We start from the raw sequence: 71,416 nt of genomic DNA, 5'->3' as shown, positions 1-71,416 counted from the left end.
AGTATGCATCGATTTTGTTCTTCCTCAACCTGATGCATCATTGAGAGAATGACTTTACTAAAGCTTAGATGGAGATGATGTTTATGACACTACTTCTTACACAAAGATCATTTATGTTCATTTCTTTTTCTCCTCAAGATGCTCCAACATCTTGTTCAGTGTTGCTGAGTCCCGCTGGTGAAATCAGGGAGAACAGTGGAGTGACTCTGACCTGTAGCTGTGATGGTCACCCAGCACCAGAGTATACCTGGTATAAGCAGGATGCCAGAGAAGCTCTCAGTAAAACATCAGAGCTCGTCTTCAGGTCCATTCAGTCCTCTGACTCTGGATACTACAGCTGTGGAGCAAAGAATGAGCTGGGGGCGAGGATGTCTCAGTACGCTCAGGTCGATGTGAAATGTGAGTGAGACATTTTATTCTAAAGGCATTACTCAGTTAATTGTCCAGTTTAACATTTGGTTTTCTGTTAATCTCTGATTCCTTCATCTCTCTCTGCTTCATACTCACAATCTACAGCCATAGATCACTGACCATCTACAATTAATGCCAAAAAAACAGTGTGACAGTTGTCTACATGTAAAGCAAGAGAAATCTAAACCAAGAACTTGCAGGAGGAGGAAAGGAAGACAGAAAATCAAACTGTAAAAACCTAGCAACTTTAGAGCCTTAGATAATACTCAGGTCCTTCAGATCCGATCCACCTTATTCCATCCTTATGATCCTTAGCATGAAATCCAGATGTGACTTATATCAGACTGGTGTTTTCCATAGAATCTGAATCTAGTCCTTTTCATTGGAGTAGTTCAGAGATAATAAAGTATAAACATCATCTTTTACAGCTGAAGCAACCCCACAACCGGTAGGGGGTTTGTCTTTGCCACAAGTGAAGGAGTTCAAGTACCTCGGGGTCTTGATCAGGAGTGAGGGTAGAATGGCACATGTGATTGACAGGCAGATTGGTGCAGCATCAACAGTTCTGCAGGCACTGTACCATACTGTTGTTGTGAAGAGGGAGCTGATTTACTGGTCAATCTATGTTCCAACCCTCATGAACTCTGGGTAATGACCGAAAGAATAAGATCACGGGTACAAGCAGTCAAAATGAGATTCCTTAGGAGGGTGTCCTTAGAGATAGGGTGAGGAGCCCAGACTTCTGAAAGGATCTTGAAGTAGAGGCACTGCTTGGGCATCTGATCAGGATGCCTCCTAGTCACCTCCCTGTGGAGGTCTTCTGGGCATGCCAAACTGGGGGGGAGACCCTGAGGTAGACCCAGAACTCACTGGAGGTATTATATATCCCATCTGGCCTGGGAGTGCCTTGGAATCCCTCAGGAGGAACTGGAAAATATTTCTCTGAGAGGGAAGGTAGGGGTTGACTTGCTTCGCCTGCTACCACTGCAATCCAACCCTGGATAAACAGAAGAAGATGGATGGATATATTTATATCCATGATTTATGTGGTCACCTCTTCATGTCTTTAAATCTAAAATTCCTCATTAATTCTCACAACACATCCCTGATGAATTCAGCCATGCAGCAGCATGTTTTAAAGACACAAGTTCAACTTTGTGTTATTATCAGTACAACTATGAAGAGAGCAACAGAGATCAGAGCTTGGTACATTTCAGAAAATATGACACCAGATTGTAACAACATTTAGTTGGATGTTGGACTTTAAAAGTGAAGCGGTATTTGCTAAATTGAGAATTTATCTTAAACACTGGATTAACCATTGGTGGTTAATCACTATTTAACCTCTAGGAGAAATTGTGTTTTATGTCCCTTATATCACCAGAAGGTCAAAGCATTTTTGTATCTACAGCAGAGCCAAGAATAAGGTGGATACTAGAGAGACAAATCTAAAACAACAGCAGAAAGACAGAGAGATAAATATGTCACACATGTGAAACTACAGTTTGGCTGATCCCAAATCTTGTTTATCTGACATATCTAGTTTTCAAATGTTGCTGAATCTTTTTTAGATCATAGAAAAATGTAATTATCTAGAAGATATTAAAACAGATGTTTTCTCCTCCAGATGCTCCAAAGCCTCCCTCTGTGTCGGTGAGTCCTTCTGGTGAGATAGTGGAGGGATCTTCAGTGACTCTGACCTGTAGCAGTGATGCTAACCCAGCAGCCACTTATGCCTGGTACAAAACAACACCAAATTCACGACTGTTAAGCCATAGAAACCAACTTGACTTCAGCTACATCAAGTTCTCTGACTCTGGGCAGTATTACTGTACAGCTAAGAACATCCTGGGGCAGAAATCTGGATCTGTTACTGTTGATGTGAAGTGTAAGTGAAACAGCTCTTTTTTTTTTTTTTTACAGTGAAGTTGTTCTGCATGGTACAGTGTCTTTGAGTTTTTATGAAAGGGCTTTATGAATTAAATGTCTTATGACTATTATAACAGTTTGTCCAGTCAGGCCTCAAATCCACACAAATCTTTCCAAAAAATTATGGTTTATTTTACTTTCATGTTAAATTATTAAAACATCTTTATGAATGCATTGTTTCCCTTTGTGCCTCTGTGTCACACTGGTGGATAGCAAAATAGATAAGAGGGTTTTATACATTGGACTTAGATGCTCTAGCAAGTAAATAAAATTGTTCTTATCTATGTTTTACTACCTGTGAAAAACTCACATTTTACAGCACTTGCTGATATTATGAACAGATATGAATCCTTACAGGACATGAGGACAAGGGCTCTTTTTCACTATGTAACAGCTAAATGAAGGGCATATTTTCAGTATTTTACCGGCTACATAATATTTATTAAGAAAATGTAAAAGCTGTAATCATTTCATTCCTGGTTGTATCTGTTCTTCCCTCTAGATGCTCCAAAATGGACCTCAATATCAGTGAATTCTCCTGGTGAGACAGTGGAGGGCAGCTCAGTGACTCTGACCTGCAGCAGTTCTGCTAAACCAGCAGCTGTTTACACCTGGTACAAGAAGAATAAACATGAAACCCCTCAAATGTCTAATAAAGGACCACGGCTTTCCTTTGACTCCATCCAGTCATCTGACTCTGCAGAGTACAGCTGTGTAGCAGACAACATACTGGGGAAGAAGACCTCTGAATGGATCCTCATTGATGTGAAATGTGAGTGAAAGATTTCTCGTCTTAAATTGTGTTACAATCAAAATCTTTTGTATTTAACTACCTCTCTGTGGACAGTATTACTAGACTAGAGAATACAGCATTGAAAGTAATGGGGCTGAGGGAGCATCCTACCCTCAGCAGCTCTGGCTATGCATTCCCTGCAAAGTCAAAGCATGCTGCATGAGCAGAACCATCTTTAGAGTAGAGCCTTCTCCAAAAGTAAAACTGTAGATCCACTTTGTAAGTAAATGGTAGAATTTATGGCCACAGTGATCCTGGCTGAACTAAAGCTACATTAAGTCAAATATTGATGTTCACTAGAAGAATGGAAGAAGAAAAGGAGATGGAAAGAAGAGAAACATATCCTTTCAGATGTCCTCTCTTATCGGTATCAGTGAGTCCTTCTGGGGAGATTGTGGATATCCAAACTGACTCTGACCTGTTTCAGTAACACTTGGATGCAGTGACAATGTAAATTCTATCATATTCCTTGCTCTCCAGATGGTCCGAGGCTTCCCTCTGTGTCAGCGAGTCCCTCTGCTGAGGTAGAGGAGGGTGGCTCAGTGACTCTGACCTGTAGCAGTGATGCTAACCCACCAGCTAATTACACCTGGTACAAGGAGAACGAAAACTCACCAAAAGCATCAGGGCAGAATTTTACTATCAGCAGCACCAGACCTGGAGACAGTGGGAATTATGTCTGTGTCAGCCAAAACAGAAGAGGGCGCCACAGCTCCACTATACTTCTGACTGTTGAGGGAGCAGGTAAGTTTTCCTCACCGCTCTCTCAGTCATAACTCCTAGACTGAGTCAGATAAAACAGTTCTTAAATGTTGGTAAGTTCATAAATGCTCAATAAGTAAAGGAATGTCCTCTCCTGTTATGTTTATCATCTGCCAGCTCTAGTTTGGGTCTGATGAGTTTGAGAATGAAATAATGCATTAAACATGCTACAGAAACACCTGGTTATGGTAACAACAGAAGGCTTGATCATCACTTTGGCAATCTTTTACTTCTGAATCCCCTCTCTGTCCTCATGCACCAAGCTACGACTGACCAAAAATCTACTATTGTGCACCAAATATTTTGGTGAACTGCAACATGAATCAACATTTGGGATGCACGGTCATGATGCAGAAAAGACAAGTGTAAAGAATATTTTTACAGCTGGAAAAATGGAAGCATACCTCATGTTTTATTAGAAAAGGCCTCATTTGGAATCAAGCTTCATCTGATGGTTCCTCATAGAAGTTTGCCAGTCAATTATCTCAGTATTTCAGGGTGAACCTAATCCAAACCCCAGTCCTTTCCACTTATCAGCCACTGATCCCTACTAGAAGAGTTGTGGGACCTCACAGGCTCTTATTGTATGCTTTAGTTTTGGTAAGGAGTTCCTCAGAGTTCTCAAAGTGCAGGTCAATATGCACTTAGGTGCACCTTACTAGTTCTGGGTTGGACCCCCTTTTGCCTTCAGAACTGCCTCAGTTCTTTGTGGCATAGTTTTAATGAGGTGTTGAAAACATTCCTCAGAGATTTTGGTCCACATTGACATGACAGCATCACACAGTTCCTGCAGATTTGTCAGCTGCACATCCATGATATGAACCTCCCGTTCCACCACATCCCAAAGGTGCTCTACTGCAGTGATTCTTAACCTTTTCAGCCCACGACCCCCGAAATAAAGGTGTCAGAGACTGGGACCCCCACTGTACCTGAAGGTGGTTGAACAGCCATGAACATTCAAGAATAGTCATGTGGAGACAAGGCTGTCCATAAGGGGGGATAAAGGGAGAGGTGTTTGGGACCCAGCCAAACTGGAGGCCCTCAGAGGTCAGCAAAACCATGATCCATTGTGAAGTGAAGCTGTGAAAACCATATTTGATATTTGACCTAAATAATAGCCACTCTTATCAACAAAAATATATCTTTATTTATTCAATTAGCCTTTTTTAAATGAAATAACTTTCTGTTAAAACAGAATTAAAATGGTCTAAAAATTGCTAAAATTGGTTAATAATGGCAAAGAAATGGTGTAAAAGGTGGAGAAATTTGATTTTGAAAGAACGTAAATGGATTAAAGTGGCAAAAAATTACCAAAAATAGGTTAAAGTGGCAAAAACAGGTGCAGAAATTGCTATAAGGGAATTAGAAAAGTGGCTGAAATGCTTTAAAGTACAAAAATAGGTGGAAATTATGTGGAATGGGATAAAAAATTGATATGAACTGGCACACATGGGTTAAATGTGGCAAAAAAGGGATTAAAGGGGTGTAAAAAGTGGTTGATAGAGGCAATAATGGGTCAACAGAAGCAACAATATTCACAAAGTGGCAAGAATTGGTTTAGAAGTTGCAAAAACAAGCAGAAAAAAATGATGGACAGGGTTTAAAATAGACAATAATTGGTTTTAAGTGGCAAAAAAGGGTTAACATTTGGTAAAAATGGTGTCAAGTGGCAATAGTGTGATTTAAAAAATATTCTTAGTTTTTTTAAGGTGACCTTCTCTCAGTGTCTTGCGACCCCCAAGGGGGTCTGACCCCAAGGTTGAGAACCACTGCTCTATTGGATTGAGATCTGTTGACTGTGGAGGCCGTTGGAGTGCAGTGAACTCATCGTCATGTTCAAGAAACCAGTTTGAGATGATCTAAGCTTTGTGACATGGTGCATTATCCTGCTGGAAGTATCCATGAGAAGATGGTAGACTGTGGTCATGAAGGGATAGATGGTCAGCAGTAATACTCAGGTAGGCTGTGGGGTTTAAACGATGCTCAGTTGGTACTACAGGGCCCTAAGTGTGTCAAGAAAATATTTCCCACACCGTTACACCACCACCAGCCTGAACTGATGATACAAGGCAGGATAGATCCATGCTCCTATGTTGTTGGTTGTATGTTGTCTGGTCTGAATGTCACAGCTGAAATCAAGACCCGTCTGCTTCAAGGTTCCATGTGTTGTGTGTTCACAGATGGTTTTCTACCTTGGTTGTAACGAGTGCATATTTGAGTTTCTGTTGTCTTTCTATCATCTGGAACCAGTCTGCCTATTCTCCTCTGACCTCTGACATCAACTAGGCATTTTCGTGCACTGGGTATTTGCCCTTTTTCTGACCATTCTCTGAGCTAGCAGCACTTTATTTCCTTTATTTGAGTTGTGATTTTTCTTTTATTAAAGAAACACGTAGGTTTAGGAATGTTTGGGATGTCTTGTTTTAACGTGTAGTCTGTTAACAGGATCACTGTTTTTTTCCAGGAACAGGAAAACTGATATCTTACGTGACTGTTCCTGCTATTCTCCTCGCTCTCATCCTTATCTTTGTCTTCATTTGGATCAGGTGAGTGCTTCTGTTTCACCAAATTATTGAGGATGTGCTATGGCTTATTCATCTCAGTGAATTCACCTCACTAGGAAGAAGAGGGCCTCCAAGCCACCGTCTGACCCGAGAAAGAGAGCCAACAACCGTGAATGGGTAAGGACGTCTGTAATTTTATAAAGTTAGGGGTAGATGAACACTTGATACTGTGTTTGAGTTTTACCTAGATCTTTATCATGTAGCCTGATTTTAAAACAGTGTCATTTTGTTAATTGTAAGATCTTTTGAAGGTTTATTTTGGGCATTTTTGTGCTTTTATTTTGATAGAGGAGGACAGTGGATAGAGTCGGAAACAGGGACGAGAGCGTGGGAGAGACATGCGGTAAAGGGGCTCAGGCCGGATTCGAACTCGGGCCGTCCGCTTACATGGGCCGCGCCTTAACCACTCGGCCACCTGCGCCCTTTGATGTAAGATCTTTGGCTTTATCCAGAAAAGAAATGATATTTTCCTGTATTTCTCAATATTCAGTTTTGATATTATATCATGAAGAAATTTAAAAAGAGGAGTTCAACAATACTGGAACCACTGGAATCAACCTCCCTCTCATGCAAAGATGCAAAACCACAAGACAGTGGTAACCACTAAGAACGGGAGAGTTTTATTTTGTTGAATCTTTGTGGTCAAGAAAGCTGGCTAAACAAATCTCACTGCAGATCACTAGGAACAGAGCAAAAGTTCAGTGATGCTCTGGGAGTCAGCTCTAAGCAGGTGTAGTCCAAGCAGAGGGTGTGGAGAATCTGAAGGTTTGAACCCAAATGGAGCTGGAGATTTGATTCAGGAAGGAGGGCAAGACTTTGGTTTTATTTCAGGAATACAAACACTGGAAATAATATTAATAGTTTTTTAAAGCACCGATGTCCCAGTTTTGGCTCTTATTCCACAAAGACGTCACTTGTAAAATCATTTGAGGGCTTATAAAATGGATATTCCACTAGTTCTCCTTTGACAATTATCCCCATTAACCCTGCCTGGCACACTGCCCACTCCAGTCAAAGCAGAAATTAAATGGTATCTAGACCTTAATCTAGATATACAGTAATCTGCACTACTTAAAGGCATGTTAGGGCCAAAAACTGAGGATTCATTATTGACACAACCCTGGTTTGGCTCTGGATGTCTGTGCATATTTCCAGGGGCATGGAATACATGGAAATACATGGACCAGACGTAGCCATCGAACAGGCCAGGTGGGTCTGGCACCGTGTACTTCCTAGAGCCAGGGAAATTCTGTTGAAGAGGGTCCCCGTGGATCCTTGAAAAGTCTTAAATTAAACTTCTGAAACTTAAGGACATGAAAATTATTATTTTTACATGAGAGGTCTTAAATTATAGGAAGCACTTTAACTTTATCCAATTTTAATTTTCTGGCTAGATTTATTCTATTTTGATCAATCTTTTTTGCATTTTACAGTTTATCAATCAATATACAATATATTGATTAAATAGAGGCATAGAAAGTGCTAAAAGAATCAAATTTGGGTGATTAAACCTAAAAGACCCATTCTTTCCTAGACTATGTAACATTTCATACAACGTGTATTAAATCAGATAATTCAGCCCTGGCCCGGTGTACCAAAACATCCTGCATGCCTTTCATTGTTGACCTTTTGTTGCAAAAAGTGGTATTGATCTTTATCAATTAAGGTCTTTAAAAGGTCTTTAAAAGTCTTAAATTTGAATTTCTAAAGTGTGTAGGAACCCTGTACGAAAAACTAAAGTCTACAACTTTAGGGTTGTGTACAGGATGGATGTGGCGACTAATCATGGCCTGGGGCCTAGCGTTCTTCATCCATCCCTTTTCTTCCACTTATCTGGGGTCAGGTCAAACTGGCAGCAGGCTAAGCAGGTCAACCCAGACATCTCTCTCCCCAGCAACATTTTCCTGCTCTTCCTGGGGGATTCCGAGGCATTCCCAGGCCAGCGAGTTCTGGGTCTACCCCAGGGTCTCCTTCGAGTTGGATGTGCTCAGAAAACCTCCACAGGGAGGCAACCAGGAGGCTCTCTGATTGGAGACCCGTACCACCTCAACTGGCTCGCTTTGACGTGAAGGAGCAGCAACTATTTCGAGATCCTTCCGTATGTCCAAGCTCTTCCCCCTTTGTCTAAGGAGGAATCTCATTTCGATCGAAGTCATTACCCAGAGTTCATGACCATAGGTGAGGGTCAGGAGGTAGATCGACCAGTAAACTGAGAGTTTTGCCTTCCAGCTCAGCTCACTCTTCACCACAACAGTGCGGTATGTCTGCAATACCACAGATGCTGCACCAATCCACCTGTCGATCTCGCAGTTCCTCCTACCCTCACTCGTGAATGAGACCCCGAGGTACCTGAACGCCTTCACTTGGGGCAAAGACTGTCAGCTTTGAATTAATAAATGAGAGAAACCTAAAATTGAGCCTATGAATTCAGGACTTTATGCTCCGTTTTCACTGATGAACCAAACCTGTACTGAACTGTGACCATAAAAACCGAGGTATGAACCGAACCGTGACCTCTGTGAACCAGTACACCACTAAATACTGTTGAGGTAAACTGAGGAATGAGGTGCTGATAAACACGTGGATGTAGAAATCAACGGTAAGATGGCAAACCCAGTGAGGAACTAATGGAGAAATACCTGAGGGAGAAAAGAAGACAAAGAGCAGACAGAGTCAGTTAAAAACCTCTGAGACAAAGCCCAAGGCTGCACAAAGTCCAGGGAAATTATGCACTTCTTCATTATTTTCTGTCGTGGCCATTATCTCTCAAGCTGTCTCTTTATAATTTGAGTTATTCTAATTTGTCTGATTTCACAGATACAACTACAGGGGCAGCAGGATGAGCTTTATTACGCCACAGTGTGCTTCATCAAAAAACCAGCCAACCCTCTCTACTCCAACTCTCAGATAGCTTCACCCAAAAGTTACACCAGAGAAGAAGAAGAGAAGGTTGTGTACTCTACTGTGAAATGTCCCAGCACCAGTGCAGCCCAGAGGTACAACACTTTGCAGAAGACACTGTCTTTATTTACAAAAAATTACTTTTTAACTTTGTTGTTGTTCATGTTGAGATTCTTCTGTAAAATCTGGATATGTTTCTTTCTCACTGCTGACAGACAACAAGCTGCCGTGGATCCAGGTGAATTGTACAGTGCAGTCAACAAATATGCCAGAAATCACGGACAAAGAGACTTCTAGTGTTCTTTCATTCACAGAAGTCCTCATTGGAAACCATTCTTAAACCAAGTAGGATTCTTCCAATTCCGATACCAGTATTTGAAATACATCTGTTACTGCTCAAAACACAGGTATTGGTATCGGCGAGAACATGAGTTTATACACCGATCCGATACGGTTTGGGTTAGCTTTAAATTTTGCTTTGTTTAGCCAAGCTAAATGTTAGCGCTATAAGCTGGTAATCAATTCTTCTTTGCAGCTGGAAAACCTGCATGCATGAGCTACTGTTTGCAGAGCAGGGAAGAAGAACTAAAAGACACGCTACAGCAGCAAAGAATGGTGTCTGTGTGACAGTTTCTCTCTGAATGTAATCGTTAGAATGCCTTCTAGACCATAAGTGACGCAGTTTATCAAAAGTTAAATAACTGTTGAACCGTAAATCGCTGCCTCTCACTTGTTTTTCCACTTGAAGCTAGCTTTTGTGCCTTCCCATTGACACTATTGATGCCTTTAAATCCCTTGCAGCAGCCTTTTCAGAGAGCCTGGAACTCGAGTGACTTTTGGGGACTTTACTGATTAAATCCATACCAGTCAACCCAATATTGAATGTCTTTTATCCATTTTAACCCAATTACGATCAATTATCACGGCTATCTTGAATGCAAACCGCCATATTGTTAACCCTTAATGAGGGTCTGTCAGCCAATGGCAGGCTGTTCCATAATCATGTGATGCTGCCTGGATAGAGCATGATGGAGAGAGAGGAAGTGCCTGTGATTCAGCGGCCTAACCTTGCAAAGCAGATGGATACGCCAGTTTCCGTGTTTCTCACTAGTGAATCCATCTTGCAAAGCTCCCGCCTGAACTGTTTGGGCCCGGTTAGAAAGCGACAGGACCAATCAGCAACGAGGGGCAGTACTTTCTGGCGAGGCGGAGTTGTGACATAAGCTAACAGCAATAAGGGGCTTATGCAGTTATGGCAGAAGAGATTAGCGTGGACGCTGCTAAAGCGGAAGTTTTATCAGAACTTGACAACATTTCTTTGTTAAAAGAAGAACAAAGAACAGCAGTGAGTTGTTTTCTTTTCAAAAACGACAAAAGTCGTGTACTGACATGTCCACAGTTGCCATGGTTCGCGTTATGCAGTTCTCTATGGAGTTTACTCCTCAGTAACGGCTACGTCTCGTGTTTTGTTGCTCTAATTGGCCCGTAAAGATGTGTGTAAAGATGTCATCCAATCACGCTCCAAATTTTTTTTAAAGGCTCTGCCCTTTCCCAAATGCTGTATATCAAAGGTTTTCCCTGGCATGTCAGGTTAGCAGCCCCCCATACTATTGTTATTTTAATATTTAGCAGTAAAACTCAATAATCAGCAGGAAAACACCTTTAGGCTCATAGAGATGATGTACATTATGATTCTATTTGTTGAGCCCTGTCCTGAGTCAAATATAGGTCTAGAATAGTTATCTAGTCTGCACAGTCCAGAAAGTTCTCACTGGTATCGGATCAGTACTCGGTGTCAGGATCATATCAGGAAGGAAAAAATGGTATCGGAACATCCCTAAAACAAGACCAGAACACACATTTTAGCTCTATTGCACCCTGATCTGACAGCTGTAGGGCGTAGGACCTGTCAGCCTCATCTTCCTGTGATTATTAGCATTATTTAATTAAATATACATACATACAGTATATAGAGACACATGTAAAGTTACCTTAAACATAAACCAGCTTGTTTAACATCCCCCCCCCTTTTTAAAACTGATGTTTCCAAACTCCCCCTTACGTCAGATTCTTAAATCTTCACCGCTCACTTATCTTAGAAACGTCTCCTGTTTTCCCCCAAACCCACCATGGTGCACACACACACACCAAACACACAAAGACATAGTGCTTTAACGCCTTTAAGTTCAAACATTATAATAGGCTGTTAGTCTCTGCTTGTCTTTGTTGTCCTGCTTGTTCCATATACTACTGTTGTTTCCTCACAATGGACTATCTATATTGTTCACCTGTCTAGTTTTGCATCACTTAATTAAAATAACGTTCTCTAGTTGTTTCTCTATTTTTTGCTCTCTTGTCTAGAAATTCTTCCTTAAATCAGTGGCAACTATTCCTTCCAGTAGGCACATACCTAGTATCTCACACAGTAATGGATAAGAGTTCAACAAGTAGCATTTTATTAATGTTTATTCAAAGTGCTTTTCTTGTAGATTATCATTTTAATTCAATAACAAACCAATATGTCTGTGCCATTCTTGTGAAAATGATACGTCAAGAATTAAACTTTGCACTAATACACATTTGGCATACTTAGATGTTAATTCATGCAAAGGTTATTACAGTTAACTAAAACTAACTAAATAACTAAAATTAAAATTCAAAAATCCTTTCAGTTAACTAAAATTAAATAAAAACTAAGCTTTACCAAAACTGAAAACTAAATAAAACTGTATAGTGTGCTTACAAAACAAACCAAAATGAAATAAAAATAGAGACAAAATATTGTTTGTTTTAGTCTTTGACACAACCACACTGACTGGCACCTACATCCAAGTCTGGTGAGTGTAAAATTGCCTGAATTGATTGGTTAAGACTTCACACAATGGTAATTTTATGTCTTGAGTTTTATTTTAACATCATGTTTCAATAAATGAAATAATAAGTGAAGAGTAGCCTGTTTGAATTGGTTTTTACAAATGTATGGTGTTCTCTCAGCCCTGACATCTATCTGAAAAAAACTACCACTAAAACTAATAAAAACTAAACCAAACAAAGCATTTTTGCAAAATAAAAACTAAACTAAACTAACAAACCAGCAGTCAAAACTTAATAAAACTAAACTGATATTGAACACAGGAAGTGAAAATGAAATAAAAATAGAAACTAATGAAAAATCCAAAACTATTATAACCTTAATTCATGCTGACAATCATGTAGCAGCTGAGCCTAAAACATCCTCCTCTATTTGGATGCTGTTTCATCCTCAGTAGGCTCCTTATTCACAGCCAAATACATTACACTTGTGCACAGTGACAGCTACTATCATGACTGATCAGCATTGTAGAAAACATTAAACCCACTTTAATTATTAGGCTTATCGTTTACAAAAGATCATCTTTAACACAAGTTTTCAGATCTTTAACCTGATCATCTACATCTGTAGTGGAGTGTTTGTATAACAGCATGAAAGTTACAATGCACTTATTAAAATAGCACCTATGACTGAAATCATGATGAAAACACTGACACAATGTTTCTGATGAACTCTCACTGCTGTTTTGAACTAATCAGAAGAATCAGGATCTGAGGTTACTGACGCCTGGCTCTGCTCTCACCATTGGGGGATGGTTGTGGAGAGAGAGAGAGAGAGAGAGAAGTGATGTGATGCAGGGCTGAGGGTGCAGAAGTCAGAAAGGTGCAGGAGTTGACAATCTGTAATGCTCTGTGCTCACATCAGTGTGGCGCCTTAATCTGGAGACACAACTTTCACAGACTTTACAGATTTCGGAGTTCCCACTAACAGACTGGTGTCAGACTGGGGATCACACACTTTACAATGGTGCCTGATGAGGGATCACAGACTACAGGATTTGTCAAACCAACTAAAGGCAAGTGAACGCATCAAACTCTCATGAGGGTGACAGTTTACAGGGTAAGCAAACATTCCAGCTAATGGCAGAAATGCATCAATTTAATGTCTGCTAAGCACCACTAAAACTTTAAGAAGGAGAAAAAGAAGTAAACAAACAAACATGGATGTCAGCTGCTGCTGTTGTCTGTGCAGCTGTCTGCAGAAAAAAGAGGTTTGGGTCAAGTCATCTTCTGACGCTATTTCCTCTGTCCCGCCCTCTCTTTTTCATTGGCTGTTGGAAATACGTGTGTAAATTTGGGTTGGTAATCAGTTCACACCACTTCACAAAAAACTCCAACATGTTTGATTGGCTGCGACTGTGGTTGGGTTAGGTCGGATCTGTTTTTAATTCATGTGCAAACTTTGTCATGTCCACTGTTCCCTACTGATGCAGACTGATGCAGGATTTGCCTAACTGGGAATCATGGGTAAAATCTGGAAAAAAAAAATCTCTTTGTGTGTCCTCAGCTTTAGGCGACTGCCTATTTCACTTATGCCCAGAGAAGACTCTGGGCACATGGATCATTTATATTTTATCTAGAGGTTCATGTCCATTAATGGGAATGTTTCCTCACCACGAAACCCTGCTGAGCTAATGATGATTGGATCTTATAATAATATAAGATCCAATCATCATCGTTTAGTGGTGATGATGATGGTGATGATGGGATCTTATGTATCTAAGAGAGTACGATCTAGACCCGCCCCCTTTGTCTCTTTAGATAACTTTAACTTCATTTTTGAATTGGTGTTATTCAAATAAAGGTTGGTTATGTTCTGCCCCAAGACAGGGGGTTATCAACTTGATTCTATCTTAAAGTGTAAGAGTTTCCTCCCCAGCAGAGCCTTCTCTGTGGCTTCTTTAAGGCAGTGGTTCTCAAGTGGTGGGTCAGGACCCAAAAGTGGGTTGCAGAGCTCTTTCCAGGGGGTCGTGAATGTGTGCCTGGAAAAAAAAAATAGTGGCAACAAGTCTGATGTATGGAAGCTGTGAGTGGACACACACCCATACTTCTTTATTAAGTTATCTCACCTGTGATAACGCGTGCATTTCTGTTGTTTTCTCATCCAAAGATAACAAGGTAATTCCTCAAGAAATTACCAACATTTCCATGCTTGCTTTCTCAGGTAAAGGGAAAAGATCAAATGTATGTCCCTCCGTAACTCTGTGCTTTTAAAACATGTCTGTTTTGTCCAAGGTCTAAACTGAAACATTTTCCAGTCAACAAATTTCAGAGGTTGAACATGTGACAAAATTTGGGCCTCGGTTTCTCATAAGGAGGAGGTGTTGGGTCCTGATGCCTGAACAGTTGAGAACCACTGCTTTAAGCAGTTTGACTTGTCAGATATGTTAATGACCTAAAGAGGAAGGACTCTAAACAGCCACCATCAGTCTTCTGAGTGCAGAGGAAAGAGGTAGTTGGAGACGTCCGTCACTGTGAGTAGAACCACTGATCAGTCTCTTTAATAATGATGAACGTATGAGTTATTGCATTTCTGTTTGTTTCTACAGACGCACAGAGAAAAGAGAGGAGAGATCATGAGTTTAACTGCAGCAGTGAGAGGAGTGGTCGTCTTCATTCTTTCAGTCTCAGGTAATTCATTGTGTAATAATTACGATTACAGTTGTGCTTGCAGTAACTGCAAATATTGCTGACTTTATTCCAGTGCATTCTCTGTAATCCTTCAGGAAATTTGGACTTATTGAATCATCAGGTTCAAACAGCAGTGCATTCACTGGAGATGTAATTTTTTATTTCTTTTTGAGGAAACTTGAGTCACAGTGACACATGATAACATTATGTCAGCTTTTTTTTTTTTTTAATCTTAACTTATCTGCACTGAGCCGTGCGGGTTCCTTCCTCTCACTAGTGTGATGTTTCCATGCCGTGTTTGTGGCTTTTTAAAGCCTTATCTGATCTTATGCAGCCTTTCAGTTCACTTTTTTCACACCACTATGCTCTGACTTTATTTTTAGTTCACCACAGCAGCGAGCAGAGTGAACTACCCAGGAAAGTCAACACTGTAATAATCAGTGATTCCCATTATAACCCTGTTGTATTAAAGATAACAGCTCTCATTCACATGAATGTTTCCTCTGCACATTCAGACTGGATCATCTCCTGCCTCTGTGCACCGTTTCACACTGTGGACTTTAGAAAGCCTGTGTCCATCCTCTGCTTTTTATTCATACTGACTCCCAGCAAAGTAGAATATGTGGATTACTTTATGACTTTGAACTTAATTATTAGAGAAAATTGAATTGTTGATTGAAACTGGGGATTTATTACCATACTTGGGTTATTCCTAAGACTGTCAAACCTAAATTTTAATACTTTTCAAATCTTGATTTAATTGTTAATCCTGATTAGTCAGTCTTTCATTGCATTGCATTGCAAACTGAGTGTCTCCCCTTTAAACTAAGAACATAATGCAAATGTTAAACTTTAGGATTGATGTCAAAGGGCAAGTCAAAGGGGTGATCATGAGCGACCATATCCAACCATTGTAAATGGCATCGCCCCTTCATACCTATCAAATTTGGTAAACCCACATGTCTCTGCTCGTGCCTTGCGTTCTCAGGGTACTAGGCTTCTTAGCATTCCAAAGGTCCATAAAAAGACGGTTGGGGAACGGGCTTTTTCTTTCCATGCACCGACATTATGGAACAGTCTACCTGTTGAAATCAGGCAGGCATCTTCCATCGATGTATTTAAAGAAAAGCTGAAGACCCACTTGTTTACTGTTACATATGAGTCTTAAATTGTTTTACTGATGTCCGTTTGTATTGTTTCAGTGTGTTTGTATATGTGGATTCTCTGATGTTTTTATTGTCAAGTTGATTTTATCTCTATGTACAGCACTTTGACTGAAAGCGCTTTATAAATAAATGTATTATTATTATTATTATTAATAACCTTGAGATCCCATTGGCCACCCCAAAAATCTAACTCATGATTGGCTCTGTGCTTTCTCAAAACAAAACATCAATTAATCAATTTTTTGGCTGTTTTGCAGGTTTCTTGCATCTTTTTGCATCACATATTTGATGTCTAAGTTCTGAAAATGTGAATTTTTACACAATCTACTGTGAAAAAAACAAAAACAAAAAAAACGTGCAGTACATGTACATGAGATGTGTAACTTTTAAAAAGGTTTGAAAGAAATCTATGAAATTATTTCAAGTTTAATATTTAATTATAATTATAACCCCAATTCCACAAATGTTGGGGCGCTGTGTTAAATATCATTATAAACAAATGCGTTTTATTGCAAATCTCATAAATATTTGAGTCCAATAGAACATAAAGAACACATCAGATGTTGAAAAGACTTTTTACCATTTTGCCATTTCATGAAAAATATTAGCTCACTTTAAATTTGATGACAGCAACACATTTCACAACAATATTTAAATATAAAAAATATATATATACATAAATAAATATTAAGTTTAGGTTTGTTGTAAGATAGGCCACTGTGTTATGAACAACCAGGCCAAATTTTAGTAATGAAAACTATGTCTAAAGTTTATAAAATTAAACTTCAAACTCATGAAAAAATTTTCGGTAAAATCTACTCCAGGATGGTGTGGGCGTATCGGTTGAAAGAGTTAAAGCCACGCCCACTTAGGAGAAACAAGATCCTTTCCAATTTAAAAAAATGCTTCTGATCAGAGTGCAGCTGCCTTGCAGGGAAGAGGGACAGAGGTTGGAGATTAAATTTACTGTTTTCTGGCACAAATCTCTGTTAATGACCCATAGACCACTGTGGCTGATAGACGTTCTGACATCAGCTAACAACAGACCGCACTGGGCGGGGTTATTCCCTACAGGGGCCGGTGATGTCATGGGCTCCAAATTCACCCAGCTCGAATTTAACCCAGCCAGGAAAGAAGTTGTTTAATTTAAAAATCAGTTACACGTTGATCTCAGAGTTTTCACATGTTTACAGCAACCTTATTCCAAATATCTAGTGTGTTAAAACACAAATTCTGGATTTAACTTTACAGGGACTTTAGGAATGTTCAGGACTGCATGTACACAATAACTCATTGAAGTCCAATGATCCTCAAGGGATTGACTGAATGAGAAATGCCTTCTTATACTGTAATAGTCAGTTGTGAATATGACTTACTGTGCTGAAATTCTGGAAAGTGCATTTAAAAAAAAATCCAATAATTAAACTGCAGAAAAGAGCTGTTAGGATAATAAATAAAGTTGGATACCGTGAATCCACCAAACATTTTTTCATAGGATCATCCACATTAAGATTTCTGGATATTGTATATTTAAAAGCACTAGAAATTATGTTTTTTGAGGTGAATAAGAACATTCCAGTTTGAATTCAAAAATCATTTCAACTAATCGAGGGAGTTTTTAATTTTGGGGGAGTGCTAATGTTTGAAACTGCAAAGTGAGAAATATTAAATCCAGATGTGTGTCAGATTTAGGAGTGCAGGTATGGAAGAGAGTAAGCGATGAACTGAAATTGTATACTTCTCTGTTGGACTAAAATGTAAAATAATCATAGGTTACAATGTAAATTGTAAATACATTCATAAAAAATATTATTAATCTAAACTATCGTGTTTAGATTTCCATTGTATTGCTGGATTTCTGGGTTATTCACTGGATGGTACAGGATTGGCTAAAATAAGTCTGTTCTGATGGACACGTTTTTATGTGAAATGATTTATTTCAATGCATCCAGATAATGTGACAGCACTTACACTTTCAGGAGTTCACATAAACTTGCCAATTTGTCTGCAAAACACCTTTTGATAATTTTACTTTTTAATTTCTAAAAACTGAATTGTAATTTGAGTTGAGAACTTTCTATTTGTTTTGATAAAACCTGCTTTTATTTTGAAATAAATAAAGGAACTTCAGGTCATTTAAGCTTTAACTCAGAATCAAAGATTTAGTGAGTGGAAGAACAGTGAAATGTTGGATATGACAAGGTTCAGGTGACTTTAGACTTGTCCACTGAGCTGTCTGAGTTTTTAAAGTGGAGAAGTGATGGACTTATTTTACATCACTGTGAGAGCAGGGAGATGCTGTGATGAGTAGTGTCCAGCTGCTTCCCTGTAACTCAACTACTGTTGGCTTAAAAGACAAAAATAGGACATTAAAACCATATTGGAGAATTTAATGTAAAAATTTTGGACCCTATATGTCAACACTGACATCCCTAAGTTTAACACTTTCTTCTCTGCAGTTACGATCGTTGATCATTTTCTTGTTTTTTGTTGCAGTGGTGCAGATGGACTATGGCTGGAGCGTGAGATACTCTTTTTTGGAGATCTGTGCCCCAACAGGATCTACTGTGGATATGAGCTGCACCTTCAGCTACCCAGCAAGAATAAAAAATCATGTGAACAGACTTGAGAACACGTTCTGGTTTACTAGTAAAATAGACAATGAATATAGCGATGTTGAAAAGAACTCTAGTTTTTCAGGTCGTGTGAAAAATACCTGTGTGGAGAACGAATGCTTTCTGAAAATCACAAACCTGAGGAAGAACGACACAGATGAGTACAAGTTCAGATTTGTGACAAACAAAGACAGATATTTTGGTCAACCTGGAGTTGCTCTGCATGCCACAGGTAGAGTTATAATGGAACTATTAAGCAGTTTATATTGTATATTTATGTTATGTATGTCTTTAAATTTAAGGTAATAATAATTTCCTCACTTGTTCAGATCTCGAGGTGCAGGTGAGCAGACGAGACAAGGCTTTGCTCTTAGAGTGTCTCAGCAGTTGTCCAGATGACAATTCCTTCATCTGGTTCAAGAATGAACAGATTATTGAATATGAAACATCAAGGTATTATCATCCAGTCCAGGATTTTCTCACTGACAGATATTCCTGTGCTCTCCAAAGATATGAGGAGCTCCCATCTCCTTCAGTGTGTGAGTATATTTGGGCCTGCTGTAGACTGTGTGACTCTGTTGAGCCTGATCAGCTGCTCTCATCTGTGCTTGATATTTATTCATACAAGTGTCTACATTCATATATTGTGAGCTAGAGCTGTAGTCACCGTAGGAAAATTTTAATTGACCGGAAATATTCCTTAATTTGACCAATCAATTGGTTAAAAATGGACAAAACTGATTGTTTCCACTAGATCAACTTAATGAGTGGCATTTCCCTCATTGCCACGTAGGGGTGTGACGAGACACTTATCTCACAAGAGAGACGAGACAAGACGAGATTTTATACTTTTTTTTTTAATTTTGGAAAAAAAATACATGGGTGGATAATATGTCCTTTATACAACTGAAGTCATAATTACAACGCATTCAGGTCTATTCAAAAATGTTTGAACTAAGTAGTGAATAGGCTATCATTGCTTCCAAAGAGTATGTTTTGTCTAACTCTGACTCAAAATGTACATTTTAATGCTCTTCAAATCAAACTTTTAATTTTAACAGTCTACAAAATCTTTAATTTACTACACTATGCACTCATCGCTACAATTACAGTAACTATTTTTAATATTATACTTGATTATATATAATAAAAGCATTTAGATTATTTTAAAAGTACTTTAAGCACTTTTTACAACAGACTGTAGTATAAAGAGCTGCATCAGTAAAATCAAACTATTTTTCATCCTCTTTAAGGACATCCATGTTTAAAACACTCAAAGTAAATCTTTAAATCAATAACATGTTTGCTGTAATTTAAAGAAATAGATTATTTTATCATTTTGTGGTCTTTTTTACTCATATGAGCTCTAACAATGTTGGACACGACGCACAGATGAGCGTGTGTGTTGATGTGTGTGCGTTGGTGAGTGAGCGTGTGTCTCTGTCTGCTGTCAGACAACAAACAGGGCGCGTTTAACTGGAGCTAAAACTTCGCTTTTTGGAGCTAACAGTGGACTCTATGGCGTTTTCCGCTGCAGTATGCAGACCCTATGCGACACATGTTAAGCTTCTGACTGATGATAGCACAGCCAACAGCTGATGGATGTGTGACTGACAGACGGTGAGACGAGAAGGAGACATGACTCAAAGTTACAAGGTGACAAATAGCAGCACTACGAGCGAGTCTGCACGCATAAACGAACTAAGTAAATGCTGTATTCTCCTCATGGAGACTGCACAAGCTTTCACCAGCAGCATTTCATCAGTTTACACCGTTATGATGATGATGCATAGGTGGATCATGTGCGGCCCAAGTAAGGCACACGACGGGGGGGTGGGGGTCGGAGCGGTCACCTTAATGGATACCGGATCAGCTCCGTTTCTTTATTTGCTCTCTCACCAACAGTTTTAAAGTGTCCAGGGCATCTTTGTGGTCGTTTATAACTTCCCGTTTGGTATTGTTTTCTGTAAGGAGAGCTGCTGCTCCAAGTGTCTGTGCAATATTGATCTCACGAGATCGATTTTTCCGCGACAAGAAATCTCGTGGCGTTTCGATCTCGCGCGATCTCATGGCACAAGATCTTGTCACACCCCTACTTAGTAGTATAAATGAACTTGAAAAAGCGAAAAACTGAACTGAACGGTTTCTTCCAAATTTGACCAACATCCATCAATCCATCCATCGTCTTGAAGTCAACCCAGACATCCCTCTTCCCAGCACCAGTCCCTCCTGAGGGATTCTGAGGGATGCTACCAGGCTAGATGGGATATAATATCCCCTGAACTGGGGGTCTCCTACCAGTTGGACAGCCTGGAAGACCTCCACAGGGAGGCCACCAGGAGGCATCCTGATCAGATGCCCTAGCCACCTCAACTGGCTCCGTCTCTGACCGTTTAGGGTCACATCCAAAGGATGGACCAAAAGGACTGTTCTGTAAGCCGGTCATATGAAAGGATGTGACTGGCTTACAAAACAGTTGTTCAAGCCGGTTGCCATTAGCTTGGATGTAGCTGTAAAAAAGCAGCAGTTTAACCAGACTGCAACCACATTTCCTTATTAAAATGAAAGCAACGAGCCACACTGAAAGCTGAGGAGATGTTCCTACATGTCTCCAGATAGGCTGATCAGCTCCACTGTTCCCTATGGCAGTGCTAGCCTGTAGTACTAAGGTTTCACTAGAGCTGTGCATGTCTGCTTCTCATTTTGTCTTGTAGCTCTGATTGGCTGTCATGAATGCAACAGACAGAATCTTCATCCAATGACTGTCATCATCTTTTTTGCCTTTTAATTTGTCCCTTCCCTAACACTTTAGATGGAAGGTTTCCCAAATAAATGGGAAATACATCCTATGCAATCAATCAATGAATTAATCAATCAATTGTGATTTGTACAGCACTTTTCATACAGAACGATGTAGAACAAAGTGCTCTGCACACACACACAAAAAAATAATTAAAAAAACACATGTTCTGACCCACCCCACCCTGTAGTCTATACATAATGTTGGCAAATATGTTATTTATTTTATAAGGAACTGAAACAGTCTATCAGGGTTTTAGTGGAACATACTTGGTTAAACAGAAACATAATATATATAAGAGGGCCTATCTAAATATGTGTTTAATCCACTAAATGTGTAATTTTTTAAAAACCTAGAATGAGCCTTTTGTTCATTCATAAGGACGGTCCCCTCCACAAACTCTGCCATCTTGGGATTTTAGCATCTTGCTTGTTTCTACAGAGGGGACCAAATAAGAGAGCATTTTTTTTTTCATTCCACAAGCTCCCAGAGTTTTCATCAGAAATGAGCACAACAATGTAGAATCTGACCAGAATTTTACCCTTGAATGCACAGTATATAAAGTTTCACCACCAGGGGGCTCTCAATCAGAGCAATTACACGATATGACCAGAGAGAAAGAAAGTTTTTGTTTTTATTCCTGCAGTGAATTCAGAAAGAATTCAGACCCAATCAGATTAGAAATCTTTGCAATTTTTTTTCAAAATAAAAATCTGAAATATCACACTGACAGTATCCAGACCCTTTCCTCAGCGCTTATTTGAAGCACATCTGGCATCAGTTACAGCCTTGAGTCTTTTTGAGAGTGAAGCCTCTCTTACTAAGGCCCTTCTCCACCAATTCCAGTTTGGACAGTCCACCAGCTCTTTCAAAAGTCCTGGTTGTGCCAAATTTCTTCCGTATAAGAATTCTGCAGGACACTGTGCTCTTTGGAGCCTTCAGTGCGGCAGATTTATTTTCCCAGATCTGTGCGTGTCAACAATCCTTTCTCTGAACTCTTCAGGCAGTTCCTCTTAACTCATGGCTGATATGCATTGCCTTTTATAGAGAGGTGTGCGCCTTTCCAAATTAAGTCCAATCAATTTAATTTACCACAGGTGAACTCCAATCAAGGTGTAGAAATATCTCAGCAAAGAACCAGAGAAATAGGAGGAACCTGGGTTAAAGACTTGCTGCAAAGGGTCTGAATACTTATGTCAATGCGATATTTCAAAATATTTTTATTTTAAATAATTTGCAAAAAATTCTAAAGTTCTGTTTTCACATTGTCATTATGGAGTACAGTGTGTAGATTAATGTAAAAAAAAATCACTGTGGCATTGACTGGACTACATTTTCAAATGAATCATAGAAACATGTACAGGCAGGTCTTTGGAACAGACAGTAATAATATTCAATAATTATCTCCTATTCAACCTCTTCTTCACTAATGAGGCTATGAATACAAGCACACTCTTAGATTGTTACTAATGTAATGGAGAACTTGCTTAATAAAACAACCGTGCAGTCTATGAGGGAGGAAAGCTTTAATGGGTAATACTGAAAATTCAAATCTTGCACTGTGAAGACTCAATTTGAAATCGAATGGTGACTGTTTTTCTGTCCTCCAAGATGCTCCAAATCGTCCCTTGGTGTCAGGGATTTCTTCAGCTGAGATAAAGAATGGCAGTTCAGTGACTCTAAGCTGTAGAAGTGATGCTAAGCCAGCAGCTAATTACATCTGGTATAAAATAAACGAACAACTTCAAGTCTACAAGAGAGGACCAAGGCTTTTCTGGGACTCCATCCAGTCCTCTCACTCTGGAAATTATCGCTGTGAAGCTGTCAGTGTGTTAGGGAAGAACATGTCGAAAACAGTCACCATTAATGTGCAATGTAACGTATTCATCAGCCTTTTTAAAGTTCTTTATCTGGTTAAATGTTACTTCCTTTTTTCCTTGTTCACTTCATATTTACAGTCTGCATCTATGATTTTGTCTCCCCAAGATGCTCCAAAGCTTCCCTCTGTATCAGTGAGTCCCTCTGCTGAGATTAAGGAGGGCAGTTCAGTGACTCTGACCTGTAGCAGTGATGCTAACCCAGCAGCTAAGTACACCTGGTACAAGGAGAATGAAGACTCACCAAAAGCTTCAGGACAGATCTTCACCATCACTGATGTCAGAGATGAACACAGTGGGAATTATTACTGTGAGGCCAAGAACAAAATGGGGCGTCGTAAGTCCAGCTTACATCTGATTGTTGTTGTGACAGGTAAGATGTCTACACACACCTGCAGTCACTTAAACCCATACACATCCAGAACACTAAAATAACGATTACTATGCAGAAACATCAGACTTTATCCAAACCAAGAACTGTAGTCAACAATGGATGAGAGAAGAATCAAGGTCCCAAGGCTTGTGTGGTAGATTCACATATAGCTTGACCACAAATAGCTACCTACATGTTACCTCCTCTCTCTGGGCCAGCTCCAGATACACTGTTTTCAGAGTGAACAGTGGACATCATCAGAGATGATGACCAGTCAACCCCTCTAAAATGGAGCCAGAGCAGATGCATGTCAGAAGCTCTAAAGTAGCAACTACACGTATATATCTTTGTGACTAGGAATGGGATATTTTGAGTGATTAATAGGTTTTAAAGTCTGACACATCTTAAGTCACTGTTTCTTTCTGATCATTCATTTTCAGAGGGAGGGAATCTACCGATTGTTGCTGGATTAGTCACTGTTGTCCTCCTGGTTATTGTGGCCCTTTTCATCTTCTTGTGGATCAGGTAAGCAAACTTGTCTTACTTTTTCTTCAGCATTGTTGAGGCTTAAAATGTTTCAAATTTTTTCTTTTAAAAATTCTCCTAACCAGAAAAAAGAGGGCTTCCAAGGAACCTTCTCAGGCTGCAGAGAGACGACACGACAGGCATCAGGTGAGAACGGTGAAGAAAATTATTCATAAACAAAAAACTTCCTCCTTGTCGTTTCAGATAGAATTTGCTTGGTCTGTTTATCCTCTGTGTTTTACTTCATGTTAGAATTTAAAATGTTTAAAAGAATATCAAAAAAGTCTCACTACTTGTACATATATGCAGAACAAAGCTGCATCTTGGATCTTTCCTATAAAGCACAGTCAATTGAATGCTGGGCCTCACACAGGGTACCAGTATATGCAAGAGGAACATGTTTAATGTTAAATTGGCTCATATAAACTAAACAGTATCCCTCTATACTGTTTCTTTCAGCTTTCCTTTATTTATTGTTGTCTTGATGACACTGTTTTCTTATCAGATTGTTGCTCTAATTGCCGTTACTGTTTTGTTCTATCCTGGTTGCAGTCCTTTGCACAGAGGCCTCATTCAGAAAGAGAACCTGCTCATGAAAAACAAAGGTCAAAGGTCATTCATCTCCCTGATCAGGGAGAGCCAGAGGAGCAGGATGAGCTTCAGTATGCCAGTGTACAGTTCTCTCAAAACCAGGCAGATCTATACTCCAACATCAGACCAGCTCGGCCAATCAGACACACGGAAAGACAGGACGTCTCTGAATATGCTGCTGTCAGGTTTACTGGGAATGCCACAAGGTGAGCAGCTCAGAAAACAAGAATGTTCTTCTCACTTTTTAGAATTATCAACTGCTCGACCAATATCAAATTGTTGTTTTAATATTATTAAATATGTAGCATCTTTAGTATTCATTAATTTAACCTTAAAATACTTTTTTTCTCCTCAGAACCAGGAGACAAGACGAGGCTACTGAACTGTATAGCACAGTCAACAAACACTGATAACAGCAGGCTCTTTATCCACTTTCTAAATAGTTAAAAAAATAGTTAAAATAGTAAAATAGTTAAAAAATAGTATTCATTGTTGTTTTTTTCAAGAATACACCACTCTGACAATTAACATTATTGGTACAAGACAACCATCTTTATTTTACCAACAGTATATTTTTTTAAATCTCAGAATTTGCCCTTTTTGTATAACCTGTGCTGGATTTGTACAAAAGGTTCATTTTTATCCAGGATTACCTTGAGTTAGTCTTTACTGTAATTTATGTGTCACTCCAACTTGAGAATAACTGGGATTGGGAAAAAAAACACATTATTCAAGTATTCCCGAAGTCAGTACACTGGGTAATCTTTGTATCTGCACTTAAAAACGGGTCAAATTATTTAATGAAGACAGTAAACAAAGACAGGTAAGATAGTCAGCACCACTTAATGGTTTGGAAATGTTTTTTTTCTAGCTTTTTAATTATTTAGTGGCTAAACTTTAGTTGACTGTATTTAACATTTATTTGATAAAGTTTTAAATGTTCCTCTCTTCTCTCTGGTCAGTCCTAAAGTTTTCTGCTGCACTGTTAGGAGTTAATCCAAATCTGTTTTAAAGTTGGTCTCCTGAGAGAAACCTGACCTTGATGTAAAAACTTGTAAATATAATTTTTATAAAATGCTTTTTTTTTACTATCTTATGAATGCATTTTTCATTTCTTTGAATATTCTTAGTCTGAGTTTATCTTTTATCAACTCTTCTTCCTGCTGTTAACCTTTGAGTGCATGAGTGCTTTTGATGAAAAAGACATTTTTCTTCATATGGGTGCTGTTTGTGGTCACAAGTACAGAATACATCCTAGACCAAATCTAATTCAAGGTACATGATAAGTTTGATGAGTTTTTCTACATTTTGTCAGTTTGAACCCTGAAGAAAGTATATTGATGTGACCCCTCTTTAATTTAATGATGAAGAAATTATGTTTAAAAGCCAGAAAGCTAGAAAGAACAGATAGAAATATAGAAAATGCATTTCTTAGTTGAGATTCCTCTCTTATTTGGGCAAAACCACTGAACCTCAGAGCTTGTGTCTACTGTGGCTGCATGGATTTTAGTTGCTTAATTTGATCAGGGTTTTCATAGATCTTGTTTTCTGTTTTAAAAGAACATCATATCCTTATTTTAGAATCCAGGATCAGCCTTTGCCCCAGTCTTAAGACAGACAGTTTGGCTCCCTGGAGGACACTGTGGCTACTCCTCACCTCGTTTTCTGACAGCTGTCAACTACCTGTGCAGGTGCAGGCTCTGCCAAAACAAACATGGAGGTGGCAATGACAGGGTCTGACTCAAAGCAACTAAGAAACTGAGTTTTCTCTTTTTGGTCATGAATGATTGGAAGTTTATATGAGAGGAAGCATTAAAATGCTGATGCCTGCATTGACTCTGCACGTTCATTAGCCTGTCTTTTACAGTTCTCATATATGTAAATATTTCTCATAGTATCAAATAAATGCTGCCTCACATTCACTGTTTTCATTCACTGTTTCTGTTAAAGACTTTAGCTTTGATTCTAAAAGGTTAGAACTGCAAAGGATTGTGCAGTTCATTATTTTACAGTCAGTTTTCACACCTCTGGTTATAAGTTGTTAGTTTAATCTGACTCATGTATGCTGATAAATGTAAAGAGGAAGGAAGTCTGGTCTGTTCTGATGAACTTATCTTCAGTCTGCTACCTTCACACTAAAATGACAAAGACCACTTCCTTTAATTTTCCACTGATTCACTTCTTTTTTTTTTTTTTTAGAATATTTTATTTTCATTTTTCCAACTTAACAAGACATACGTGAAAATACTAACTAAACTAAAAAGATAACACAAAAAGAAAAAAACAAGGGGGAAGACAGACAATACTTAGTACTGATGACCAAAGGCTTGTTGATTCTAATTAGCTTTCTCCATGCTGTCCACTATAGAGGTTGGCAGGGACTCTATATAGGCCAAATAAGGCTGCCACAGCTCTATAAAAATATTGTAGTCATTTCTGAGTGTATATGTGATCTTTTCAAGTGGAATACAACTATTCATTTCTGAAATCCATCTTTCTATAGGGAGTTGGGAGTCAGACTTCCATGTAATGGCTATGCACTTCCTGGCAATGCACAAGACCAATGCAAGAAATTTCTTTTGGGTCACATTGATTCACTTCTTGTGTTTGTAACTGAACTTCTGATAACCAGGAGGAGAGATTAGTAACCCTGACTTTAACTTCAGCTAGAGGATTTTTTTGCATCACTATCTTTGAGTTTTCATGTTTAATCTTTGTCAGAGGAAACTGAACTGAGCTAAAAATCCTTCATTCTCTCACCTCTGTGTACCCATTAGAACTGTGAAGTCATGCAGTGATGCATTGTTGGAGTGGGCCTGACTAGGGATTAATGTAGTCAGATCAAACTGCTCAGATTTGCCTCATCATCAAACACGCATGTGCAAAGTCTCCAATACCAGGAAGTGAAAGAAGGGCAGAGAGTGTCCGACCACCACTGTCGTCCTGCTTGTGTTGTGGAAAATATTATCACCTTAGCTTTTATTGTCTGAGTCAAAAAACCAAGCTTTTAATAAGTCTTTGTCTCACAATGTTGAAAAATATCACCAAGAATAGAAAATAAAAAAATAAATTTTTCTGCAGACATTATTAATGTAATATTTCACACTTCATCATGTCAGTAATGAATTAAAAACATCTTTATAGTGTTGTTGAAATGTTCTGATGTGGATTTTAAGGGTTTGGTTGCATCAGACAAACACAAGTCTTGGTTGTAACCACACTGAGGCGTAGATTAAAACTGAAGAGGAAGGAAGTGAGGTCGATTTTAACAGCCTGTTTCTGACTTCTGCTACTGACCACAGAGGACCATGACACTGACGACAACATGTAGATTGACTAAAAGTATTCAATGTGACGGAGCTATATCTTGTGGTTTTAACTATTTTTCAACATTTTATGTTACTGCTACCACATGAAGATGAAAACAGCAGTGAAGAGTTCAACAACTACAAAGAGAGGATTTGTCTCCTTCCTTCTCTCTTTAACAGGTAATTTACTTTGATTTCTGCAAACCAGAACCCAAGAGGAAACTTGTTGTGAGTCATTTTCGTCAGTTGTGCCTCTGTGGTCTTTTGTCATAACAACACATTTTAGTTGCTTTATTGCTGTCAGAGCAAAGACAGAGAGGGTTAAAATATAATTAGTCCTTTTTGAGATCAAGTTTTGATTCTCTAAATGCAGGAGAGGTGGCAGATGATGTTAAGAGATGTTAAGAACAGGAATTATTCATCAGCTTCTCCTGAGGGTGCCCAAGACCAAGCGGAAGCTCAGAGGGGACCGTGCATTTGCTGTTGCGGCTGTTACGTAAAACAGGCCTCTTCTTTACCCATTTTTAAATCTCTTCTCAAGACCCATCTCTTCTCTCTGACCTTTAACACACAGTATTGTTGACTTTATTTATTTATTTGATATCTTATATGCATGCCTTTCCATTTTAATCATGTTTTATGTCTTTTAAATTGATTCTGTATTTTATATGTGCTGTTCTTTTATCTCATGTGAGCTGCTATGTATTTTTATGTATTTTTTTATTTATTCTCTGTACAGCACTTTGGTCAACTGTGGTTGTTTTAAAGAGCTTAACAAATAAAGTTGGATTGGATCTAAAAGTCTCATGCTTTGGGGGAAAACCTTTTTTTTTGTTTTGTCAAGAAAAGACAGAGGGTTATAAAAGAACTATTAAAGGGGAAGAGACAGTTAAGTTTTGTTATTACATTTTCATATCCTGTTCATGTAGAGAAGTAATAGAGGAAGAGAAAAACAAATACACTAGTTTCTATATTTCTATCAATTTTTAGAGCTGGCTGACATCACCTGGAAAATGACACATCAAACCTAATTTGTGTTTTTAATCCATTTTGAGGGCGATGTTATGCAGAAGAGGAAAATACTCAGATTTTGTACAGTTACAGTGCTGTGAAGGAAACACTAGCTTGGTTTCCATTACAGTTTTTCACAAAATAGAAGCAATATTTCTTGAATTTCGATTAAATACAATTGCGCTTTGAATACGTTTCTGTTAAAGGGAGTTTTGGGAATGAGTCTTGCAAAGTCTCGTAAAATCTCATCTCGTGTGAATCAGGGAAGCTTGACGCCCAAAACCTGTTGCATGTTGGTACGGTTTTGGTTACATCTACGGCGGCTGCCTTGATAATTTTGAACAAAAGACGAAGGCAAAGGATGATATTTCAGAGGTAAGGTCTGTTTGGATGGCAAAAGCCATGTTTAAGGGTGTAAGCATGATGTTAAGAAAAGTCCCTTCTCCTCTTCTGTCCACATGTACCGCGCCGTGATGTCTCAGAGTGACTGGTCATGTGACACCGTACGTCACGTCCCATGACTTGTAAATGTGGAAAAATTTCCATTAGACTTTTGCGACATATTTTTATATCGAAACGTCTGAAAAACCTCCTCATGAAAGCGTAAAAACTTTTTAGCGATATTTTAGAGGTTTTTCAAAATTCAGGTGTTTCCATTACAGTTTTTTATTGCACTATTTAGATTTTGCGCATTTCCAAGTGAAATGGAAACCCAGCTTCTGTGTAGTTAGAGAACCACCTCTGCTCTTTACTGCACACCAACTTACATGCATGTGTGAGGAGAGTAAGAGCTGGTGCATGGATGTCTCTCCTTCTAACATGGTGTTTCCTACCACAGTTTGCCTGTGCTCAACCTGTCAGAGGCCTCGGGGAGCAGTGGAGGGAGTTCAAGAGAAAATGCTGATTTTTCTTTTTCTCTAATCTCTTTTCACAAGATGATCAGTTGATAAACCCAGATATTGCATAGGCCTATGTATTAGAAAATACCCCCCCCCCCCCCCCCCCCAGTTTAAAGAAACGTGTGAGGACACATCATTACTTCACTCTCAGCCCTGCATCCATAGGCTATCCATGTTTTATGCATCCTGTGGCTGTTAGACAGCGTGGGCATTCCTGAGTTCTTTTCTCCCTGAGCTTTACATTTGCCTCTGCAAGTAAAATTGTAGTTCTGATTAAAAAAGTCTACTTTTCTCTGTGTTGCAGTGGTACAGGCTCAGAGTGACTGGAGAGTGACTTACTCTTCCTCTCAGATCTGTGCTGTGGAAGGATCAACAGTGGACATACCATGTTCTTACACATATCCATCCAGAAGGAATGAGCATGACACCGTAGTTTGGAGATCTTTCTGGTTTGTGAAAATGTATGGAAACGACCCTTTGGATCTGAGAAACCACCCAGATTACAGAGGTCGTGTAGAGTATCACTTTCATGATAACAGCTGCACCCTGAGGATCACCAACGTCAGACAGAGCGACTCAGCTGAATACAGATTCATGTTCATGACAAACCAACCAGAGGGAGGAGCTACTGGTTCACCTGGAGTCACTCTGTCAGTCACAGGTAACAATTTTCATCAAGTTTTTATTTTTTTCCACTAAATGTCTGCTCTTTGGAATGCTTCTGTTTTTTTGTTTTTTTTTGTTAATGAGACTATCAAAAAGTAAAATGTCTGAGTGTTACCCTAAATTTCCATATACAGCGTGCATGCCGCTCACCGAAGCGCCGCTCGTTTGCTACAACCGAAAGGCGAGCGACCTCGCCCACTGGAAGTGAGTCTAGAGCGCTGTGCCACGGCGCGCAAGCCCTGATCAGCAGGAAGAGATCAGAGAGAACTGTGAGTTCACGCAGGATTAGTATGTCAACAAAGGACTATTTTACCTTTTGGGGTTAATTTATCATCCTTTCTGGTCTAAGACCATGATATTATTGCTTCCGCCATTGGGTGAGTACATTAGGAAGTCAAAAGGTTAATGTTTGCTTAAAGGATCTGTGGTTTTATATGAAATTCTTTGGCTAAATATCCCCAAAAGTGAACTTTTCCTCATCAATGGCGCCATTGTAGCTCTGTGACCCACTGACCTCTCGGTGACACTTTGCTATCACAGCAGGATGAGACGTAATGTTGATAAAGTGATGACTTATGATCGGAAAGCGGTGCATTGTGTTTTATTTTGAAAGAACCGGGTGTTCTACACTTGTGACTTCCATGGTTGGTGCTTTCTGAACGACAGTGAATTTTCTGAGGTTTGGCCGTGGCAGGTGCTGAAATAGACCTGCAGCATATCTGAAACGAAGCGGGGCGAGGTGCCGCTCCAGGCACACGCCGCTGCCGGTCCAGAGCGCCGGCTATGGAAATGCTCTGATAGACTAGAGAGGGCGCGAAGTGCTCCGCAGTACGATTTGTTGGCGTTAGGTGGCGCGCATGCTGTATATGGAAATTCTGGGTTAGGATGCAGCAGTGCAAAAAGTAATAAAGGTTAAATGGGAAAAGGTCACTGGATACTGATTTATAAGGAATCCTCCAGGAGGAGCTGGAAAATGTCGCTGGGTTGAGGAATGTCTGAGTTGACCTGCTGACTCCACAACCGAGCCCCAGATAAACTAAAGATGTTTGAAATTAAAAATGGAAGGTAAAACTCATTTACTAGATTCTAATTTTCATTTGAAATAACAATATCCAATGACCAAAAGATATGCTGACAGGGTAAATATTTAAATATAGCAAAGGTGCAAAAACTTTAATACACTAAATTGCCAAAAGTATTCGCTCACCTGCCTTGACTCACATATGAACTTAAGTGACATCCCATCTTTAATCCATAGCGTTAATATGACGTCGGTCCACCCTTTACAGCTTCAACTCTTCTGGGAAGGCTTTCCACAAGGGTTAGGAGAGTATTTATGGGAATTTTTGACCATTCTTCTAGAAATGCATTTGTCAGGTCACACACTGATGTTGGACGAGAAGGCCTGGCTCTCAGTCTCCACTCTAATTCATCCCAAAGGTGTTCTAGTGGGTTTAGGTCAGGACTCTGTGCAGGCCAGTCAAGTTCATCTACACCAAACTCTCTCATCCATGTCTTTATGGACCTTACTTTGTGCACTGGTGCACAGTCATGTTGGAACAGGAAGGGGCCATCCCCAAACTGTTCCCACAAAGTTGGGAGCATGGAATTGTCCAAAATCTCTTGGTATGCCGAAGCATTCAGAGTTCCTTTCACTGGAACTAAGGGGCCAAACCCAGCTCCTGAAAAACAAGTCCACACCATAATCCCCCCTCCACCAAACTTTACATTTGACACAATGCAGTCAGACAAGTACCGTTCTCCTGGCAACCACCAAACCCAGACTCGTCCATCAGATTGCCAGATGGAGAAGTGCCATTCATCACTCCAGAGGACGCATCTCCACTGCTCTAGAGTCCAGTGGCGGCGTGCTTTACACCACTGCATCTGGCGCTTTGCATTGCACTTGGTGATGTATGGCTTGGATGCAGCTGCTCGGCCATGGAAACCCATTCCATTAAGCTCTCTACCGCTGTTCTCGAGCTAATCTGAAGGCCACATGAAGTTTGGAGGTCTGTAGTGATTGACTCTGCAGAAAGTTGGCCACCTCTGCGCACTATGCACCTCAGCATCCGCTGACCCCCGCTCCATCATTTTACATGGCCTACCACTTGGTGGCTGAGTTGCTGTCGTTCCCATTGGCTTCCACTTTGTTATAATACCACTGACAGTTGACTGTGGAATATTTAGGAGTTAGGAAATTTCCCCACTGGACTTGTTGCACAGGTGGCATCCTATCACAGTACCACGCTGGAATTCACTGAGCTCCTGAGAGCGAGCCATTCTTTCACAAATGTTTGTAGAAACAGTCTGCATACCTAGGTGCTTGATTTTATACACCTGTGGCCATGGAAGTGATTGGAACACCTGATTTTAATTATTTGGATGGGTGAGTGAATACTTTTGGCAACATTGTGCGTGTAAATTCTGTGATTTTTTTTTTTTCTAATTTTGGCCTTCACTTTGTCTCTTTTTCTTTACAGATCCAGATTTACATGTGAGGGTGATTAATACAACAATCTTCCATGGTCTTACCTGGAGAGAGCTGAACTGTCACAGCAGATGTCTTCTTCCTGATCGTCCTTCCTACGTTTGGTACATAAATGGACGCAGGATTATCACAGAAACATCTTTCAGACTTTCAGGCTACTTGTTTCCTGCTGACAGTTACACCTGTGCCCTGAAAGGTTACGAGAGTTCTCCTTCTCCTTCAGTGTGTGAGTTTCACCACAAATTTTCTTTAACAGAGTGCCATCTAGTGGCAAATTAAGTTTATTACAACACCAAAGGACTGTTGGAAATCTTGCTTGAACTGCCCAGCATCACTTAATCTTACATCTATCACTTTAACACCATCTTATTTTTTTGGCATTTAACTCCACATGATCAATATAATCTGCTCTGAAACTTCTAGTTAATAAAGTTCTGTTTAAAAAACTTTTATCTTCCAGGTGTTGAAGGGGAAAACTGCAGCAGAGTGACATACACCAACAGAAGCATCTGCGCCTTTGAAGGCTCAACAGTGGATATTTCTTGTACTTACAAAAATAACGGAGCAGTGATTTCAAAATTCTGGTTCACCCCTCATCGTAGTCAGTCCTGGAGGTTCCCCTCAACTCCTGAGGACCTAAGAGAAGACCCCCAGTATGCAGGTCGAGCTCAGGTCTTGGAGAAAGAGGGAGGGCACTCCACTCTGAGGATCTCTGACCTGAAACAAAGCGATTCAGCCCAGTATCACTTCAAGTTCAAGACACAAAAACTTCAATGGCACAACGATTTACCTGCTACGTCTCTGACTGTCACAGGTACTCCTCACCACGACGTGGTACGACACAGATTTGAGCCAGTAATGGACTGGATTACAAGAGTCTGAAACAAATGCAGTGGTAGATGCAGGCAGCAAATGAAAAACAATGTAGGAAAAAGAGTAAGCAATCAAGCAGCTCATGTTAGCTGCAGCATCTGGGGTCCTGCTGCCAGCGCTGTCAGGTTATTTAAAGTCCTTAGCTGCTGGACAGTACCCTCAGCAATGGTATGTTTAGTTTGCTTACTCTGCTGGGTGTAGGTTTTCTGAGAACAATGAGCATGTCAGAAACAGAGCTCAGTTTGCTGCACAGTGAAGGTGGAGGTGGTACTAGCTGCATTACTGGCCAAACTTTATTGTTAACACAAACTCTGTGCTCAGAGCCTGCAGGTGGGTATCAGCAATCTTCACATTGTGTTGTCTTCTTTAGCAGAGCTCTCCATCAGATTTGTCACAATGAGCCAGTTCAAAGAGACAGATCTTTTATCTGTTGAAGAATCAGTCAATAATACTTTAGTTATTGTTGACTGGTTATCAATTAATCCTTGTTTTCTGACTAAATAAAAGTTTCTGTAAAGTGATAAAAAATCTGCGTTAGGTTTGTTGTATGAACCACCAGGCCAAATTTTAGACAAATACAACATCTCTAAGTTTGTAAAATTAATCTTCAAAATCATGTAAAATGAGGCAGTTAAATCTGCTTGAGGATGGTGTGGGTTGGAATAGTAACTCCATGTCATCTATTTTCTTCTGACTTCTGTATTGCTTTCTGCTAATTCCTCAGTATGTTTACATGCACTTAGAATTACGAATTATTGTGTTGTTCCAAATAAACCAGGGCTTTGCATGTAAACGTACTAACACACATTTTTGTTTCTTCCACACACCTAGCTCTACAGGTGCAGGTGACCAGAATAAACTGGACTTATTACACTGTAGTGTTGAAGTGTCACAGCAGCTGCAGTCCAGCTCCTCATCTCTACATCTGGTACAAAAATGGAGGGAAAATTCAGGAGGGAACATCCTCTTTTTCTGGATACTTTCAGCATTTAGACAGCTTTGCCTGTGCTTTAAAAGGATATGAAGATTTCCCCTCACCTTCAGTCTGTGAGTTTCATATCACCCTGTCATGTTGTCTGTTTCCCACTTTGACTGCTTACATATCAGAATCAGCCACAAAAATACAACATACTGCTGCCGTCCCATGAAAATGTAAAAACTGCATGTTAAAATTCTGTAATTTGTTAAACTCAGAGAATCATCAAAGGCTGGATTACTCTTCTGAAAAGGAAATTAGACTTTTGCTTGCTTAGTCTGTGAATCATCCTCATGTGTTTTGTATTAATTTTTTTATATATATTTTATTTTTAATTTTTTAACTTTTACAAGAAACAACAACAAAAGTAAGAAAATAGACAGGGTACGGGCTCAGACAAGTCAGTGACCAAAAAGGAAAACAACGTGCAAAGCTACAGATCATACAATGTGACTCTGAATGCTGTGCATCAAATTTTGAGGCAGAGAGTAATAGGTACATGTACAAATGAAAATATAAATGTAAAGATAAAATATGTTTGCATGCAGACAATATTCATCCCACACTGGATTTGTCCAAGTGGCCAAGAAATGGATCCCAGATAGCAGAGAAGGTTTTTATCAAGTCAGACCTTAAAAATCAGAGTCTTTCTGTCTGTATGACTGACAACATACTAGAAACCCATTTATGAAAAGAAGGTGGAGAGGGGGCTTTCCAGTCACCAAGAATGAGTATCTTGGCCACAATTATTCCTAAAATTAGTGCCTGTTTGTTTGGGTGTTGGAGTAGAGGTTGCGCTGGACTTTTTTGTTGTCCGTCATTTTGATGGAAAGGGTCGTAAAAATTCCGTCATGCCATTTTACAATCCGTCATTATAATTTCCTCTTTAATATGATATAATTCAATATGACTTTATTAGTAGTGTTAATTAATGAAGCACCATTTCTAAACTTATATTAAAAAAAAACAATCTTAGAGGTTCTGCATTTTAATGGCATTGAGAGAAAGATGAACACAGCAGCACAGCGTTTCCTCCTCATCATTTTTACGCAGTGACATGGAGCAACAATCCCTGTCTTTAAGCAAGCAACTATGAACTGCGCCATTTAAGATATCACACACAGTTTTAAGGATATTTTTAATATCAAGATGTTGTAGTTTGACGATCATAGCTGATAACAAGTTGTTAAAGTGCTGCACTGTGGAGCTGTGCGCATTTGTCTGCTCCACAGGAGTCGTAATCTGAAAAAAGTCATGCACTCAGACCTAGCACACTGAGTCAGGTGTGTTTGTATTTTCCTTGACTGCGAAAATTTGTAGAATGTGACAAATAGTTTTATACTGCGAGCCTGTGGCTCTGTCACTCCTTTAAAATCCAGCTGGATCCATCCTGACAGAGAGCTTCATACAGCACATGCTCATGCGCATTTCCATGACTGATATCATGGGAACTACGGTGTTAAAGTGAGGTTTCAGAGAGAGAGAGGGTGGTGGTGAGTGAGCAAGAGACCATAAAGCAACAGGTGCTGATCTGAATCATTCACCCATCTCTCTGTTATATTTCCATGGTTGATATCCACATGATAAAAGAGAAAACTTTAGTGTTTAAAGTGAGGTTTCGGTGGTGAGCAAGCGAGGTGGAAGCAGTGGGAACTGTTTGGAGTCATCAGTCATCTTGGACACGTACGAAATTTGGCATAAAAACGAACATGTTACAAAAAAAAAGGGAAATAATCGAAAATTTCAGCATCAGTGTGCGGACATGTTTAGACAACATGAAACAGGCTCATTGCGCAAAGGCCTCTGCATGCCGACCCGTGTACTGAAACACCTGCAGGCTGCAGTAACCTCTCGGTGCTGTCAGCACGGAGACCGACGTGCTTTCATTAATCTACGATGTTTAGGTCAGTGAGAGAACCCACTGGCTACAAGATTTTAAACAGATTAAATAACCTCCTTGACAGTCCATGTGTGCAAAATGGTAAAGGTCTATGCATCTGTCTGTGTGTGTGCGCTGAAATGCAGGCTCATTCTCACCATTCCAGTCCATCAAAATGACGGACAGCCTCCAAAATTCTCCGTCATCCTTCAAAAAAACCCGTCGATGACGAAGAATAACGTGACCTCTGTGTTAGAAGTCGAAACTTTTGAAAACCAGTCAAATATTTTAAACCAGACAGCTGTTAATGATGGGCAAAACCAAAATGTATAAGACAGCATATCCTCAGACACTTTACACCTGTCAGTGCTGAAATTGAGAGATAAAATTTATGCATTCTGAATTTGGAATAATGCAGACGAAAAACCTTAAACTGGATCAGCTGATGCCTACTGTTTACAGAGCATTAATGTATCATAGACGCACTTCCCTCCCATATATCATCAGGTCATTCAGTGCCTAGTTCATCTTTCCATGCATTCCTAACTCTATCAGTGTCAGGGTTTTTTTTTTTTAGAATGTCAAAAAATGCATGTTCTGATGGAAAGGTTTCAAAATTATGATTTAAGATTGGACATAATGTCTTACTTGCAGGTAGTGGAAAAAATGTAATTGAAAATTTTAATTTGTCTTGCAGTTGACTGAAGGATGCAAACTGATGCAAACGTGTTTTGTATTTAACACAAGGCTTAAAGTCTATATATTCTTTACACAATTGTTTTCCCTTTAAAGCAACACAAGAAGGATAAATGGAAGGATGAAAAATAATCATGAAATCTCAAATTCATCAGTGATTACCAAATATGCTGTCGATTCTCCTAATTAAGTGGGAATATCTAATCAGTTTTAACACTTCAAATTTCCCTCTGAGCTTCAAAAACACAAGAAAAAGCTGTTTTTCTGTCATCTTTAGTTTGTGCCTTTACTGGTTCGGTGTTTTAACTCAAACTCACTACCATGTTACTTTTATTCTAGGTGTCCATGGTCAAGACTGCTACAGAGTGACATACAATGTCAGGAACATCTGTGCCCTTAAAGGCTCATCAGTGGATATTTCATGCACCTACTACAGCTATGAGAGTCTTCAATCAGTGTTTTGGTTCAGTCCTGATCGTAGTCATCAGTGGAAGAGAGGCACAGAGCCTGAAGACCTCAGTAAAGACCCCCAGTATGCAGGTCGTGTCCAAAGCTGGAGAGGAGGATGGATTATCACGTTGAGAATCTCTGAGCTGAGAGAGAGAGACTCTGCTCAGTATCACTTCAAATTTAAAACAGCAGACTTTGAATGGGGGAACAGCTTCGCTGGTACAACTCTGACTGTCACAGGTAAACACAGATCAGACTCACAGCAGCACAGTTAAGAAAAAGTCAATCTTCTATGTTCATAACTTCAGGAAAAAACATAACTGATGATAAATTCTTTAGTTATATTGATTTGTTTTTGTTGTTGATGTCTTGATTTATGATCCTGTTAACTGTAAGGTTAAAATAACAGCATTCTATTGTTGTTACTTTCTGACGTTTCTGGGTTTTTCTCACATGTCCAGCTCTCCAGGTGAAGGTGATCAGTGTAACAGTCCACCAGGATTATACTGAGGCAGAGCTGAGGTGTCACAGCAGCTGTAGTCCTGCTGGTGGTATTTCTTATACCTGGTTGAAGAACGGACAGAAAATCCCGAGTGCTGAAAACTCTTCTCATAGAGATCGGCTTTATCCAGGAGACTTTATGTCTTGTGCTTCAAAAGGACTTGAAAATTACGCCTCACCCTCTGTGTGTGAGTAGACATCACTCCTGTGGCTCATCAAGATCTCAAACACAATGTTCTCTGATATTTTCTACTCAGCATATTTAACAGATGTTTATTCTCCTCCAGATGCTCTGAAGACTCCCTCTGTGTGGGTGAGTCCTCTGGATGAAATAACAGAGGGCAGTTCAGTGACTCTGACCTGTAGCAGTGATGCTAACCCAGCAGCTAATTACACCTGGTACAGGAAGAACCAAACCCTGTCCAGTGAGGGAGCACAGCTTGTCTTCAGCTCCATCCAGTCCTCTGACTCTGCAGAATATCAGTGTGCAGCTGAGAACCAGCTGGGGAGGAGAGAATCTAAACCCGTCTTTATCCATGTCCAATGTGAGTGGAATGAGAACAACGTACAACAAAATAGAAATGTAATGTTTCAACACAAGAGTGAGCATCCATGTTACATGAATATATAAAAACATTTCAATCATTGTAGAAAGCATTTCATAGTTAAAATCCTCTCTTATCTCTGCTTTTAGGAGAAATTAAAAGTTGTAAAGGGGTTTTAAAAGAGTTTAATGACATTGAGGCCACAAAGATCATGTATTGAGTGCTTTAGCTCAAACTGCACATAGACAGAGGGCAGAGGCGCCTGCTGACGACTTCTTTTAAGAACATTTTTGGGTCTCAGCTTTGGGTATGGTCCAGACCGTGCATCTACTGCTGATGTGCTTCAGTCCATTTAAAGTATCATAGAAATACTAGTGTCACTCCTCTGCAAACTCTGGTGGGTTATTGATGCTGTTGTAGTTCTTTTTATTATACATTTTTTGTATTCTAATTTGTGAACATTATAAGGGCATATTTGAAATAAAACGTGAATTGTGTTGTGCTCGATTCTCCTCCAGATGCTCCAAGGCTTCCCTCTGTATCAGTGAGTCCCTCTGCTGAGATAGTGGAGGGCAGTTCAGTGAATCTGACCTGTAGCAGTGATGCTAACCCAGCAGCTAATTACACCTGGTACAAGGAGAATGAAGACTCACCTCTAGCTTCAGGACAGATCTTCACCATCACTGATGTCAGAGCTGAACACAGTGGGAATTATTACTGTGAGGCCAAGAACACAAGAGGGCGCCATAACTCCACCTTCACTCTGACTGTTGTTGTGACAGGTAAGATGTCTGCATACACCTGCAAAGACTAAAAGTCATACACATCCACAATACTAAAATCACTATGTACTGTGGAAATGTGAGCCTTTATTCAAACAAAGGAGTAGAGTTGACAATGACTGTGCCAAGACTGATTCTAACTGCAGAGGGGTTCATTGTAGAATTGAGACAGACAGACAGACAGACATACTGCTAATTACAGTAGTAAGATTCATCTCTTTGGCCCCCCCCTAAAATGGCTCTTGTGTAGGGTCGTGTCAAAAGCTCAAAAGTTGCTATAAATGTATGTATGTCGCGACTAAGTGTATGTTTTTGAATATGAATGGTTTACTTTGAGTGATTAATGGATTTTAAAGTCTGTCACTGTGTCTTTCTGATCATTCATTTTCAGCTGGAGTGAAATTACCCATTGTTGCTGGATTAGTCGCTGTTGTCCTCCTGGTTATTGTGGCCGTTTCTGTCTTGTTCTTGATCAGGTAAGAAAACTTGTGTCACTGTTTCATCAACATTTTTGAGGCCTAAAGTATTTCTAATTTTGTCTTTTAAAAAATCTCCTTACCAGAAAAAAGAAGGCTTCCAAAGAACCTCCTCAGGCTGCAGAGAGACAAAATGACAGGCAACAGGTGAGAATAGTGAATTCAATTACTCACTTTTAAAAAAGTCCTCCTTGATTTAGATTCAGATCAAATTTACCTGGGCTGTTTTTCAGCGGTGTTTGACTTTTAATGTGTTCCAAACTGGATGCTTCTCTAAGTTATAGTATACCTTATTTTATTAAAACACATTTAACCGAAACAGGCTAATATTGTCCCATATTGTTCTTACAGGAAGTGAGTTTTACTAACCTAGTTCTCTTTCCCTATTTCTTTGTATCAGCAAATCACAAATAGAGTTTTGGCGATTATCATTAAAATTCAACAGCTATTTTACCCACTATTCAGTTTATTTAACTTATATTTGTTTTTTCCCTCATAGAAAATTAACTCAATTTGCCCAAGCAAATTCCCGTACATTTGTACTTTCATTTGAAAGCGATTTATTAACGTGTCATTAGGTATGAACAGTTCACTGAGTGAAGAAGGATCTGATGGTGAAGAAGTTTCAGGACTGAGCAGTCAGTTCTGGATTTGGATCCAACAGATCATCACTCACCAGTGATCTAGTCCTTTTTCTGTGGGTCACTGGCTATTCGTTTTCTGTAAATAAATACATATAAATTTTTTTATCCATAATACAGGCTTTGCTTCTTAAATAAGAACATGACTAAGAATTTAAGAAGCGATTTGTAAATAAACTGAATTAAAAAACAAAACAAAACTGAAAATAGAACAAAACTTCCTTCCTGGATTTTTCAAGATCAATTGGATCAACTGAAGGCCTTACACAGGGCACCAATTTATGCAACATCACAACCAGTATCACTGCATGCTGTTTTCATTCATCTTTTCTCTATATGATCTTATCTTGATGACACTGGTTACTTATCACATTATTGCTCTAATTGCTGTCACTGTTTTTCTACCCTGGTTGCAGTCCCTTGTACCTCTGCCTTATTCAGAAAGAGAACTTGACAGTGAAATACATAATTCAGAATTAACTTGTCATCCTGATCAGGGAGAACCAGAGGAGCAGGATGAGCTTCAGTATGCCAGTGTACAGTTCTCTCCAAACCAGGCAGATCTATACTCCAACATCAGACCAGCTCGGCCAATCAGACACACGGAAAGACAGGACGTCTCTGAATATGCTGCTGTCAGGTTTACTGGGAATGCCACAAGGTGAGCAGCTCAGAAAACAAGAATGTTCTTCTCACAGAATTAACAATTGATCTTCCCATGTCAAGTTGTTGTTTTACTTAAATTCAAAAAATAGCATCTCTTGTATTAATTAACTAAACACTAGAAATACTTGTTTTTTTCTCCTCAGAACCAGGAGACCAGAAGAGGATACTGCTGCACTGTATAGCACAGTCAACAAACACCGATAACAGCAGGCACTTTTTTATTTTTCTAAATATCTCATGTTGATTTGTGTTTACACATACATTAGATTTTATCATTTTAGTTGTTGGTTATTCCAATAATATACCACTGTGACAATGAAAATCATAGTTACAAGACAACATCTTTATTTTACACACAGAATTTTCCTTTTTAAATCTCAGCATTTGTCCTCTCTGCATAACCTGTGCTGTATTTATCCAAATGTTCATGTTTATCCAGGATTAGCTAGAGTTAGTATTTACTGTATTTTATGTGTCACTGTAACTTTAGAAGAAGTGGGACTAAAGAAATCTGTATTATTCAAGTTTTTCAGTAAATCAATACATTAGTTAGTATTTGTTTCTTAACTTCAAAAGGGCGAAATTATCTGATTTAGACATAAAACAAAGACAGGTAATACAGTCAGCACCAGTGAATGGTTTGGAAATGTTTTTTCTAGCTTTAGAATTATTTAGTGGCTAAAATCGACTTGATTTAACATTTGTTTGATGAAGCTTTAAAAGTCTCTCCTTGTTTTGGGTTGGTTTTAAAAAGTCTGTCTTAAAGTTGTTCTCCTTGGTGAAACCTCTTGATGTAATATCTTGTAGTTATAACTTTTGTAAAATGCTTTTTTCAACTATTTATAAATGCATTTTTCATTTCTTTAAATATGCTTATCTATAGATTGAGTTAATGAATTCTTCTTCCTGCTGTCAAACTTCCTCTGCAGGTAAAAAAAAAAATCAAAGAGGTTTTGGAAAAAAGACATTGTTCTTCATATGGGTGCTGCTTGTGGTTCCTAAGTAGAAAGTACACATGAGTCACTGCTAGAGCAAAAAGAATATGTCATTGAGATATTTTATGCATTTGCCCCCTTTTTCGTTTTACAAGAAAATGACGTCTACAAACCCTGTGTCAGGTGTCAGACAAGCTTTAGTTCTCAAAAATCATTGATTATTGAACTGGAAGCAACTGAATTAAAATAAAATCAGAGATGACAATAAAAGCTGCATGGAAGTTGAGAACAGTAGAAAAATGCTTTAGGTAACACTCCTCTCTTATCACTGCGAAACCACTGAACTTTTCATACTGTGTGTCTACTGTAATGGACATCAAATGTAAGTCACATTGAGCATGTTTGCATGGAGTTAAGTACGTCTGTTTTGATCAGGATTTTCAAGGATCCTGTTTAATGTTTTAAAGGAACATCATCAACCAATTTCAGAAAGCACAATCAGCCCTTGCCCCAGTCTTGGACAGCCAGTTTTGCTCCCTGGAGAACTCTGTGGCTACTTGTTAGTTCGTTTTCTGACAGCTGTCAACTACCTGTGCAGGTGCAGGCTCAGCCAAAACAAACATGGAGGTGGAAATGAAAGCAACTAAGAAACTGGGTATTCTCTTTTGGTCATGAATGCCTTTTTAATTATTGCAAGTTTATCTGAGAGGAAACATTAAAATGCTGATGTCTCCACTGCTTCTTTGTTGTATTAGCCTGTTTTTTGCATTTCTCAAATATGTAAATACTTCTCATAGGATCATATAAATACTGAAATGCCTCACTGGTTTAATTCACTGTTTCTGTCAAAGACTTTAGCTTTGATTCTAGTTCTATAGTAAAAAATATTAGAAGTAGGTGCTAGATATGAAGCTTAATGAACTTTATCTTTGAACTTTGACCTCTAAAATTGAATCAGGTCATCCCTGAGTGAAGGTGAACATATGTGCAGAGTCCGAAGAAAATATTTTAAAGCATTCTAGAGATATGTTCACATGCAAGCAAAAGATTTGAGTTTTTCAGTGTAGTACAGTAGACATTTCTGATTTAACTGCGATGCTTTCCTGCTGCCACCAGGTGGTAGTAAAGAGTCATATTTTGATATTTAAAGAAAGAGCTGTTGTGTGCATTTGTATTTTTACTGCATTCTTTTTTGGTCCCTGTTTGTTAAATTTCATATCATTTTATGAGTCAGGCTACTATTGTGTCCCATTCATTCCAAATATCTCTTTATTTTATAGGATTTATTTACAGTTTCCCCTTTAAGAATTTTTTGGTTCTTAAATTTAAATTAAAATGTTCAAAGGATATGTTATTATAATGTAGGACAGCTTGGGTGTTGAAAGTTTAATCTCTGTGACTGAGGATAGCAGGGTAAAGACAGTGAAGCAGACAGATTTCAGCTGCATTCATACTGAGTAGGGGACAGGAAGTGGGCGACCACAACTGTTGTCCTGCTTGTGTTGTGGAAAATTTTATCACCTTAGCGTTTGTTGTCTAAGTAGAAAAGACATGTTTTTAAATAGTCTTTGTCACAATGTTGAAAAATATCACAGAGAATAAAAAATAGAAAAAATAAATGCATTTTCTGCAGACATTAATAATGTAATATTTCATTCTTCATCATGTCAGTTATGAATTAAAACATCTTTATAGTGCTGAAGTGGATTTTAAGGGTCTGGTAGCATCAGACTAACACAAGTCATGGTTGTAACCACACTGATGTAGATTAAAACTGTGAAGAGGACGCAAGTGAGGTTTTTTAACAGCCTGTTTCTGACTCCTGCTCTTGACCACAGAGGACCATGACACTGAAGACAACATGTAGATTTTTTTTAACATTTCATTGTTACTGCTACCACACGAAGATGAAAACAGCAGTGAGGAATTTAACTACAACAAAGAGAGGATTTGTCTCCTTCCTTCTCTCTTTAACAGGTAATTTACTTTAATTTTTACAAACCAGAACCCAAGAGGAGCCACTTTTGTCAGTTGTGCCTCTGTTGTTTGTCAGATTAAAGACAGAGGGGGTTAATATTTTGAAGTTCAAGTTTTGATTCTCTAAGTGTAGGAGAGGTGGCCGATGACAACCTTTGTGTAAAAAGTTTTACAATCTTATATCCATACACAGTTAAGCACAGATATTATTCATCTAAAAGGCTCATACTCAGGGGAAACCAACTTTTGTTTTTTGTTTTGTAAAAAAAGGCAGAGGGTTATAAAAAGGACTAGTAAAGGGGAAGAGACAGTTAAGTTTGGTTATTACATTATGTGACATCACCTGGAAAATGTCACATTTAGAGGGCGATGTTATGTGGAAGAGGAAAATACTCAGATGTTGTACAGGTACAGTGCTGTGAGGGAAACACTGTAGTTAGAGAACCACCTCTGCTATTTACTGCACATCAACTTAAATGCACGTGTGAGGAGAGTGAGAGCTGGTGCATGGATTGAATGATTAAAAAAGTCTACTTTTCTCTGTGTTGCAGTGGTACAGGCTCAGAGTGACTGGAGAGTGACTTACTCTTCCTCTCAGATCTGTGCTGTGGAAGGATCAACAGTGGACATACCATGTTCTTACACATATCCATCCAGAGGGAATGAGCATGACACCGTAGTTTGGAGATCTTTCTGGTTTGTGAAAATGAGTGGAAACGACCCTTTGGATCTGAGAAACCACCCAGATTACAGAGGTCGTGTGGAGTATCACTGTTATGATAACAGCTGCACCCTGAGGATCACCAACGTCAGACAGAGCGACTCAGCTGAGTACAGATTCATGTTCATGACAAACCAACCAGAGGGAGGAGTTACTGGTTCACCTGGAGTCACTCTGTCAGTCACAGGTAACAATTTTCATAAGGTTCTAGCTACAGGCATGGTTGAATGGAGACAAGTGAGGACATTTTCATGGATGCGTGATACAGGGCTCCAACAGCTTTACCAATTTTAAGACCTTTTACAGATCTGAGCTGAGCAAAATAAATACCAGTTTTTGTGTGGAAAATGGTAAAAAAAAAAAAAAAAAAATTAAAGGCATGTGGGATTCTCTGCTAAACCAGACAGTAAATTGACTATTGTTAATTGAAAAGATTTTTTGGTTATAACCACCCAAATCTGATGATTTTTGGCACATTTAATGCCTATTTTCTACCAATATATTGATACTTATACAACAAACATGTACTCAAAAAAAGTGATTAAAATGGAATAAATTCAGTTAGAAAACAAAGATTGATAAAGATGTGTCTAAGTAATTCTGCCTCCTAAAGCTTTAGACTTCTCATGATAAAGATAAGACTTTCTATGGCCTTCAATTCAGAAAGTCCAATTTAAGACTTTTTAAGGGTCTGCAGGAGCCCTGATGGTCAGACCTGAGGGATGCATTTGTAGTGTTTTGCTATTGAAGCCATTTATGAATAGGGAACTGTGTCTTCCAGTGTTGCATTGTCTACTTTTATGTACTTGCATGATGTTTGATGTTAAAGCAATAATATCTAACTTTTCCACCTTAACAAATTAGTTTAAAAGTCTCTCCATCAGTGGAGTGGGTCTTAGCAAGGAGCATGGAGTCTATACCGTTCTCACACCGGTCGCCTGTATATTTCGCACTATGCAACTTTGGCAGCGAGCCGCCGTCATCTCGCGAGATTACAGGCTGCTTTACGTTGAGAGTTCACGTTCACTTACTGGGATGGAGACACGCCAGCTTGTCGGCTTCACTCAGAGTGATACGATTGCTGAGGTAAAGAGAAGGAGGAAGATATCGTCTGACAAACTAAAGAAGAGAAAAGGAGAAAGTGACCGAGCAAGAAGCCGGACCAGACTACATACTGGACATGTATTTTAGAGTGGTGAGAGATGGAAGGCTGCAGTCCGATGCTGAGCTGGCTGAGTTGCTGTTGGACAGGTGAGCTATTCAAACCATTTGTTTGATTTGTTGCATCGGTTGCCATAGCTGTCGATTCGTCATGACATTTTATATCATAAACTTCACAGCATATCTCACCAGAAGTTAGCTAATAATGTTATCGTGTTGCGTTAGCTTTGCATGCTAACGTTTATGTCGGAGGTCCCTGCAGCGGCTGCAGACGGATTTTAGGATCCGCGAAAGTTGACAGCTGTTAAACAGTTGGTTAGGAGTCAGGCCAGTCAGTGTTGACAAAAAAAAAAACCGGTAGCGTGAGCAAAAAGCCCATAGCTTTAGCAAACATGCTAGTCCCGGTAAAACTTTTGTCAAAATTGCCTACGCTCCTTACATTACATGATGTACTATGTTAGCTGTGACAGTTAGCATGCTAACTACGGGCTTTCCTTTCCCCCCAGTTTTCTCAAATTAATCGGCATCAACTCTTTTCAAATGGCTAGTTCAACCCCCTACCCTGCCAGTGTTTGTTTTACAGAGTCCGACCACGAGAGCTATGTTTTCCTGCAGATATGTCATCATCTATAAGCGCTTTTGTGGAGTTGTAAACTGTGTTTTTTTGTCTTGTGATACAGGAGTGCTGATTTTGGTGTTCAGCCCCTGATTGAAGAGGCTGAGGAGGTTGATGGTGTAGAGTCCAGGCGAGTTTGAGTTGCAAGTTTAGTGTGCAAAGTACATTGTTTATACTTCGCTCACATCGTTTTTAGCATAAGTTATCCCATTATCGGTGTCTTTATTTGCACACTGTTTGCAGCATGCGCTCCCTGAATATTTCCAGTGGCAAGCCGCATGAGTCTCTGGATGAAGATGAGGTCGATGACACGAGGAGTAGCATGTTAGTGGCTGTAGTTGATCACTGGTGTCTTTTTGTAGTTATTCACTGACAGGTATTTTCAGACTACAGTGTTTGTGTATGTGCAATATTGAAATACTGCTCAAAAGGGTGTTTGAGAAGATGAGGACACCTCTGATGATCAATTTGATCCTTTTCTTCATTTGTGGTGTGTGATTTTTTTTCATCTTTTAGAAAAAGTTGATATTTGTAAAGTAAAAATATGAGACATAACCATTCTGTTTCAGTTGTTAAAGTAAAATTTCAAAAATGACTGATAAATGCTGTTATTTATCAGTTTGTGTATTATAATCCAACATATTTACTCATGTGCTGTCTTACACAGTGCCGGTAGGAGATGGCAGAATGGACTCTTCAGGTCAACAGTAGGTTTATTATGTGGGCACATATTTCACACATTATGGCCAGCTGATTTCAGTTATAACCACACCACTCTCACAGCCAATCACAGCCCTTTATCCCAACACAGCGCACTTTTTACATACCATGTTCTTCTCACTAATCCTTGCTTCATCAATGCTTTTCATACCATTCTGCTGCTGGTAAAGCTTCAGCTCCACCACCCCTGTATCCACATTACTAGTCAAAAATTTGTTGCACTCTCAAATTCAGTTGCTACTACAGAGTAGATTGCTGCTAAACAGACTTTATTTGTGAAGCATGCATTGTCATAAATGTAGCCGTCCATATGGGGGTTTCTATATGTGGTATAATTTCTTTTTAATATTTTTCAGATGACGTGGAGTGCTGTGCTACATCATGTTTGAAACCAACACGTGTGGGCTAATAGTAGCTGTGCGCATGAACCCATGGATGATGGCAGTCAGGAAAGTCTTGGATACAACAAGGTAACTCATCTGTTGATGCAAGTAAACGCAGGCGTTTACTCAAATACATATGATGCTGTCACAGGTTCTGCACCACATCAGGCACTCACGGCCATCAACCTTGACGAGCGCTTACGATGGATGTAAAGAAGTTCATCAGCTTCAGGTATGCCTCTAACCACCATTTTTTTGATAATATTAACTTTGTGCTTTTCATATCTTGCAGAGATCTACTTTTGTTATTTAGGGTTGCTAAAAAGTATTTCTAACAAGTAACTTTTATACATGATGGCTTGCTGTATTGTTCAAGCAGATTTTCAGGCTTAGGACTCAAATTTCCTTGCATCAACTTTTAGTGCAATATGAAGTGGACATAAGTAGTGTTCCTGACAGTTTTCTTTTTACTTTTTTAATCCATCCATTAGGACACCATCTGATTTAGAGTTTCCAAAACCACAACCTGATGTATGCAGTCCACCGGTTAGGTTACAGCTCAGGGTAGCCCAGGACTCAGACCTTGCTTGCAACAACTGACTATAACCTCTACAATCAAAGGCTTCCAGCTCGAAACCGTAGTGGACACAAAATGCACTCAAATACACTGATATAGCTGTTAATCAGTAAAATCGTGCAACAACTCTGATACAAAATGCTTTTCTCACCTTAGGTAGAGCCGATACTACAACAAGAGCTGGAGTGTCTATGCCTTAAAGGGGTCCAGGTAGTACAGCTAAATCCCAAACCAGCAAAGAGCCATTGTCACAAGAAGGATTCAGAGTGGAACAGGCCTTCCCAGGCAACGAAGTCTGAGGCCAGATGATCCAAGGCACCTCGGCTTGCAATACGACCAACACTCACACAGCTGAACTTGTCCAAACACAGATTTCACAGGGAGATACTGGTGAAAGTTTAACTCCCTGCGTGACCCGCAAACGAAAACTGCTCTGGGATCAAATTTTCTGTAATTATAGATTTTTCATCATATTTCACTTTCGGGTGAACATTATCCAATATACCTGGCAAAGTAATGATTGTATAAAGTGTAAATAATGTTTATTACTAACTTTTATTTGTATAGAATAATTTTTTATCTTATCACCTATTTTGTATTTATTTATTCCTGTTGTATTTTCTTTATCATATTTTCCCATCACTTTTTTATTCTGGGTACTTCAAACCTCAGTGAGATTAAGGTGTTTGCTTTTCACAATGACAAAGGCTTGAATTTTTAAACATGTACAACTATTTTTTAATTCTGTAAATAAAATAAGACAGTACAACTGTCAGTGGGAATTGCACCTAATTACTAAATATATTAGTAGATAAAACTGAAAAACGTGGTTTAAGAAATATTAATTTGTGTCAGTTAGGAACAACTTCAACAAAACTCAACATCAGTCAAAACTAGAAAAAAACAACAACCACACAAAAATGTAATGCCAGAAATGTATTTACAAGTCAAAAATGAAGGAAGATAAACAAATAAGAGTCACACAGGGCAGCACACTGTGAAGCCTTTATAATGCACCCTTAAGTCGGAAAGACATCACAGATTCTCCTGATTCTGTCTGTTCGGTCGCTGCTTCATTCCTGGCTCTTGGTCATCATCAACTGCAAAAATGTCATCTGAGGCAGCCCAAGCCAGCTGAAAAACCCCAGGATCTAATATGTAACACTGCTGGTATGCCATAGTACTAATACAGTTTTCAGGGGTCTGGTGGCAGCAGAGCCACTGGATGTCAGTCAGCATTTCTCTGCAGTTATTGCAGGTGTACCAGTGTAGCTGTTCTCCACCTGCAGCTGCAGGGCTTGCTTCTAGAAGATCCAACATATCGGCCATCAGGCCTGGCAGTCTTGCTGTGACTCTCTCCAGCAGTATGTCCCTGTCCCATGTTGTCAAGGACTGAAGTCTTGCCTACAACATAAATCATTTGGTTATAATATAGTAGGGTATAAAACTAACTGCAGTTTGCATATTCCTGTACACGTGTCAAAAGTAACAAACCTGCGTTTCAGCAGTCCTCTCCTGCAGCCCTGCAGCTCTTGTCGTCTACTCGGGTCAATAGGGTCAGTGTCTCTGACACTGACAGTGCTTCTTCTCCCTCTCCCCCGACACGGGAGCTCACACCTCCCCTCCCCCTCCTCTTCCTCTCCTCTGACCAGTCGTCCCCGACACACGCGTTCCTCCAACTTCAAAAGAAGCTGAAGTGGACGCTGAAGTCTAAGTTGACTCCTAAATAAAGTAAAAGCACAGCTGATGTTGTAAAAAGGTGAACCTCACACCCTGTTAGAAATGCACAAAAATCACTACAACGTCACATAAACTAATTGGGTTGCTAAACGTTGACACTGATGCCCAGCAAATAAGTTATTCTTTGTTTCATGGCTCATGAGAAAGCAGAAATCAGACAACAAAGTTTAGGCCACATCTCCGCAAACATAACACACTGCGACGTTTTCCGATTTCTGTTGACCACGGAAATCAGAGGAGTGGCTGGCTTGACTGCAGTTAATAAACGACCCTCTCCAATGTAGTCATTTAGCCACAGCTAAAAATACTGTAGACTGAATGCTAACACATAGCAAACACTAGACACTGTAACTACCTTACAAAGATATAATTAACAATCGGAAATATATATGTGCGTGTGTATATATAACATTGTTGCGTTACCTTATCTGACGACATGGTTCCTCGTTTTGCCTTCTTGCCTCTTTCCAGTTTTCAGACCTCCTCTCGTCAACTAATGCACGTTGTGTGAGAAAGGAGGAGGGGCAGCAACGAGTGTTTTACAACAGGGCAGTTGTACGCGGAGGCCTTCAGTGGCCGTTATAGAGCAAAAAATCTGAAATCTTGCATATTGGGCTTTTTAATGCATCATGTTGAACTTTTGCCTTTTGGGATATTCTTTGATTGAGAAGTTCATAAATTTGGAAGTGTTGATGTTGAGGAGATACCAGAACTTCTGTGTTCTATAAGTTGGTCAGGTTTGTGATAGAGGGGATTAACATAATGACACTTATGTTAATGAGTAATTTATTTCTTAATCAATGACATTATTGGCTCTTCTCTACATACCCAGCTCTACAGGTGCAGGTGAGCAGTGGAAATTGGGACAGGTATCATCGCTCTGCAGTGCTGACGTGCCATGGCAGCTGCAGACCCACTGCTCCTCTTTCTTACATCTGGTACAAAAGCGGAGAGAAAATGAAGGAGGAAGCATCTTCTTTCTCAGGAAGGTTTTACCCCACACACAGCTTTGCCTGTGCTTTAAAAGGATATGAGGATTTCCCCTCACCTTCAGTGTGTAAGTTTGATATCTCCATTCTATGGTACCTGTTCTACACTATACTTTACACTCTGACTCCTTACAGATCAGAAACAGCCTGGGCTGTTCTGGAATGAGGAGCTTTAAATGTTTGCTTTCCTACAGGTTAAAGCCTTAAGCCCAGTTATTATATGATATATAAAAAAGTATCTTAAACACAAAATTTCACCAAAGAAAACAAATATTTAATATATTTAGCTGTCAAGTGATGACCATTTTTGTCTGGGCTTTTTGGTGGGAAAGACAAAATAAAAATGTTTCTGAGGATGAAAAATAAAGATGCAATTTTAAATTCACCACTGTTTCTCATATATGCTGTAGATGCTGTTATGTGGGAATAGCTGAGAAGTTTTGCACTTAAAATCTTCCATTGTTCTTCAAAATCACAAGAAACAAGCATTTTTTCAATTTTTACTTAAACTTGTTTAATTGTTTTTCTTTAACTCTAGGTTTCTATTATCAAACCTGCTACAGAGTGACATATGATGTCAGAAACATCTGTGCCCTTAAAGGCTCATCAGTGGACATTTCATGCACCTACTACAACTATTGGAGTCTTCAATCAATGTTTTGGTTCAGTCCTGATCGTAGTCATCAGTGGAAGAGAGACACAGAGCCTGAAGACCTCAGTAAAGATCCCCAGTATGCAGGTCGTGTCCAGATCTCTGACAGCCGGAGTGGACAGTCCTCTCTGAGAATCTCTGAGCTGAGAGAGAGCAACTCTGCTCAGTATCACTTCAAATTTAAAACAGCAGACTTCGAATGGAGGAGCAGCTTCGCTGGTACAACTCTGACTGTCACAGGTTAACACGGATCAGACTCACAGCAGCACAGTTAAGAAAAATTCAATCTTCTGTGTTCATAACTTCAAGACAAAACATAACTCTGATGATAAATTCTTTAATTATATTGTTTCATTTTTGTTGTTGATGTCTTGATTTATGATCCTGTTAACTGTAAGGTTAAAATAACAGCATTCTATTGCTGTTACTTTCTGACATTTCTGGGTTTTTCTCACATGTCCAGCTCTCCAGGTGAAGGTGATCAGTGTAACAGTCCACCAGGATTATACTGAGGCAGAGCTGAGGTGTCACAGCAGCTGTAGTCCTGCTGGTGGTATTTCTTATACCTGGTTGAAGAACGGACTGAAAATCCAGAGTGCTGAAAACTCTTCTCATAGAGATCGGCTTTATCCAGGAGACTTTATGTCTTGTGCTTCAAAAGGACTTGAAAATTATGCCTCACCTTCTGTGTGTGCGTAGACATCACTCCTGTAGCTCATCAAGATCTCAAACACAATGTTCTCTGATATTTTCTACTCAGCATATTTAACAGATGTTTATTCTCCTCCAGATGCTCTGAAGACTCCCTCTGTGTGGGTGAGTCCTGTGGATGAAATAACAGAGGGCAGTTCAGTCACTCTGACCTGTAGCAGTGATGCTAACAGAGTAGCTAAATACACCTGGTACAGGAAGAACCAAACCCTGTCCAGTGAGGGAGCACAGCTTGTCTTCAGCTCCATCCAGTCCTCTGACTCTGCAGAGTATCAGTGTGCAGCTGAGAACCAGCTGGGGAGGAGAGAATCTAAACCCGTCTTTATCCATGTCCAATGTGAGTGGAATAACAAACTATGCACAATATCTAACATTTTGGACATTTTGTTGCACAGAAAGTTTAACATGCATTAAAAACACATAGTGTGAATAATTAAATGACTGCAATATGATAGAGTATATAAATACATGATTGAAAACTTATTTGGAAGTGTTTCACAGAGTAAAAATGCCCTCTCATCTCTGCATTTCTGTGCAATTTTAAAGTTGGAGAAAGGTTTTGAATGAATTCAATAATATTGAGGCCACAAAGATTTCAATTGTATGCTATAGCTCAAACTGCACATAGATGGCATGCAGAGGTGCTGGCTGACACTTTCTCTTTGGCACATTTTGGGTAGTCATTGGTTAAGACCTTGTGTCTCATGCTAGAATGCTTAGGAGACCAGGGATTAGGGACGGGAAAGGTTAGTGGCTAGATACAGGAACAGCAGCTTTGCTTTTGGGCACCTGATGTGCTTTCATGGATCCAGCTTACCATGTATTGGGTATCTGGGACCCCATGGGTTAGACCAGACCTCAAGGGTGACCATGTGACCTGGGAGTCTGGATGATGGCCATCAGATGATCAGAGCAGTACATGACCAAGGTTGACGCAGCAAAGTGTTGAGCTGGTATATGCTCCCGTGCCTGACCTGCAGCTTGTGGAGAGGAGTCTTTATCACGCTGAAGTTGTTGTGTAAAAATGATTCTGACAGATGGAACAATTTTTAAAAATCACAGTGTGACTTTATCTAAAGAAATATTCTGAACGAGTTCAACTCTGACAACAGCACAGGAAAGTTTGAATGGCTGCAGTGGCTCAGTTCAGACAGCTGTGGCGGTCACCAGCGACACTACAAAATGGTCCTGTCACGTTGCCATATTTGGTCTGAACTGGGATTTAGTTGAATGCGTGGGTTCCAACTTTCTGAATTTTTGTTTAGGACCAATTTTCCATGCCAGAAACTAATTTTCTGAGCATTCAGATACCTTTGGTATTCTTTTTTGTAAGCTCTGTTTTATTGTCAGAATGCTAGGACTTTTATCTTAGAGAGATAAGTGCTTTTCACTTGCAGCAGATTTTAGATAAAGTACAGTACAGCACAAGATGAGATAACAAATAGAGGATTCCCAGAACAGCTCAAATTTGATAGAGAGTGTTACAAAGAATTCCAGATTTGGTCATAGAAAGTCTGAACGTTGACATGGGAATCTAAATAAGTTCTTAAAGAGGTTCATTTTAAAGTGTTATGTAAATACCAGTGTCACTCCTCAGTAAACTATGGGTTTCCAAGAAAACTTTAGCGGATTATTGATGCTCCTACAGTTAAAAAAATGGTTTCATTTTAATTTGTGAAATGTTATGAATGTACAGTGGCACTGAAACATGTGAATTGTGTTCACTGTATTCTCCTCCAGATGCTCCAAGGCTTCCCTCTGTATCAGTGAGTCCCTCTGCTGAGATAGTGGAGGGCAGTTCAGTGAATCTGACCTGTAGCAGTGATGCTAACCCAGCAGCTAATTACACCTGGTACAAGGAGAATGAAGACTCACCTGTGGCTTCAGGAGAGATCTTCACCATCACTGATGTCAGAGCTGAACACAGTGGGAATTATTACTGCGAAGCCCAGAACACAAGAGGATGCCATAACTCCACCTTCACTCTGACTTTTGTGTCAGGTAAGCTCTCTATTACAGGTACATCTCAAAAAATGAGAATATCATGAAAAAGTGAAATATTTTTTGTCACTCTTTTCAGAAAGTGAAACCCATACAGTATGTTATATAGACTCATTACACATAGAGTGAAATATTTCAAGCCATTATTTCTTGAAATGTTAATGATTATGGCTTACAGATAATGAAAACCCAAATTCAGTGTCTCAGAAAATTAGAATATTTCATAAGATCAATAAAAAAGGGATATTTTAAACAGAAATGTCAGGCTTCTGAAAGTATGTTCATTTCTATGCACTCAATACTTGGTTTGGCCTCCTTTTGCATGAATTACTGCAACAATGCGGCGTGGCATGGAGGCGATCAGCCTGTGGCACTGCTCAGGTGTAATGGAAGCCCTGGTTGCTTTGATAGCTGCCTTCAGGTCATCTGGATTGTTGGGTCTGGTCTCTCTCAGGTCAGAATCAAGCACAGTAACACCATGGTCACTGAAGCAGCTTTTGGTACCTTTGGCAGTGTGGGCAGGTGCCAAGTCCTGCTGGAAAATGAAATCAGCATCTCCATAAAGCTTGTCAGCAGAAGGAAGCAAGAAGGTCTCTAAAATGTCCTGGTAGATAGCTGTGTGGACTGTGGACTTCAGAAAACACAGTGGACCAACACCAGCAGATGCCATGGCAGCCCAAATCATCACTGACTGTGGAAACTTCACACTGGACTTCAAGCAACCTGGATTCTGTGCCTCTCCACTCTTCCTCTAGACTCTGGGACCTGGATTTCCAAATGACACACAAAATGTACTTTCATCTGAAAAGAGGACTTTGGACCACTGAGCAACAGTCCAGTACTTTTTCTCCACAGCCCAGGTAAGACGCTTCTGACGTTGTTTCTGGTTCAGGAGTGGCTTGACACCAGGAATGCCACATTTGTAGTCCATGTCTAGGATTGGTCTGTGTGATACGCTGACTCCAGCCTCAGTCCACTCCTTCTGAAGCTCCCCCAAATTCTTGAATGGATTTTGATTGACAATACTCTCAAGGCTGCGGTTATCCCTTATGCTGGTGCACCTTTTCCTACCACACTTTTTCCTTCCACTCAACTTTCTATGAATATGCTTGGATACAGCACTATGTGAACAAGCAGCTTCTTTAGCAATGACCTTTTGTGGCTTACCCTCCTTGTGGGGGGTGTCAATGACTGTCTTCTGGACATCTGTCAAGTCTGCAGTCTTCCCCATGATTGTGTAGCCTTCTGACCCAGACTGAGAGACCATTTAAAGGCTCAGGAAACCTTTGTAGGTGATTTGAGTAGATTAACTGATTAGGGTGTGACACCATGACCTTCCAATGTTGACCTTTTTAACAATATTCTAATTTTCTGAGACACTGAATTTTGGGTTTTCATTATCTGTAAGCCATAATCATCAACATTTCAAGAAATAAAGGCTTGAAATATTTCACTCTATGTGTAATGAGTCTATATAATATATGAGTTTCACTTTCTGAAATGAGTCACAAAAAAAATTTTACTTTTTCATGACACTCTCATTTTTTGAGATGTATTCATTTTCAGTTACACAGGAGAGACTCTGTCTCAACTGAACTACTAACTAAAGGTTATCACAGAATAAAAAAGCATTTCCCAGGTATTAACATGACTTACATTTTGCCCCTACATTGTAATCACTAACTGAGGAACATTACTTTTATTAACAGTGCCTCATTTATCTGATTTTAATCAGGTAGCTCAGCATTCATAGCAAACATCTCCAGGATAACTCTGGGATTCTTGATGATGATTCTTCTTCTCCCCTTGACTCTGTGGAGGAGGTAAAACCAGAAGTGTTCACTCTCATCTTTACTTTTCCTCCTCAGACTTGCTCTATTCTTTGTTGATTATATCAAAGTTTTGATTCCCCCTCTCCTCTTTTTAAAAACTTACTTCAGGAAGAAGGACACTATGGAGGCTGAACCTGCAGAAGCAATGGAGGTGAGAGAGAGAGGTCTTACTGATGGAACTTTCCATAAATCACTGTACTGGTGCTTTGGCATCTAAATACTCTGGAAAAAGATGTGACGTGAATTTACAACTAAAAACAACTATCTGAGTAGAAATGAGCGATTCTTTATATCAGTGGTTGCTTTGAGCCTCCAAGAATAAACACCAAATAACAGGATACATCGTAGTAAAAAATAAAAACATCAATTTTGATGATTTTATTTCTTAAACCAAACAAAACAGCCCTAAACACAATGTTCTTACCCACAGACCTTAGTATGAACTATTCATTAGTGTTTTATTATGAGTTTAGTTATTATGTGTAAATCTTATTTTAACAGCCTTAGAGCAGACAGAGCCTGGAAATCTCTGGAGCCCCCGTAAGTGGGTCCTGGACCACAGGTCCAAGGCTTTAAATCAATCCACAGATGAGGCAGACTACTGAATCTAAAACGTTATTGGGCTCTTTTCAGAGCACTCGTCATACAAACGCCAAACCAAAAAGTTGGGATGCTGTGTGACATGGAAAAAAATTAAGTGACAAGGAAATTAACTGGTAACAGGTGGTAGTATCATGATTGGGTATAAAAGGAGAACTCCTGAAAGGTTCAATCATTTACAATCAGTGGTGTGAGGTTCCCCTCTTTGCCATTTGTCCACTGCATGGCTAAATAGTCCCTCCATCCATCCGTCTGTCCGTCCATATATTCCTCTCCTTCCCCTTATCCAGGGCTGGGTCGTGGTGGTAGCAGGTTGAGCATGTCAACCCAGACATCTCTCTCCCAGCCACACTTTCCAACTCCTTCTGGAGGAATCCTGAGGTGTTCCCGGACCAGATAGCATATATAATCCCTGCAGAGCATTCTGGGTCTTCCCCAAGGTCTCCTCAGCTGGATGTGCCCAAAAAGCCTCCACAGGGAGGCATCCAGGAGACATCCTGATCAGATGCCTGAACCACCTCAACTGGCTCCTCTGGATTGGAAGGATTTGAAGGCTCAACTTCTAGTTCCCTCTGCATGTCTGAACTGCTCACCCTATCTCTGAGGCTGAGCCCAGACACCCTCTAGAGGAAACACATTTTGGCTGCTTGTATCCATGAGCTCATTCTTTTGGTCCTTACCCAGAGTTCATGACCATAGTAGGTGTGGGTTGGGAGGAAGATTGACCGGTAAATTGAAAGCTCTGCCTTCCAACTCAGCTCCTTTCTCACCACAACAGTCTGGTACATTACCTGCAGCACTGCCAACACTACACCAATCTGCCCTTCAATCTCACACTCCCTTTTACCTTCACTCATGAACAAGACCCCAAGTTACTTGAACCAGAGACTCACTCCCATCCCGGAGGGAGCCATCCACCATTTTCTGGCAGGAAACTAGGCGGTACTGACTCTCATCCAGACCACTTCACACTCAGCTGCAAACTGGCCCAATGCCTGCTGGAGGTCCCCAGCTGAAGGAGCCAGCAGAACCACATCATCTGCAAAAAGCAGAGACTAACAGTTTAAAAACAACATTGCTCAACGTGTAACTACAGGGTAGTTATAGATCTCACTATTACAGTCCATGATATCATTCTGTGATGATATTACAACATGGGCTCAGGAGCACCTCAGAAAACATCGGCAATTAACATAGTTCCTCACTGTGTCTGCAAATGTAAGTTAAGACTCTACCATAGAAAGACAAAGACACATATCAACAACATCCAGAAGCCCCGCCCACTTCTCTGGGCCTGAGCTCATCTGAGATGGACTGACCTAAAGTGTAAAAGTTCTGTCCATCTCTGTCAGCACAGCCATAGCCATAGATTATTTTTGGTTTGTGATCAATTATTTCTTAACTAGACTCTATCTTTTTAGATTTTGTCTGTTTTAATATATGCTCAGTTTAATTTACATATTTATTCTTGAATATTTATATTTCTGATCAAACCTTTTCGTCTGCTCTCAGTTAAACTCTGATCCTGCGTACGAGAACATCTCAGCCGTCACTGCAGCACAGAGAGAAGACAGAGAGGAGCAGGAAGATGCTGTATGAAGTCCTCAGGTTAGAGCCTCCTGCACTGAATAAACAGAGCCACTGTAGATTAACAGTCATCTATGTCACATGTTACAACCATACTATACCAGTATTCCATTCACTTTTCTGTCATGTTCTTTAAATGCTGTTGAATCAGGAGAAGACTTCCTGTGGAGAAGTGGGGACATTTGCCTTCAGCTGCTGTAGGCTGATATGAATTCATGTTAAATTGTTACTGAGAGACAAAAATCAGGCTGAAAACAGATATAAAAGAATGTTATGGTTACCAACAGTAAAAGAGAAATGCAGACGAAACCATCAGCAGTAAACTGGATTACATTTCCTTGGACAAAAAGGGGACAAAGTTAAAATCTATAATTAACTCTGCATCTCTGTCTCTGTTTATAAATGTTTATTCATGTTTTATGTGATTCTCAACCTTTTTTGATATCGACTGTCACACCAACAGATTTATTGTCATGTACGTCATCAACATTAATGCTAATCAATCTGCATCTGTACTTGTTTGTTCATTCTGTTGTTTACAAAATGTTTGTTATTTGAGTTTAATTTTTTTTTTCCTAATAAAAACATATTTTTAACTTTGTCATATCTTAAGTTATCTCTTACAGCAGCGGTTCTCAACCTTTTCAGCCTTTGACCCCAAAATAAGAGTGCCGATGAGAACGACGGCAAAACATAGCAATCAAAATTTAAAAGTCCCCGCTCTCAGCTTTACTGCTTGGAATAAATGAATAACAAAAAAATCAAAAACTTCAACATCTAGTAATTCAAACTTAGTCTGAAGAATTTAAATGAAATGATTAAAGTGAGTGACAGTAGATAGCTTTTAATTTTACTGAATTAGCTTCTCTGTTTTAGAGTATAATAAAAACCATCTAAAACATACCTTCAGTTCACCGTGCTCTGAGGAGTCTCAGACACTGGAGAGGAGTGATGATGGCAGGGAGATCCTCCTCTCTGATCAACTGCAGATTTAGTTTCCACCCTGGTTCTTGCTGGATGGTTTAGGTGGGACTGTTTAATCTCTGGTAGGATAGGCAAGTCTGCTAGCACAGCTCGTCCTCTCCATGATAACATGTACCTGAGGGAGTGATAAAATATTGTTGTAAAGTTGTACAGATTTGACTCCATCTATCAGCAATAATCCTTCTGTGGCTGAACTATCAAGAGTTACAACAACAGAGTTAAATATATATTATTTTACAATCCAGCTCATTCAGCAGGGTGTAGCAGGGCAAACAAACTGAGTTTAATTTCATATATAAACAGTTAAACAATCGAGTTCATGGTAAATCACAAATGTGATCCTACAGGAAAATTAAAACAGATAAATACAAACACTAAACATTAAATGACTGTTGAATGTTTGACCTTAACCCCTTAAAACCTGTTGTAGCATATTTGATACATACTTCTATCATACCTCTCTCTAATCAATATGATTATAAATTACCAAAAAAACCTTCTGGATACAATCTGATAAATAATAAAAATGCCCTCAGGTGGATTATCAGTTACCAAAAACACTGAATGCATCAAATGAGATGCAAAAAATGTATATGTTAAATTTTATGGAAAATTTGATTCTTTTTTTTATTTCAGTAGAAAGTTAAATAAATATTTTAGTTCCAAAAAAATAGCATTTTCTGGCTATAATTTTTGTTTTTAGGCTAACCTAAATGCTTTATGACAACCAAACACATAAATGTAGTTCAAAGGGAACAAGTGAAAAACTTACATTGACTTTGATAACAATAAAATAATATTTAAACCAAACAAAAGGATGTGTTTTAAGTTACCTAAAAATAAAAAATATTATGAAGGTGAACAATTCCTGTTGTTCATTTTCTGAGTGATACACGTCGTCCAACCAAACTGGACAGATCTGCCTCATCATTAAACACGCATGTGCAAAGTTTCCAATACCAGGAAGTGTTTTCACTGTCTGGTCAAGAAAACAGGCTAGGGGATTTTCTGTAGTACAAATATTAGAAGTAAGGGCTAGATATGAAGCTGAATGAACTTTATCTTTGACCTTTGACCTCTAGAATTGAATCAGATCATCCCTGAGTGAAGGTGAACATATGTGCAGAGAATGAAGATAATCTTTTAAAGCATTCTTGAGATATGTTCACATGCAAGCAAAAGTCAGACAAGTACTTGGTCAGATTTGAGTTTTTCAGTGTAGTACAGTAGACATTTCTGATTTAATTGCAATGCTTTCCTGCTGCCACCAGGTGGTAGTAAAGAGTCATATTTTGATATTTAAAGGCAGAACTGTTGTGTGCATTTGTATTTTGACTGCATTCTTTTTTGGTCCCTGTTTGTTAAATTTCATATTATTTTATGAGTCAGGCTACTATTGTGTCCCATTCATTCCAAATATCTCTTTATTTTATAGGATTTATTTACAGTTTCCCCTTTTAGAGTTTTTGGGTCTTAAATTTCCAGAAAGTGTCCGACCACCACTGTTGTCCGGCTTGTGTTGTGGAAAATATTATCACCACTATAGCTTTGTTTGTCTGAGTAAAAAAAAACAAACAAACAAGCATTTAAAAAGTCTTTGTCTCACAATGTTGAAAAATATCACCAAGAATTAAAAAACCCGACAACAATAAAACAGACATGAATAATGTAATATTTGATGCTTCATTATGTCACAGTAATAAATTAAAAACATCTTTATAGTGTTGTTGAAATGTTCTGATGTGGACTTTAAAGGTTTGGTGGCATCAGACTAACACAAGTCATGTTCGTTCCCACGTTCAGGCGTCAACACTTATTAAAACTGTGAAGAGGAAGGAAGTGAGGTCGATTTTAACAGCCTGTTTCTGACTCCTGCTCCTGACCACAGAGGACCATGACACTGAAGACAACATGTAGATTGACTGGAAGTATTTGATGAGACTGAGCTATATCTTGTGGTTTTAACTATCTTTTTAAACATTTTATGTTACTGATGGAACACGAAGATGAAAACAGCAGCGAGGAATTTAACTACAACAAAGAGAGGATTTGTCTCCTTCCTTCTCTCTTTAACAGGTAATTTACTTGGATATCTAGAAATATGAACCAAGAGGAAACTTGTTGTGAGCCATTTTTGTCAGTTGTGCCTCTGTTGTCTTTTGCCATTATATATTAACGACATATTTTAGTTGCTTTATTGCTGTCAGAGCAAAGACAGAGGAGGTTAATGTATAATTATTCATTTTTGAAGTTCAAGTTTTGGTTCTTGAAGTGCAGGAGAGGTGGCCGATGACAGCTTTTGTGTAAAAAGTTTGCCAGTCTTACATCCATACACAGTTAAGCACAGAAATTATTCATTTTTAAGTTTCATGCTCAGGGAAAACCAACTTCTATTTTTTTTTTATATTTTATTTTTTTATAACAACAGAGGGTTATAAATAGGAATAGTAAAGGAGAAGAGACTGTTAAGTTTGGTTATCACATTTTCACATTTTGCTAATATAGAGGAGAAATAGAGGGAGAGAAAAAAAGAAATACACTCGTCTCTATATTTACATCATTTTTTAGGGCTGGCTGACATCACCTGGAAAATGTCCCATCTAACCTAATTTGTGTTTTTAATCCATTTTGAGGGTGATGTTATGTAGAAGAGGAAAATACTCAGATGTTGTACAGTTATAGAGCTTTGAGGGAAACACTGTGTAGTTAGAGAACCACCTCTGCTCCAGCTCTAATGCATGTGCTGTCCATGTGTGAGGAGAGGGAGAAAAGCGAGCTGGTGCACGGATGTTTCTCCTTCTAACACGGTGTTTCCTACCACAGTTTGCCTGTGCTCAACCTGTCAGAGGCCTTGGGGAGCAGTGGAGGAAGTTCAAGAGAAAATGTAGATTTTTTTCACTAAATGATCAATTGTTAAACTGAGTTATTGCACAGGTCCACATACTGAGTTTCCAAAGTTTTTTCCCGTTATTTCTCATTTGAACTTTAGAAAATTTTCCCGTTTTAGGAAATAATTCTTTGAGGGGCTTTTACTTTAACCTAAATTTATTTGGAGCCTCTTTTTGTTGTTGTCTTTTGCTCTTTTTTAAATTGAGTGATGCTATGAAGTACTGACACTAGTTTCCCTACCAGGCTAGATCCTGGCATGCTGAATATGTGTACCAAACACATCGGAATTTTTGTGCTTGGTGTTTATCATGCTGGTGTTAGAATTTACCCTCCAATGTTAGCATGTTATAATGGGGTCACAATAGAGAACATCCATCACATGTCCTGATAGCTGATTAATGACTTGGATGCTGAACACTGATGAAAGACTCTGGACAAGATGAGAAGTGTTTTAGCAGTTTGTGCCACACACTGATGTGTCTGAGCTCGATTCTGCAGCGAGTTCTAAAAGAAGCTACAGTTTGTCACCAGTGGTGAGAAGGTGTTGTTTCACAAGTTGAAAAGCTGCTGTCCATGCCCTCCAACATGTTAGTGCAATGTTGAGGGTGACACTTGCAGCTTCATCAGAATCAAAGAGTAGTTGTGACATGATGCCAATGTAGGGGCGATGCTGTGTTATAACCAACAGTTTTCCATGGAGAGCAGAGAAGCCAGGCTTTACAGGCCGTGGCATTTTTAAGGCAAAAACAGGCCAAGAAAACAATGTTGGCTCAATGGTACGTTACATCAAAAAACCCAAAAGCCTCTGTGTTTTCAGTATTTATAATGCAAACTTCATGTACCAGCCGAGACAACAACAACAAACTAAAAAAGAAACTACAATGAAAGATTTCAACTCCAGTGTTGAACATGTGTCTTTTGCTGTGGACACGAGGGACACCAGCAGATCTACTGCTGTCATGAGTGGACTTTAGGTCCAACAATTCTATCCAGATATTCTGATGTGAAAGAGCACGTAGCTATAGGTGAAGTTTACATGGCAAAGTCGTGCCAAACACAGAGGCTTTCCAGGGGAAAAACAAAAAAATCAATTGAGCCAATATGTGTGCAATAAAATATTTAGTGCCCACATTTTTTACTGGAGGAGGATGTTCTTCTGTCAAACAGATTATTCTCCAGTGCTTATGGACTTTGAAAAAACTCAAAAGTGTTTATGGTTGTCTTTACATCACATAGTTTTCCATATTATCACTGCACTCTCAGCCCTGCATCCATAGGCTATCCATGTTTTATACATACAGTGTGGGCATTCCTGAGTTCTTTCTCCCTGAGCTTTACATTCACCTCTGCAAGTAAAATTGTAGTTCTGATTAAAAAGTCTACTTTTCTCTGTGTTGCAGTGGTACAGGCTCAGAGTGACTGGAGAGTGACTTACTCTTCCTCTCAGATCTGTGCTGTGGAAGGATCAACAGTGGACATACCATGTTCTTACACATATCCATCTAGAGGGAATGAGCATGACACCGTAGTTTGGAGATCTTTCTGGTTTGTGAAAATGAATGGAAACAACCCTTTGGATCTGAGAAATGACCCAGATTACAGAGGTCGTGTGGAGTATCACTTTTATAATAACAGCTGCACCCTGAGGATCACCAACGTCAGACAGAGCGACTCAGCTGAGTACAGATTCATGTTGATGACAAACCAACCAGAGGGAGGAGTTACTGGTTCACCTGGAGTCACTCTGTCAGTCACAGGTAACAATTTTCATCAAGTTTTTTTTTTGTTTGTTTTTTTTTGATCCACTAAATGTCTGCTCTTTGGATGTTTTTTCTTTGTCAATAAAACTGCAATGATGGAATAAGCCTATCTAATGTCATGCTGTAGCAACGTAAAAATAAAATGGTTAAACAGGGGTAAGTCCATGTATCTTTTGGTCATTGGATATTTGTTTCTGTAAAAGGAGAGTGAGGGTAAATGGGAGCATGAGACTGACAGGAGGATTGATGCAGCATCAGCAGTATTGGAGGTATTATGTCAGAGCGTTGCGGTGAAGCATGAGCTGAGACAGAAAGGAAATCTTTAGATTTACCAGTCGATCTACATCCCGAGCCACACCTATGGTCATGACCAAAAGAACAACGCTGTGGATAAAAGCAGCCTCAATGAGAGTTAGATAGAGATGGATGGGGAGTTCAGACATCTGAAGGGAACAGGAAGTACAGCTACTGCTCTTGGTCACCTCACTTTGGAGGTCCTCCGGGCACATCAAACTATGGGAAGACCTGGAGGCAGATCCAAAACACACTGGATGAACTATATAGAAGAAAATGGATGGATGGATGATTGGACACTGGCATTAACATGGAAATACACTGCAGTGTGTCAGTGGCCCTCATAGTCATGCAGAACCGATGGCTTGACCAGATTCCATGTCTGTCATCAGGTGGATCATCCTTGCAAAGCATCAAGCTTATTCACTTGTTCCAAGTCAGAGAAAGACTGGCTAATCAGCACTGTTGAAGAAAAATAAGGTTCTAGCTACAGGCATGGTTGAATGGAGACAAGTGAGGACATTTTCATGGATGCATGATACAGGGCTCCTACGGACATTTCAAATTTTAAGACCTTTTACAGACCTGAGCTGAGCAAAATTAATACCAGGTTTTATGTGGAAAAGGGATAAAAATTAAAGGCACGTGGGATTCCCTGCTAAACCAGACAGTTAATTAAACTGTTGTTGATTGAAGAGATTTTTTGGTCATAACCACCCAAATCTGATGATTTTTGGCACATTTAATGCCTATTTTCTACCAATATAACAAATACAACAAACATGTACTCAAAAAAGAGTGATTAAAATTGAATAAATGTAGGTAGAAAACAAAGACTGACAAAGATGTGTCTAAGTCAATATGCCTCCTAAAGTTTTAGACCTCTCATGAGTAAAAATAAGACTTTTTATGGCCTTAAATTCAGAAAGTCCAATTTAAGGCACGTGGGATTAATATAGCTGATAGCTGACTAATGATGTTCTCAATAGAGAACATCCATGACATGTCCTGATAGCTGATTAATGACTTAGATGCTGAACACTGAGGAAAGACACCGGACAAGATGAGAAGTGTTTTAGCAGTTTGTGCCACACACTGATGTGTCTGAGCTCGATTCTGCAGCGAGTTCTAAAAGGGTCTGCAGGAACCCTGATGGTCAGACCTGAGGGATGCATTTGTAGTGTTTTGTTATTGCAGCCATTTTATGAATAGGGAACTGTGTCTTCCAGTGTTGCATTGTCTGCTTTTATGTACTTGCAGGATGTTTGATGTTAATGAAGCTGCTTCATCTTTCACATTTAACTTGTTTTCTCTACATTTCAGTTGTTTTTTTTTTCTTTTTTTCCATGTTAAATATCGTTTGTAAAATACCAATGTTTTGTTTCTCTAATGGTTGAAGATATTTCATGAGGGTGGCTCTTGTCAGTCATTGTTTAGTTTGTATTCTGCAGTTTAATGCATCATGTTGAACTTTTGCCTTTTGGGATATTCTTTGATTGAGAAGTTCATAAATTTGGAAGTGTTGATGTTGAGGAGATACCAGAACTTCTGTGTTCTGTTGGTCAGATTTTTGATAGAGGGGATTAACATAATGACACTTATGTTGATGAGTACTTTATTTCTTAATCATTATTGGCTCTTCTTTACATACCCAGCTCTACAGGTGCAGGTGAGCGGTGTAAAATGGGTCGGGTCTGATTACTCTGCAGTACTGACGTGCCATGGCAGCTGCAGACCCACTGCTCCTCTTTCTTACATCTGGTACGAAAACGGACAGAAAATGAAGGAGGAAGAATCTTCTTTCTCAGGAAGATTTCACCCCTTACACAGCGTTGCCTGTGCTTTAAAAGGATATGAGGATTTCCCCTCACCTTCAGTGTGTAAGTTTGATATCTCCATTCTATGGTACCTGTTCTACACTATACTTTACACTCTGACTCCTTACAGATCAGAAACAGCCACAAAAATATCTCTGGTGTCCTATGATAGTTGAGACATGTGTCTTTATGTAAAAATTAAATGCTTGCATTTAAAAATCAAAACAAACTCTCATTAAACTCTTGTTTGTTAAAACTCCCAAAATCACATAATCCCGGGCTGTTCTGCAATAAGGAGCTTTAAATGTTTGCTTTCCTAGAGGTTAAAGCCTTATACCCAGTTATTATTTATAAAAGGCCTCTTAAACACAAAATTTCATCAAAGAAGGCAAATGTTTCATATATTTAACTGTCAAATGATGACCACTTTTGTCTGGGCTTTTTTGGTGGGAAAGACAAAATAAAAATGTTCCTGTGGATGAAAACTAAAGATGCAATTTTAAATTCAACACTGTTTCTCATATATGCTGTAGATGCTCTTATGTGGGAATAGTTGAGGAGATTTACTCTTAAAATCTTCCTCTGTTCTTCAAACTCACAAGAAATGAGCATTTTTTTATTTGTACCTTAACTTGTTCAACTGTTTTTCTTCAACTCGAACTAGAGTGACTTTTTCTTTAACTCTAGGTGTCCGTGGTCGTTCCTGCTACAGAGTGACGTACAATGTCAGAACCATCTGTGCCCTTAAAGGCTCATCAGTGAACATTTCATGCACCTACTACAGCTATAAGTGGCTCCAATCAATGTTTTGGTTCAGTCCTGATCGTAGTCATCAGTGGAAGAGAGGCACAGAGCCTGAAGACCTCAGTAAAGACCCCCAGTATGCAGGTCGTGTCCAAAGCTTGAGAGGAGGATGGTTTATCACTTTGAGAATCTCTGAGCTGAGAGAGAGCAACTCTGCTCAGTATCACTTCAAATTTAAAACAGCAGGCCTTGAATGGGGGAACAGCTTCGCTGGTACAACTCTGACTGTCACAGGTAAACACAGATCAGACTCACAGCAGCACAGTTAAGAAAAATTCAATCTTCTATGTTCATAACTTCAGGACAAAACATAACTGATGATAAATTCTTTAATTCTATTGTTTCATTTTTGTTGTTGATGTCTTGATTTATGATCCTGTTAACTGTAAGGTTAAAATAACAGCATTCTATTGCTGTTACTTTTTGACATTTCTGGGTTTTTCTCACATGTCCAGCTCTCCAGGTGAAGGTGATCAGTGTAACAGTCCACCAGGATTATACTGAGGCAGAGCTGAGGTGTCACAGCAGCTGTAGTCCTGCTGGTGGTATTTCTTATACCTGGTTGAAGAACGGACAGAAAATCCCGAGTGCTGAAAACTCTTCTCATAGAGATCGGCTTTATCCAGGAGACTTTATGTCTTGTGCTCTGAAAGGACTTGAAAATTACGCCTCACCCTCTGTATGTGAGTAGACATCACTCCTGTGGCTCATCAAGATCTCAAACACAATGTTCTCTGATATTTTCTACTCAGCATATTTAACAGATGTTTATTCTCCTCCAGATGCTCTGAAGACTCCCTCTGTGTGGGTGAGTCCTCTGGATGAAATAACAAAGGGCAGTTCAGTCACTCTGACCTGTAGCAGTGATGCTAACCCAGCAGCTAAATACACCTGGTACAGGAAGAACCAAACCCTGTCCAGTGAGGGAGCACAGCTTGTCTTCAGCTCAATCCAGTCCTCTGACTCTGCAGAGTATCAGTGTGCAGCTGAGAACCAGCAGGGGAGGAGAGAATCTAAACCCGTCTTTATCCATGTCCAATGTGAGTGGAATGAGAACAACGAACAACAAAATAGAAATGTAATGTTTCAACACAAGAGTGAGCATCCATGTTACATGAATATATAAAAACATTTCAATCATTGTAGAAAGTATTTCACAGTTAAAATCCTCTCTTTTCTCTGCTTTTATGAGAAATTCAAAGTTGTAAAGTGGTTTTAAAGAGTTAATGACATTGAGGCCACAAAGATCATGCATTGAGCACTTTAGCTCAACCTGCACATAGACAGAGGGCAGAGGCGCCTACTGACGACTTCTTTTCAGAACATTTTTGGGTCTCAACTTTGCCCTTAATTATTCTTACTAATACACCAGTCTGGATTTCTTCAATGGTCTGAATGCCTTGGCTATATTTTTTCAGAGACTTGCATCCATGTGTCTTAATTCAACATCCTTACACAAAAACAGTTTTAACTGCTTCTCCCACATTGACTGATGACCACAGAACAGGTTAATGAGTACATCTGCTTTTTCAGTCAGTCAGTCAGTAACAATCACAGCAGAACCAAACAACTTTGACCTGTTCTGTGCTCGTCAGTCACTGTGGGAGAAGCAGTTAAAACTGTTTTTGTGTAAGGATGTTGAATTAAGACACATGGATGGAACATCAAGTCTCTGAAAAAATATAGCCAAGGCATTCAGACCATTGAAGAAATCCAGACTGGTGTGTTAGTAAGAATTAATACTACCTGCCTTCCTCAGATGACCAAAAATAACTGATTGGGAATATGGTTCAGAGTGGTACAGCGGATAGACCTCTGACTTCTGCGTCTGTGTCTCTGTGTGCCTGCCTGCCTGGTCCTGCCACGTGTTGCCTGATTACAGATGCTGCTGCGCACTATACCCATGTGTTTAAAAATGTCTACTCCCGAAACTCGCTTTAAGTTTGACTAAATTCATTTTTTCTAAATTAAATATACCAGTCCTTGGGTGGTAGTGACCCTGAGGAGCCATAGTGGGCGTCCTTTATTTTCATTTCTGAAAGGTGGCAACCCTAATTATTGATGCTGTTGTATTTTTATTTAAATATATTTTTTGTATTCTAATTTGTGAAGATTTTAAGGACATATATGAACTAAAACATGTGAATTGTGTTTCGATGTATTCTCCTCCAGATGCTCCAACGCTTCCCTCTGTATCAGTGAGTCCCTCTGCTGAGATAGTGGAGGGCAGTTCAGTGACTCTGACCTGTAGCAGTGATGCTAACCCAGCAGCTAAATACACCTGGTACAGGAAGAACCAAACCCTGTCCAGTGAGGGAGCACAGCTTGTCTTCAGCTCAATCCAGTCCTCTGACTCTGCAGAGTATCAGTGTGCAGCTGAGAACCAGCAGGGGAGGAGAGAATCTAAACCTGTCTTTATCCATGTCCAATGTGAGTGGAATGACAACAACGTACAACAAAATAGAAATGTAATGTTTCAACACAAGAGTGAGCATCCATGTTACATGAATATATAAAAACATTTAAATCATTGTAGAAAGTATTTCACAGTTAAAATCCTCTCTTATCTCTGCTTTTAGGAGAAATTAAAAGTTGTAAAGTGGTTTTAAAGAGTTTAATGACATTGAGGCCACAAAGATCATGCATTGAGTGCTTTAGCTCAAACTGCACATAGACAGAGGGCAGAGGCGCCTGCTGACGACTTCTTTTCAGAACATTTTTGGGTCTCAACTTTGGGTATGGGCCAGACCGTGCATCTACTGCTGATGTGCTTCAATCCATTTAAAGTATCATATAAATACTAGTGTCACTCCTCTGCAAACTCTGGTGGGTTATTGATGCTGTTGTAGTTTTTTTGAAATTTTTTTTGCACTCTAATTTGTGAACATTATAAGGACATATTTGAACTAAAACATGAATTGTGTTTCCCTGTTTTCTCCTCCAGATGCTCCAAGGCTTCCCTCTGTATCAGTGAGTCCCTCTGCTGAGATTATGGAGGGCAGTTCAGTGAATCTGACCTGTAGCAGTGATGCTAACCCAGCAGCTAATTACACCTGGTACAAGGAGAATGAAGACTCACCTCTAGCTTCAGGACAGATCTTCACCATCTGTAATGTCAGCGCAGAACACAGTGGGAATTATTACTGTGAGGCCCAGAACAAAATAGGGTGTCGTAACTCCACCTTCACTCTGACTGTTGTGTCAGGTAAGCTCTCTATTATTCATTTTCACCTGCACAGACACAGGAGAGACTCTGTCTCAACTGAACTACTAACTAAAGCTTATCACAGAATGGAAAAGTTTTTTCCAGGTATTAACATGACTTACATTTTGCCCCTACATTGTAATCACTGACTCAGGAACATTACTTTTAATAACAGTGTCTCATTTATCTGATTTTAATTCTAGGGAGCTCAGCATCCATAGCAAACATCTCCAGGATAACTCTGGGACTCTTGGTGATGATTCTTCTTCTCCCCTTGATTCTGTGGAGGAGGTAAAACAAGAAGTGTTCACTCTCCTCTCTTTCCTTTTCCTCCTCAGACTTGCTCTATTCTTTGTTGATTCTATCAAAGTTTTGATCCCCCCTCTCCTCTTTTTAAAAACTTACTTCAGGAAGAAGGACATTATGGAGGCTGAACCTGCAGAAGCAATGGAGGTGAGAGAGAGAGGTCTTACTGATGGAACTTTCCATAAATCACTGTACTGGTGCTTTGGCATCTAAATACTCTGGAAAAAGATGTGACATTAATTTACAACTAAAAACAACTATCCGAGTAGAAATGAGCGATTCTTTAGATCAGTGGTTGCTTTGAGTCTCCAAGGATAAACACCAAATAACAGGATACATTGTAGTAAAAAATAAAAACATCAATTTTAATGATTTTATTTCTTAAACCAAACAAAACAGCCCTAAACTAGGGCTGGGTATTGTTCAGAACCTCACGATTCAATTTGATTTTGATTCTTTAGGTTGCGATTTGATTCAATATCGATT

The 71,416-nt window shown here is 39.3% G+C and overlaps 4 protein-coding genes and 1 long non-coding RNA gene across 6 annotated transcripts in view; all 5 read left to right on the top strand.

Moving 5' to 3' along the window:
* LOC121507806 (B-cell receptor CD22-like) overlaps window positions 1-9,657 on the top strand; it is a 12,356-nt gene extending 2,699 nt beyond the window's left edge. The window contains exons 5-12 of the mRNA XM_041784146.1: window positions 139-399; window positions 2,843-3,112; window positions 3,614-3,877; window positions 6,360-6,441; window positions 6,516-6,576; window positions 6,748-6,888; window positions 9,277-9,455; window positions 9,576-9,657. Of these exons, the coding sequence (XP_041640080.1) occupies window positions 139-399; window positions 2,843-3,112; window positions 3,614-3,877; window positions 6,360-6,441; window positions 6,516-6,576; window positions 6,748-6,888; window positions 9,277-9,455; window positions 9,576-9,657 (1,340 nt within the window). The remainder of the gene's footprint in view (window positions 1-138; window positions 400-2,842; window positions 3,113-3,613; window positions 3,878-6,359; window positions 6,442-6,515; window positions 6,577-6,747; window positions 6,889-9,276; window positions 9,456-9,575) is intronic.
* An 8,875-nt stretch (window positions 9,658-18,532) lies between these two features.
* On the top strand, window positions 18,533-26,101 carry LOC121507805 (B-cell receptor CD22-like). The gene is made up of 7 exons (XM_041784145.1): window positions 18,533-18,875; window positions 18,973-19,182; window positions 23,430-23,693; window positions 24,134-24,218; window positions 24,305-24,365; window positions 24,771-25,015; window positions 25,165-26,101. Exons 1-7 carry the CDS (start codon window positions 18,533-18,535, stop codon window positions 25,217-25,219), a joined length of 1,263 nt encoding a protein of 420 aa, XP_041640079.1. The 3' UTR covers window positions 25,220-26,101.
* A 2,022-nt stretch (window positions 26,102-28,123) lies between these two features.
* LOC121508186 (Down syndrome cell adhesion molecule-like protein Dscam2) lies at window positions 28,124-43,331 on the top strand. The gene is made up of 13 exons (XM_041784826.1): window positions 28,124-28,297; window positions 30,332-30,688; window positions 33,177-33,410; window positions 33,645-33,998; window positions 34,889-35,104; window positions 37,948-38,298; window positions 38,520-38,747; window positions 38,847-39,104; window positions 39,623-39,886; window positions 40,278-40,362; window positions 40,449-40,509; window positions 41,501-41,664; window positions 41,813-43,331. The coding sequence occupies exons 1-13, from the start codon at window positions 28,222-28,224 to the stop codon at window positions 41,871-41,873; spliced, it is 2,709 nt and encodes a 902-aa protein (XP_041640760.1). The 5' UTR covers window positions 28,124-28,221; the 3' UTR covers window positions 41,874-43,331.
* A 13,302-nt stretch (window positions 43,332-56,633) lies between these two features.
* On the top strand, window positions 56,634-59,113 carry LOC121507861. Its single transcript, XR_005991765.1, has 3 exons — window positions 56,634-56,675; window positions 56,793-56,835; window positions 58,797-59,113. It is a non-coding gene; the product is annotated as an uncharacterized LOC121507861 (long non-coding RNA).
* A 2,649-nt stretch (window positions 59,114-61,762) lies between these two features.
* LOC121508407 (B-cell receptor CD22-like) overlaps window positions 61,763-71,416 on the top strand; it is a 12,654-nt gene continuing 3,000 nt past the window's right edge. Inside the window, exons 1-10 of one of the 2 annotated variants that reach the window (XM_041785246.1) lie at window positions 61,763-61,931; window positions 64,145-64,501; window positions 66,454-66,678; window positions 67,303-67,653; window positions 67,875-68,102; window positions 68,202-68,459; window positions 69,592-69,849; window positions 70,364-70,624; window positions 70,828-70,915; window positions 71,035-71,077. In XM_041785246.1, coding sequence (XP_041641180.1) covers window positions 61,862-61,931; window positions 64,145-64,501; window positions 66,454-66,678; window positions 67,303-67,653; window positions 67,875-68,102; window positions 68,202-68,459; window positions 69,592-69,849; window positions 70,364-70,624; window positions 70,828-70,915; window positions 71,035-71,077 — 2,139 coding nt within the window. In that variant the 5' untranslated portion in view covers window positions 61,763-61,861. The remainder of the gene's footprint in view (window positions 61,932-64,144; window positions 64,502-66,453; window positions 66,679-67,302; window positions 67,654-67,874; window positions 68,103-68,201; window positions 68,460-69,591; window positions 69,850-70,363; window positions 70,625-70,827; window positions 70,916-71,034; window positions 71,078-71,416) is intronic. The other variant, XM_041785247.1, reaches the window with a different exon arrangement.

The sequence above is a fragment of the Cheilinus undulatus genome, linkage group 4 (assembly GCF_018320785.1).
Source record: "Cheilinus undulatus linkage group 4, ASM1832078v1, whole genome shotgun sequence".
In the NCBI taxonomy this organism is placed as follows: Eukaryota; Metazoa; Chordata; class Actinopteri; order Labriformes; family Labridae; genus Cheilinus; species Cheilinus undulatus.
The sequence above is the reverse complement of the archived record's forward strand: the minus strand, read 5'-3'. Positions and strand labels throughout refer to the sequence as shown.

What these genes read in the sequence shown, in the direction of transcription:
- LOC121507805 (XM_041784145.1), top strand. Translation starts at nt 18,533, where the DNA reads ATGGACTATGGCTGGAGCGTGAGATACTCTTTTTTGGAGATCTGTGCC. An exon ending in TCTGATTGTTGTTGTGACAG is followed by an intron (nt 23,694 to 24,133) that starts GTAAGATGTCTA and finishes ATTCATTTTCAG; the next exon opens with AGGGAGGGAATCTACCGATT. An exon ending in TTTACTGGGAATGCCACAAG is followed by an intron (nt 25,016 to 25,164) that starts GTGAGCAGCTCA and finishes TTTTCTCCTCAG; the next exon opens with AACCAGGAGACAAGACGAGG.
- LOC121508186 (XM_041784826.1), top strand. Translation starts at nt 28,222, where the DNA reads ATGAAGATGAAAACAGCAGTGAAGAGTTCAACAACTACAAAGAGAGGA. An exon ending in TACAACTCTGACTGTCACAG is followed by an intron (nt 38,299 to 38,519) that starts GTAAACACAGAT and finishes TCACATGTCCAG; the next exon opens with CTCTCCAGGTGAAGGTGATC. An exon ending in TCTGACTGTTGTTGTGACAG is followed by an intron (nt 39,887 to 40,277) that starts GTAAGATGTCTG and finishes ATTCATTTTCAG; the next exon opens with CTGGAGTGAAATTACCCATT.